At 46.6% G+C, this 64,410-nt stretch overlaps 1 protein-coding gene across 1 annotated transcript; it reads left to right on the forward strand.

Moving 5' to 3' along the window:
* The first annotated feature begins 23,762 nt into the window (after nt 1-23,762).
* Nucleotides 23,763-59,044, forward strand: LOC144149091 (carboxypeptidase Q-like). Its single transcript, XM_077680625.1, has 5 exons — nt 23,763-24,323; nt 30,279-30,370; nt 48,174-48,331; nt 52,995-53,095; nt 58,472-59,044. The coding sequence occupies exons 1-5, from the start codon at nt 23,853-23,855 to the stop codon at nt 59,042-59,044; spliced, it is 1,395 nt and encodes a 464-aa protein (XP_077536751.1). The 5' UTR covers nt 23,763-23,852.
* Nucleotides 59,045-64,410: the final 5,366 nt, after the last annotated feature.

A 64,410-nucleotide genomic window follows, 5' to 3' on the forward strand; every position in this document is an offset into this window, starting at 1 on the left:
GATCCTTCTATAGCCACCCTCAAACGGTACATGAACCAGTGCTGGAAACGAGGGCAAATCCCGCCCTCCTGGAAAACAGCTAAGATCTCCATGATACCGCAACGGGGCAAGGAACCCAAGTTGGAGAACGGCCTATTTCTCTTACGTCTTGTCTGGGCAAGTTTCTGGAGCACGTGGTGCTAAATAGGTTGTACAAACACATGAAGACAAACCACGTTCCTCACACGATGGTGGGTTTCAGGCCCAAGCTGTCCACGCAAGATGTTATGATGCAACTAAAACACCTGATTTTGGATGTTGTTGCACTTGTGGCAACTGCTGACGAGAGAGCGCTCGTCAGCAGTAATTTGAATGAGTCAACGATATAAGGCGCGTTAGTAGCGTCCTATTCTGTGTCGGCTTTGTGGCGCAGTGGCTAGAGCACCATGTACATTGCGTTCCGCCCGCAGGGTCGAGGGATCGAAACCTGGCGCCGTATAGTTTTTTTTTTATATATAGTAGGGAGGGGTGCTGTGCGGACTACGGACGCCAACGCGGGTGACATCGTGAGTTACTGAAATGCTCTGCATTTAAAGGAAGGCTGGGGCCAGGGGCGCTATTCCAGAAGGCCCGAGTTTCGCCTACTCCCGAGTTTTTAGCTGCTTGGGTTATGAAAGTAGAGATACTGGAGCATTCGACGCACCTCGAGCGAAACCACCGGGATCGTGCGCAGCACGCCTGGCAAATTCAGCGCGCTGCGTTGGGGCCGCTTACGTTGATAACGTACGGCGGTTGCTATCTTCCGCATGCAGCACCCTCTGAAATCGCTCTGCAATGCTCATTCCCGAGCATAAACTAGATAACCCCACTGCTACTTTGAAATCCCCAGCGTGGCTGTTGGCCACGCCCTGTAAGGAGCGGTCCGTTTTTCTCAGTGTTCTGTTCTTCCACTGAATTATGGTTGCAACGTGGCCTGAGGGCAGTCCCAGTGCAGCTCTGCGCAAGCGCAAACCGAGTAGTCAAGCGGGTCCACAGTAGCGAATGGAACGCGCCCTGTCCCCGGTCATCAAATATGGCTTTTGTGTACGGCTTGCTTCAGTGTGCACGGCGGCCGCTTATCAGAAAGCGTCCCGGTCATTTGAAGAGAGTGTTGGAGAATTGGCGAGTGCGTTCAGGGCGTTGAAGTTGTGTCATTAGTCATCGACTATGTTTTCACGGTGTATGAAGAAGGCTCCCATGGGAAAATCGTGTCGTTTTTGCCTCTCCTGTCGGCTTGTACAATAGTGAACCCCAGTTCGGACCGAACACCCTCGCGACTGTGACACCGCTAGCTGACGGTGGCCTTTGGACTTCATTTTTGTTTCGTGCTAAGTTCTTGTCGCTGCTAGGGGGCATCAAGTGATGACTTAGTGGCTACAACGCTACGCCCCCACAAAGAGGACGCCAGGGGTGGGTGTGGCTTCGGTTGTTACGCCGCGCCCCCGAAGGGGCTGGATGTGTTTCACTGACATTAGAACTCGGAGGAACCTCGGGTATGGTTTTGCACGGCCGAGTTATACTCGGGACGCCCGTGGTGGCCGCTGCTGCGGCGTGGTTTATATTTATGGTCTCCGTAGCACGCATATTTATGCCCCGGTAGGTCTTTTAAGCGAAATAGGAATTTCGAGCCTGTTTCTTTCTCTCGAAAAGTTATTTGCATTGGCTGTGCAGTCGTTTGGCGACAGAACCCCGTTTGCTATGACTTGGAGGCGGATTTAGCTCCATGACCGTCGAGGAGCAAGTGTAGTGTACGCAGCGGTTTTACGCGGCGGGCAGCTTTTAGAGAAGCCTTGGCGGCGACCGCGCATTCTACCGTCACCAGTCGGCTGTCAGCGTGTGTGTGCGCAATATAATCCTTGGAGACGTGTTTTGCAGACCTCGCCTTTCTTTTAGATGGTTTGGCGGACATGGCTTCCGCAGGTTCCTACCGCACGACTATCCGTCTGCAGCCGGAGCATGCATGCGCTCAGGTATCGCCTGCTCGCAAAGCAGTTTCGAACGAAGCCTTGCATGACCGTGTGTTTTCTTTATCATCAGCGCGGCGGGCAGTCTCCTTCGAGGGGTTGCGTAAGCGGGATTTACACGACGAAGGAGGAGGGGCGCGGAGGCGGACGGATATGTGACGTCAACAGCACGTGACCGGATTGTCCGGCTTGGCGGCGCATCCACAGGTGCGGAGCTACGCAGAGTGACTAGCAGATGACAGCGCGGAGGAAGCCAGGGGATTCTCGGCGAGGCACCGTGCGCGACCGTTTTTGCTTTTGACTTGCTTTCGTTCACCCATAGCGCACCAAGCGTCAAGGCGCTCTTCTCCGTGTTGTCCCTACAACAGCACCTGCAGTAATAGCGATTATTCCAAGCGGTGCCCGCACCTGTCACTTCACCACGTGTCGACCACACCACGTCGAAAAAGCCGCCCTTCCACCCGCTTCGACATAAAACCAGGTGACCGCAATGACCACGCGCTGCCAGAGTCAGTGCTGGCATATGTGCGAAAAACAGGTTCCATTCCCTGCAACAGGTTCTGTTCCCTGCCCCGCCGCCAAGCGAAAACATGCGGAGGCATTTTCTTTCCCGGAGCATCTTTCCCGGACCGAGGGGCGGAACCAAAAACAGGTCACGTGAACGGGCCCCGCGGGCCAGAAAGAAAGGGTTTCTCCATCGTGTGAATCCCTCTGTAGCGCGCATTTCTTGTCATTATCCTCTCTACAATACAATGAACGGCACGTGCCTATTGTGAGAGGCGATCTTAACACCTTTCAACGGTTTATGTTTAGCGTCACCGTCGTGTGGTAGGAAGCAGAGCACGGAAAGCGAGTGAAGTGGAGAGCTAAGAAATAAAGCAAGCGCATGACGACAGTGGGAGGGTAAGTGGAAGTGGGAAGTGCGCGAAGGAAGAGAGGGTTGTGAGGGGATTGAACTCTACGAAAAAAAAAAACGACTGTAGAGAGCTTCTTTGAACAAGAGCGGTGAAGAGCAAAATGAAATAAAGCAAACAAACATGAAAAGTCATTTTCCTTATTGCTATTCCTTCCTTCGTAACACATGGCCACTTGGGGGATGGGCCCGCAATTTGGACCTTTGAGGAAGTAACGTGCCCGGTTCGCAAAATTCGTAACACTGTGGATTCGAACAGTAACAGTTGTAGGATAGTACGTGCAGCATGAACCCTGAACGTGATGTCACGGGAGTGGGACAGGTGCACACCACCCTCGCAGAACCCCGATTCTAGGGAGGCTGTGGCGTGGTCCAGTCTGCTTGCACACTAAGACGAACAAATGAAACAGAAGAAACTGACGCAAACACGCAACAACTGAAAAAAAAGCCGTTTAAAGTAATCCATGCCAAAAAAAAGAAACGAAAGCGATGAAAAAGGCGCAAGTACAATAAATCAAAAATGAAGTTGCTAATACGTCTCACCAGGGTTTCGCCTCTGAAGCACGTAAGCAGACTGGACCGCGCCGAGCAAATATTGTCGAAAATCGGAGGGTTTCAATAACGTAATAAGACCAGAAACTGGTTTGAATGTGGCGCGCTTTCATCACTCGCTTTCTTTTTTTGCCAGTCGGCCATAGTCACGTGATTGCACTGTGTGCCACCAACGGCAGAAACTACTTCTTAGGGCAAGAAATTCCAAACAAAAAGCTCATATGAAGGCATGAAATAAAAGTAAAGTGGACCTTGCAATGAAATACAGATGAATAAAGTAAACGTACAATAAAATTACTCCCACCTCCCCTCGCGGGAACCCCTGTGTAGATGCGACGCATAGGGGGTGCTGTTGTTGTTTCCGTTGGGTTGATTCTCCCATCGCGTGAAACGTGCCATGAACCCCCTGCCGCGGCTATGACGCAACGTGGCGCGGCTATGACGCAACACAATCCAACACAACCCACTTTAATCCAATGCAATCCAAATCAAGCCGAGCCAATCCAATCGAATCCAATCCAATGCCCCTCGTGAGATTGTGTTCACTGTCGGAGAGGAGAGTGGGTGAGCGGCGGAGAGCGCAGCTCGCGCGGCCAGGAGAATGGGGGAGGGGTGTGGACGGACAGCAACGCCGTATGGAGGGACAAGGCGTGTGAATGAGATGCAGTCGCATCTAAAATGAAGTAATTGGATTTGCGTGTCCCCGGTAGCCGCGAGTGTAGCAGAGGAGCGATAGAAAACACTGAAAGATGCGCCACGCCCTTGTCGCGCATTCTTGGTGCGCGCTGCCCTGTGCCGATTACGTTACCTCAATAATCAGCAAATAGCATGAATCGCATTTTTATTGCATTTTAACCCTGCCCCGAAATATTACCATGAGCTTATTATTATCACCACAGCTCCGCCTTGCCGGAGTTTAGCTTAAACTCGAGCCTTCTGGAATAGCACCCCAGGCCAGAGTTTTTAAAGGAATAGCTGGGTTATCTACTTTCCGCAACGGAAGGAATATTGCAACTCGATTCTAGATGGTTCTGCGCGCGGATGTTCGCACAAGCCGTGCTTTTTCAGCGTGAGCGGCCTCAACTGGGCGCGCTGATAATGCCAAGCGTGCTCGGCGCGATTGCGCCGGCGTTGCCTGAGGTTTATCGGATGCTGTACTATCACTACTTTGTTAACTCGAGCAGCTGGAAAGTCGGGAGTGAGCTATGTCGGGCCTTTTGGAATAGCACCCCAGTTCTATTTTACTATTCTTCTAAATATACACTTTGCTGTGGCTTGTCACATTCAGCGGCAACTGACATTGCACTTAGTTCCAAAATAAAATTGATGTATTCGCGCTTCATCATCGTAGAAGTAGTATAACCAAGCTACAGTATTTTAAGCAGCCCATCAAATGCGGTTGTGCATAAAGGATATTTTGGAAGGAATTTCGAACTCTATGTGAGCCCCAAATGCTGCACAACGTTCACATCGAAGCAACGTATGCAGAACACAAAAGAGAAGCGCACCAAGCACTTTCCAAATATTTTTACCTATATTAAAATATTTCCGTTTTAACGGTGCTGTAGCTATACTGTTTTTTTGCCTTTTTCCCAGGTGATCTGTGTACACTGGCTACTGCGTTGACCTGGATTAAATAAAGGCAATTTATAAAAAATTTGTCCTTACCTTGGCACTGCTTTGTCTGCCTGGAAGGCTCATTCCCAGCAAACAATACTCTTTGTTAGAAAACTAGCGATGATTTTGACAACAAGCCACCTGCGGTCCCCGTTTCCATTCGAAAACGAATTTATTAAATGCATAGCATTTTAGTAACTCACAATGTCACGCGGCGTTGGCGTGCCTTGTCGTAGTCCGCATGCGCGTCTTGTCGTAGTCCGCATGCGCGCCTTGTCGTAGTCCGCAGCCAGGAAGAAATAAAATTACAGCTTCTGGCGCTCGGTTTCGAACCCATGACGCCGCGGGCGGAACGCAAGGTGCCCGGCGCCCTACCGACCGAGCCACGAAACCGACACACATTTCGACGCACCGAACGCGCCTTATATCCTTCACTCATTTCTCGTTTGTTTCGAAAGCGCCACAAGTTGTCCCGCGCCTCCAAAAGATGGCGACACGGGTCCCGCAATCAAGAGATACGACTTGCCGGCGCACCCCCTCGGAAATGCTGTGCATTTGATCGTGCCCCTCGCGAGGGGGATGTCTTTTCTTTTTGTGGTCTCGCTCTGGATTTCGCTTTTTTTCCTATCTTTTATGTTGTGCAGTAAAACGCAACAAGAGTTTCTTGCAACGTATTCCACACGTGTTTCAAATTTTCACTTGTTTCAATAATATTCCACACGTGTTTCAGTAGCACCGCACGTTTTCAGTTGGGAATTTTCTTGTGTCAGAACAGAGAACCGCAAATATTTATAACTAAAAATACTTCGAGGTTATGGGCTGGGCTAACATTTAGTATCGTAGTTGGCCTAACTAGCGACTCCAAGCTGCTGGTGCTGAAGACTATTAAACAAAACCCACCTGTAATGAAATTTTCTTAAGGACGTTTCTTTAAGCTTTGGTGAACATGTGACGTATTACCCATATAAAAAAGGTGCCAGATGCGCGTATTGTAGGGCTGAGATAGACGTTTACCGAAATTCTGCAGACACGTTCCTCCTCATCTTGCACCCTCCTTCATCTTGCTTTTGCTTCTGAGTACTCAATCACCTTTTTAAATAATGCATTTTTACGTGGTTGCATGTTAAAATCTGAGCTTGTCGTTTGGTGTATTATATTTAATCCACGATTTATACAGGTAATTTCTAACGAGGTTTAAAAAATTCTTTATAAAGCCTTTTATTTAGTTAGTACAAAATTTATTTCTATTCGTTTGTGAAAATGAAATTGCACTTGTGAGGGAGCAGCGTCTAAATGGGTACAGCAAAACAGAACTCTAAAAATATAAAATCATGCTTCGAACTTCACGGCGACAAAACAGCAGACAGGTGACACAGCCCCGGACAAATGGATACGACTACTAAAGATTGCATCACTACTGCCTGCGCCCATCTGACGCTTATTACGATAGTTTCGTACAAATTTAACGCGTTTAAAGGCGTTAGGTTTTTTCCTTATTGCTTGTACCAACTGCAAAGCCAATTACCGCCAATGGTAGACTAAAAATGGGCGGCTATCATTCAGTTCGTTCAAGGATCTGAAATAAAAGCCAACAATGCATAAATCGTCCGTATTGGTAACCATTCACGTTAAAGGCCGTGGGTTGCGGCGATGTCGTGCACCAAAGTCATGGGGTGGGCGAAATACCTGCTCACGGTTTGTTGGTGTGCATTAGCATGGCACCCAGCCATGCGTGACCTCGAAATCGAATGCAATGCCACCACTTTTATAAGGTCATACGGCATTCAATCGCAACACTTACCAGGAAGGTATCGTACCCCCTGCAGTGTTACAGGCAATTCATTCATGAGGGTTCTTTGCAAGACATCCCAAAATAACATGGCATTGCAGAACTCTGTCAAACCGTGCTCCATAGTACCGGGCGTATTGAAAAAAAGGGCGTACTGGATTCTGCCCCACAGAAACCATTTTACCTGCATCCAGGTTTTCACTGTGAGTGCGTTCGTATGCAGCTTAAAGGAAAAGGGTTTTCACGGATGCTGAGAGAAACAGCTTCTTCAACGAGACAGAAACGTCAGGCAAGGTCGTTTGCAGTACCCTTACCTGAAAGGGAGACTGAAAACAGAACACTCTTAAAATATTTTTGAGGCTTCTCGTTTACTTCAGCGACAGATCTTCAAAACGGCATACATCCAGAAACCAAAAAAACATCAACAAGTTCTTTAAAAACCCTTTACATCATAAAGGTCCTCGTTTGCTAGAGGACACAACAAAGCCGAGCAGTACACTGCGCAGAATTACCTAGATAAATGTGCACAGAAATCTATCTCGCTTATCACTTGATATCAAAAAGCGGTTCACAATTTGTCGAAACAAGACATGACACAAACCAAGGCCTCCCGTCTTCCCACTTCGAAAACGTGTACTTCTACTCTTACTCCCCCAAACTCCCCCACCAAAAAAACAGCAAGCACCCGAATTATCTTCTGGACATGTGCACTTGAACAATCTAATATCTCCATAACATACCACAGTTATGGAAAAGGAAATGTTTGCAAACGGTACAACGTTCACAAACCGATAATGCGCGGTCTGCCCACGTGAGGCCCTTTTCTTGCACACATGTCACTTTCTCACTCTACCACTACACATTATGCCGATGGAATTCTAAAGGCGCTCCCAGATAATCTGGCGGCGTTGTCGACCAAATTACATTTAGAAACATTTAATTAGTGGCTGTCTATTCTCCGTTCCAGTAACCAAAACACTTTTTGCCATTTACGGAACATCAGATTACATTACAACACTCTTTGTGCCTACAATACCATTCGCTATACTTTGTTCATCCTTACAATTTAAAGCATTCCCAATTGTTCAACATGCTCTTTATTCGCCTTGGCTTCAGATTTGTTCGTTTATATTTCTTTTTAAACAATTTTCAATCTTCTCAAAAACAAGATTCTGATTCGATCGTATATTGCGGCACGTGCTTCAAGAGAAAATAAACAAAAAAAATTGCTAAAATTTATATTTTCAGTTACATTTCAGCAGCTCATTCCAAAAAATAAGTTCTAATAATTTTTATTATATAAAATGTTAACATATTTTATACTCATCCATTTGCATGGAGAGTAGAAAGTTGTTCTATTAGATGCGAAGCATCTCTTGCTGGGGGGGATGTCCCGCGTTCGTGCCCCGTCCGCAGCGCCTCTGATGATGATTCTCGCAGGATGCCCTAGGGATTGGCCAACCCAAGAATCCATCACGACATAGCTTCGCGTTCAACCACCGTCGTCATCTTCCCGTAGGGGAACCGCTGAAGAAGAAGTAGAAGAAGACAAAGCTGCGAAGAGGAGGGCGTGTACGTTCCTCTCGCCCCGTCCGCAGCTTACTCTGATAATGATTGTGCAGGATGCCCCTATGGATTGGCCAACCAAAGAATCCATCACGAGATAACTTCGCGTTCAACCACCGTCGCCATCTTCCCGTAGGGGAACCGCAGAAGAAGAATTTATTTATCCAAACGCACCTAGAATTGTGTGCTACAAAGGCATCGCCATTTTTCAAAAAAAAGAACAATCGCATTCCTTGAGATCTATACAATACACAAGACCGCAAGCCGGTAGAAGCAGCTGCTACAAAGAACATCTGGACCGAGCTCTGCTCTTTAATACGAGTATCACGGCCAGAGAACGAGAGCAATAGGCAAAATTCGGCCGCACGCAGCAAACAAAAAATTATCGCTTAATAGTACGAACCTAGACCTGCTGCCACACCTCACGAAGAGGTATATAAAAAACGGCAGATTTGCAAAGAAAATGCAGTGAATAGAGGTCATCGTGTAGTACTTGAAGAAAAATCTATTATATCAAATGAAGTCCCCTACTGATCACTGACTCGCGGACTGACAGCTTGAAACTTCATCAGTATATTTGTCATGGCTTAAAGTCTAACTAAAGCGGGATTTCAAATAATATGCCCCTAACAGAGCAAAAAAAAAAGAAATTACGAAGTTGTGGTTTCCAGAATTCGTGATTGTCTTGCTCACCCGATCGATGTTCAAGTGGTATTTGCTGATGTATATGTAGCCCTGAAGATTCTCTAAAAAGTTGTTTTACGGCTTTACGCTCAGCAACACAATGGCGCGAATTTATTACGGAGCCAACTGGGAGCTTTCGAAAATCCCGCAAGATAGGTTTCACTTCCTGACACATTGAAGTGGGTTTTTTCTGATAAATGTCACTTCTTCAAATGAATATAACAAATTCTAAAGATTTCGCAATGTGATATTGCTAGAAGGTTGAGAATTCTTTCGAAATCACACCCACGACGAGCTGGAGAGGGCTATCATTATATGTGAACACGAAATCGTGCTGCTGGTTGTAGAAGAGTGAAATTTGAGGGGCACATTTTCAATATAGTATAGGAGCTCAATAATGCTGAATCCTGAAACAATTACACCCCTGAAAGGGTTGAGAAGCGCTGACAAATTGTTCCACGATTTTTTTATAACACGCCCGTGGAGATATAGAATAGGTATTGTTGTAAAATACAAATGGGTTAAGAACTCTTTTTTCAAATTTTCCCGGAAAACTCATGAATAGAAAGAAGCAGGATTTTTTGCAAATACCTGTTTTTACGGATTTCTCAATACCAATTGCGCGCGTTGATAAATACACTTTCTTTTATTTATTTATATATTTATTTATTTATTTATTTATTTATTTATTTATTTATTTATTTATTTATTTATTTATTTATTTACTTATTTATTTATTTATTTATTTATTTATTTATTTATTTATTTATTTATACTGTCACCCCTCGCTTGAGGTACATAACAGAGTGAGTACAAACAGAAAACAGAAAAACAACAAAGGGCAATCACAAAGCTATGCTCAAATGAAAACAGAATTGACAGTAATTCAACCATGGCTAAAATAAGCCTACATTTCGCTTTCACGAGTGTGCACATCGGTACTATTAACAACATGGTGCGGTAAACGTTTCCATTGTTCTGTAGCATCGGGGAAAATTCACCACCGAAAAATGTCAGTGCCAGCCTTGAAAGGTTTATAAGAGCGTCATGATTCAATCTCGCGCTACGTTTTCAGGGAAGGCGTATGTACTCGTCTTTAGGTATTTTAATAGCCCTTGGATTATAGGAAATATAATTTTATGATGTTGTTTCCGTCCTTAAATTGCCAATTATTCTAAATTGCACAAACAGTAACTGAATCCAGCCTTCTATATCTGGAGGACACAAACTGCGCAGCAAGCCTATGAATTTGCTCTTAGTGGCCAAGTGTTTCTGCTGAAGGCTGCTAGCCACGGAGGCATGCCCCACTCCAGGTGAAATATATGTCTCGCATGCAAGCAGTTCAATGTATTTTGCTGTCCTAGGAAATCTCGCTCGTAGAGAACAAAGTTTGTTAACTGATTCAGAACAAACCAAGTAAATATGACTATGCCAGGTTGTTCGTATTTGTCACCCCTCAGTATTTAAAATATGAAGTTTTGCAGAGACTGTTGCTCCCGATGTTGTGCTGAAAATTGAGAACATTTTTTTGTTAGTGATAGGTACATATGTTGTTTTTCGAAGTTAATTTGCATATCCCATTCGCAACACCCCAATTCCAAATATTGAAGGCACTTTTTCAACTCGAGTTGGTTGTCAGTACAGTTTACAAGCATATAAATCAAACAATCATCAGCATGAAGTTTCATTTTAACAGGTGGCTTAGAATACTACTTACATCTTTTATATACAAAAAATAACAGTGGGCCAAGCTAGGACCCTTCAGGCACAACTGAAAACATATCTGATGTAGCTGACAAACAACCATCAATCCTCACACCTTCCTTGAGGTTATTCACATCGGCGCCAACCCAATTTAAAATTTCATCACTGAATCCCATTTTTTGCAGTTTACAAAGGACTTTAGTGTGGTTGACAACATCAATTGCTTTAGCAAATGAATACAAATCACATCAACCTGTCGGCGGTCATCTATAGCCGAACTGAAATCATGAATTGTTTGAATTATTTGCGTCATTGTGGACTTGCCACTTCTAACTCTATGCTAGCAGTCATTAAGTACTTGATTGGCCTTCAAGTGAACAATGATATTCTTTCCTATAATGTGCTCTATAACTTTGAAGCAAACACAGGTCAGTGACGCAGGACGATAGTTTCTGATAACCATTCCGTTACCGCTTTAAACAAAGGTATTAATATTGCGCAGAACCCGTCCTGTGGGATAGAGTGAGTTTCTAAAATTTTCCAAACCTAATGGCAAGAAAGAACAATGCCTATTCTTCGTATCTTTTCAGAAATACAGTTGGTACTTTGTCCCGGCCGCTTGCCTCCTTTCTATCCAGATATAGCAAACGAGAAAAAACACTTCCTTGATCACATAAGAGGGGTTCCATAGGATACGCGCATGAATATTGCAAGTTGCTATCAGCGCAAACATCTGAAGGCATTGTGAAACAACCACATGAAAAAGCTGCAAAACTCGTCTGCTATTTCAATCTTTTGCGTCACTGTTCCTGAACCGACAATGACCTGTTCAATTTTTCTTCGGCCGCTCATATAAAGCCAGACGTTTTGAGGCGCATTCTAAGAAATACCGCGAGTTTATGTTAGAAAAATTTATTTTTGGATTCGGACAAGGCGTATTTTAGGGTTTTATAGGCTTGAGATAACTCGGTAGTGTTCCGGCGTTTTTTCCTTAGTATTTTACTTCTTATTCTCATTGGAATCACGTTCCTGTTTATTCACGGGCGGCGTTGTTTTACCTTTTTAAGACGAAACGGGAGGAATTTATGTCCACAGGTGCCCACAATTGCTATACATCGATTCCAAAATGTCTCAACGGACTTGCACTCTGTGAAGGTCTGAAATTCGTTCAATTTGACTTCTAAGAAATCTAGAATTAAAGTGTCATCCGATTCCGGAAAATTTTTTAACTTTTACCCGGGATACAGACTTCGGACAACAACAACCACAAGCTGATGATTTCGTATACCCTCATCCCCTTATACCATGTAGCCATCCAACTGGCATGATAACAACACAACGTGAATCATTAACTGGGTTTCAGTAGATATTCCAGTGCCTTCCTTCGCGATGTGCCTAAGATTGCGAGAAAACGATATCTTTAATAATTTATCTCCTCTTAAAATTTCGATATTACCAGGGGACCAGGTTTCGCAGTTAATATGCGGAAGGTTAAAATCACCAGCCATTAGCAACCGTCTGCTGTCGCTACATTGTTGCAAAGGAATGTATTCAGTTCATCTAAAAATTCAAACGATAGAGCGGGATGTATATAAACAGCTCCAAATAGGTATACCAGGTCTTAAAAAGTGGTCTTACACCACACAAATTTCTGTAACGTGCAATCAATTAGTTGTGGCGAATCAGATTTCACGACAATCGCTAGCTCACCCCCTCGGTAATCTCGATTTCACCTGAACATGTGTAGGGCACCAGAGCAATGCAGTCGCCTCATACAGCGCTGCTGAGCCATGTTTATTTTATGATAACCGCATGAGAAGCCCAAGATAATATCAGACGCTCTAGATCAGTTACTTTGTTTGCAATGCTACAAGCATTTAACGTATGACGGTTAGCTATGCTGATGATGGCGTTGTACCAGGAGGACTGTGGGAGGCGTTAGGTTCTTTCAATGCCTGTAGTACGTTATCTCGATCGCCCTTGTTCCGCTTGTTCTGCAAAGAGAAACGATTTTTCAATTTATGATCCCAGCCATAAGGCCTGCTATGTTCTTATCGTGAACCAGTGTGGTTTTCTTCCCCTTAGCCCTGTCTGCTGCTACACTTTACCATAGTTTCTTCCCTACTTGTACGGTTTCTGGGGAATAATCACTGCTCACACTAATCAAACTGCCTTTCAGTTTGCCACAGTTTTTCATTACGCATTGCTTCTCTTTCTAATCATGAGATTCCATCACGAACGGCCGAATATTTCCCGATTGCTCTCTGCCAGTACGATCAATTCTCTCTATCGTTGCGGCCTGGACGCCGAATATTCTGTGAAACACATTTTCTACAACAGACACCGTTATGACCACCTCAGTTTCCGATTTCTGCTCAGGGTTGCCGAAAACTAGCGAGCTATTTGTTCAACTTTGGCTTTTGTATTAAACGAGTTGTTCTGCACGCCGCTGCACGATAGACTCAAGGTAGTCAATCAGAACGTTCATTTCTTGAATTAGCGCCATAGATTCTGTAAGTTTGTAAGTCTTAGTGTTTAGAGCTGCTATATGTGCCCCTAATTGTTGTAGCCATGTGGCTGGCTCCCTCTTGTTTTTTTAGGATTTGCGGCAGCATCTCATTAATATCTTGCCCCTGGTTTTCCTCTACGTCACCCGAAACCAACAGGCACAAATTCACAGACCAACAATCAACGTCAATAGCACAGCACGTTCGAGGGCAAGGCAGAACCAACAAAAATCGGTTATCACTACCGTACGTAGCACTGCCATACCGGGAACTAACCTGCAGAACAAGCAGCAGTGGTTTCAGCATAGTGTTGCCAGCAGAGTTGTCGTGCCCTCTGAAGAAGTTCATGTCAGTCCGCGTCTTAAGTACCTTTTCTATCGATGATGTCACCCCTGTCGGTAGCCGGCCAGCGAACGGTGGTTCGACCTGCCCGCATCGATGTACTAACAAGTACGCTATCTCTTCATTTGTGGTGCTCGTAGCTGAAGTTGTAGGCGTAACCCACGGCAATGCCTGCAAAACAAGCAGCATCGGTTTCAGCATGATGTTGCGGGCCGACTTGCCGTGCCTTTAGAGAAGTTCAAGTCAGTCCGCGTCTTAAGTGGCTTCTCTCTCGATGACGTCACCCCTATAGGTAGCCGGCCAGTGAACGGCGGCTCGACGATCTTGTATTGATGAACGAACAGGAACGCTATCTCTTCTTCTGTGAAGCTCGTCGCTGAAGATGTAGGCGTAACCCATGGCAATGCCTGCAAAACAACAGCATGGGTTTCAGGATGCTGTTTCCGGCAGAGTTGCCGTACTCTCTGCCCATAAATTATCGAAGAAAAAATTCAGGATATTGTTAAAAGAAGCCTATAAAGAGGCATGCGGGATTTTTTTAAAATAAGAGCTTTCTCGGTGGAAATTAGTTCCATTTTATTGCGTAGCACGGCGTTCGCCATCTCTGGGAATTTCCGCGATGTGGAAGCCCACGTGAACTATTCTAAAACGAATACTGGTAATTATCCGTCTCACCTACCAGATATTACTACCCATGAGTAAGTAGTCCTTCAAGCACATCCTGGTGCAGTTTGTTTCGGGATACTTCGAATAAACGACGAGTGGCAGGCGTTTCCCATAAACACACGCATCCCGAAGGTGCCCGTGTATTGACTTCAAACAGGAATCGTTCCCAAATGGTTGCTACCCAATGGTGAACTACGTAATTATGACAAGGCACAACTCAATAAATGCTAATGCTTAGCATTCTAGCGCCAGGTACTCCCATAGCCGGGACCGTGTAACGATCTGCATTTAGACACAAATTCAGATTTTCCGGAAGTTCTGCCTTTAGTCTATATAACAATGTCTTTGAAGATAATTGGCCTGACAGAAGCTTGACAAACAAAAAAAAATATCAATATAGAAAAATAAAATCCTAACAAGACTCATCGCACAAAATAAAAAATATAGACCTCATACATCTTCCGAAAAAACAGAAGAAAAACACTGTGGTCGATTCCTCTGTCATAGGAATCGGCAAAGCACGAAAATGAAATGTGCAGCGAAATCGCAGCGAAGGAGCATGTTTGCGGGATGGGGCTGTCTTCTCGGTGTGCTTGGCGAGCGACGTCATCCTAGCGGGTCTCTTCAGGAAAGGTGCGACCAATTTGGTCCTGCTCCGTGGCGTATACGGCAGGCGGTTGTGTTGCGAGGAGCTCAGCTTGTGAAACGTGAGGGTAGAATTTGTAGCTTGAACCGTCCACACGCGAATGCGTTCCGCTACCCGCTGGCGTTTCTCTTCGCATCAAACCAGCCGGCCTTCGCGCCATTCGCCCGTCGGCGTCGCTAAGACGCAGCTTATGCCAACTGTCGGCCCTAGTTAGAGTAATGACGCACTACTTCGCTTCACCTGTTTTAAACGGCAGCAGCATCCGCGTCAATGAACCTTTTCTGACGTTTCTTCAGTGTTCGTAGTGCTGGCGTCATTTCCGTGACGGACATGACATCATCGAAATCTTTGTGTATGCAGTAATACAACACTTTCGCGTTAAAAGACCGCAAAAAAAAACGCTCAGAATATCTAACAAAAATTGCTAGAATGACCAAGCGGTATACATCCTGGCTTTTCACGAAAATTAATTTGCCGAAAGTTTCCGATTCATTCATTGTAATAGCTTAAATGGATGTAATTGTTAGGACAGCATTTCGAGAAACAAAAAATAATAAAATGTCAACAAAAAAGGTCTTACATAATACAAAATATCCACTTTATACGTCTTCCTAAAAACGAAGAATAATTTTAAAAATGTCTGCAAAAGAATATTTAAAATATGAAATGAAAATTTCCGAAGCAGGCGAAAAACCCTGTAATGCCCAGTATTTCCACACAAATACATATTTGGCACAACTTAACTTTTAATGGTTTATAGTAGCGTAAATTGTGATATCTGGTCCGACAGAATGTTGAGAAACCAAAAAAATTAAAAATAGGAAAACATTTTGACAGAAATGACCTCACAATATCCAAAATATGCATCTGATACACCTTCCCCTAAAATCAAACAGCAAACAAAAAAGTCCGCGAATAAAAAGTTGCAAATGTGGATAAAAGATAACGTAAACGGGCCAACTCTGGTGTGCTCCTTGCATTATTTGAAAAAAAAAATGCATAATTTGCAATGTAAAGGCACTTCATGGCTATAGTGGTAGAACTTTGCATGATTTGCGAACAGAAAAAAAAATTAACAAGATTAAAATAATAAAAAGTCTTTCGCTTTTTATAGCCTTATTTGGCTGCAAAAAACTCGCACTATAGACAAGCGGCATAAGAATGCTGCGCATTAGTTGAGAATTCTGTGAATGTCTGCAGTTATTTATATAACCGTTCAAACAATTAGTGTGCCTTCCCACTCTGGCATCGCCCCATACTGCCGATATTGTAAATACATAATAAAAACATAAAATAACGTGCTATAAAATTATCAAGTCGGACCAGTATATAAAATTTCACAGTTGATTGCAAACCACCGAATGAAGTCACTTTGTAAACCACAATACCGACTTAATGCACCACATACTTCGCCATAGAAACAAAACGAAGAGATATCATAACCGTTGTTAGGAAGATCAGCCTACTAGGAGGGAAATATATGGAACATAAAGAAGTTAAGAAAAATTACGTGCCAATTTTCGTTCACCTCAAATATTCCTTTAGGCGCCACCGTTATCCCAAGCCGTTCGGGTCCTGATTTCTAAATGAAGTTTCAGGGGTTCAAACGAGAAAAAGCACGGTGTAAAGCAGGTCTCACAATAGTCGTATTTGCTTAAACGTGTAAGCACTACTTTGAAATAAACGAAGCTAACATTTCTCGAATAGTTCGGTAAAGCATAGGCTGAAGAAAGCAACTGCGGAATCGATAAGCGGATCGGTCTTTATACAGGACTTTTAAACTCATAGTTCATTTTTATAAAAACCCTTTGCAGTCGAAATAGGCCTTCAGTACAAGAAAATGATAGCGCTAGTACAGTGCAGCCATCCACAGATATTGTCCCGAAACGTACTCAACCAGATACAATACAATACGCAAAATTTATAGCTGTAATTTTCTTACGCATTAAAGCATTGGTACCTCAAAAAAGTATTACTCGCAGTTACTCGCAATATTTCTTGGCGAGTTTTTCTGAATCCTGCTCAAGACTGTCACCTACAATAATTAGAAACAAAAATATACTCGAAGTAAATGTTGAAAATCTAATCCACAAATTCGTTTTGCAACATTGACGGCAAATGTGTGAAACACTTGTTCTATTTGGCTCCTGAAGAAAAACAACACAAGTAGTTGATTTCGCAATTCTTAGAGAAAGAATTTTGGGGGCGCATTGTATGCAGCTGCTGAAACCGTCGCTACTGGTGGCAATGCAGAACAGAAGAAGTTCAAGTTGTTATAACAAAAAGACACAAGCTCCGGTATTGTACACGAACTGGTCCCTTTATGTCTTAGATAACGGCGAAAGCGTGGCATGTTTTGAGAGCAAACTTTACAGGATACATTTTCGCCTTTTCTCGTCCGTGCTTGCATATAAGGTAAGTTCATTATTATGGTAGAAAAGGCAGCCTAGTACTGCCAGTGTTGTAATTATAATAATATACAAAATTTGTGCTTTCTGAGGAATGATGTATTGATCAATGTATGTATTCTCCTCCTGCCACAAACTCGTCAAAGGGTTTTTGCCGCTGCCTAAAGTGAGAATTTATGACCCATGCCTGCTATTTTAGTTGTTTGGAATGGTCTCCCCCATATGCGTGGTGGTTTCTTTGTGATAATAGAAACATTGCAGTATAACACAATTTTTGTGGCCGGGCCGTGAAACATGAATTCTATAATTAAACCGTATTGCTAGCGGTCCTGAGAACAATGCAGTAAATCTGTGGATGTGTGCAGGCCTTAGATCGACTGCACGTACAAGCGCTTATTACTGGCTGCGGTGGGAGCTCAAGTTTGGCATGCAATATAATACCTTTGAATTCGCGAATTCTGTGGGACAGATAGAGTTGTAATTTGGATACATGAATTGCCTTGAAACAGAGCATTATTTTCTCAGATTTAAGCATTCTTACGAAGCTTGTATTCATTCCCTAATTTAAAACCAAGCGAAGCGATGAATCGCCAGATTGGGTTATTTTCGTTGTTTTTGGTTGCGTTAGTAATATTGGGCTGCATTGGGTGACTGGGCATTCCGTTTGGGTATATAATGGTGTTTAGTTTTGTTTTTTCAATGTTTTCTAACAGTACGAACGAATAATTGTGTTAACTCTTGGGATTCTTCCCGTAAATGCAACGCATTATACGTGTGGCGCTTTGGGGGTATTCGCCAAATGGTGCTTACTCAATAAAGTAAGCGCGGGTAAAAAGACTCAAAGCAAGAACATTGAACCCGTACCAGTTTGCGCCGCTGCAAATCTTTCGTTTTGTCTCTCCCCCTCGACCTCTCAGGCTCTTACCCTCCTCCTTCTCTCTTTGCGTCCTTAATATCCCATGGAGATTTTGTCACTTTGAAAAGCATGGTACTCGCGTTTCTTTCTTTTAGCCGTGTTTTTTTGGTTTTGCTTCCGCAAGACCAATCTAACCCGCATGCTTAATAAACAAATGTTGCTCTTCTATTTTGTCTAGTTTCATTTTGCCGCGAACAAGCCTGAAATTTTATTACCTCAAACTGTATGACCCGTGCCCATGGTTGCAGTACTTTAAAAAGGCCTCGGGTTTTTCTGCATTATGTTGACCACTCTGAACATTTTGGCAGCAGGTTTGCACAGTGCGACTGGCAGACAGCCATAGGGACAGGACAGAGAAAGAGACATAGAGTGAAAGAAAAAGAGATAGAGAGAGAGAGAGAGAGAGAGAGAGAGAGAGAGAGAGAGAGAAAGCAAGGCACATAAAAAGATAAAGACAAATAGACACGGACAGACGGGCCAAGATTTTCACGTGTTGACACAACTATATATTGTCATCTTCTAAGCAAAGAACGTTACTGCCGCTGGTCTCGCTGAGCTGTAGATATCGCAAAGGGGAAGGCGCCGCGTGCCCATGTTGGAGCCTTCCCAATTTGCGGTGAGTCCGCGTCCTCTAAAGCAATTGAGAGCGCATGAGGAGCGCGGGCGTGTTGGTAGAATTAAAGGGAAGCACGTGTCGCGCGTACACAATACGCACTGATTCTTAGGGCGCCAGCATTTACTGTCGCATTGCAAGGTAACCTCGAGGGATCTTTGCGTCGACTAGAGCAGTAAAAAATCGAGCACAAGAAATATCGCGTGACTGAACCATGGTCAGGAGCAAATAAAGCAGGCCAGCCGTGTATAATCAATCAATAGTGAATAACACGGGAAATAATAGTTCTTACGCAGAATGGAGAGTTGTGCTAGTTCAATCTGGTTCATATTTAAAGCGCAAACAAACGATACACAAGAAGATGACAAAACGAGTGCTTTTTATCAACTGTTCATTCAATGAAAACAATCACAGCCATTTATACTGGATTGTTCCATTATAACACAAGCGGAAACAACCTGAAGATGGCTTCTGTTTTTTTTTTGCGTTACCATCCCGCGTGACCCTCCATTGTTGCACCCAAAATTTTAACTTCATTTGCCTGTAGTGTTATCGATGTCTGCGGGACGCACCTGTCTCCTGATTTCCTCATCTTGAAGGCTGCCACGAAGAGTCGGGACATCTCATTTTTGCGCGCATAATCTGGTACCGCATTCTCATTCTCATGCTCGCGCAGTCTCACATTTATGCAGCGACCGGTATGACCGATATTGCTTCCCGCCGTCCAACAGAATGTTGTGCATGAAACCTTTTTTGCACTGTACATACCGGGCCCAGATGCTTCCCGATGCATTCGTCAGAATTTCTGCACTCACCACCAGTTGTCCTGGCACCGCTTGCGCAGATTTTTCCAAGCTTGTTCTCAGCCGTGAACACAACGTTGAAGCCATATCCCGCATCGACCTTATTTTTCTTGAGCTCTTGTCATTCTATTTGAATTCTGCGGCGGTCTTGGGACGGGTGCACTTGTAAGTAAAAATCGGGCATATGCATTGCTTCAAAAGTGGCTCCGATACTTAGCGACATATTTCTAGCCCGGAGTTGATTCGAGCGTGCACGAGGAGATGAACCGTACCGTGGACAAGGCCTTCGGTTTTGTCGAGGACTATCTGGTGATGGCGGATTCAAGGAAGGAACTGTGCACCAACATGTTCGGGACTTACATAAAAGGATTGGTAAGACATGGAACTTCACAATGCAAACACCAAATGGAGGAGCAATTCAGTTTCTAGACCTAAGGCTCAAGTTTGAGCAAGACCACGTTTAGTGGTCGTATGCGCCGAGATCTGAAAAGCCGTTGCTGAGCTTCGCTTCCAACCATTCAAAGTTAATGAAACAAGGCTTAGCCGTGTCGTGCCTGAAGGCCGGAATGAGCAAGTCGCGTTTGCAGAGGATGCACGAAAGTTTCGAAGCACAAGTCCGGAGGCTGACAAAAGCGGGTTTTCAATATGAGAACGTCTGTTGGGGCAATTGAAGCGATCGAGTAAGGGGCCGCCCTGCAGGGAGGATCAGGAGGGTATAAGGAAGATGGCGGTGCTGCCTTATATACACAAAGTTGCGCATCGCCTCAAAAAAGTCGCTGCGGGCTGTGGCGTCGACGTTGCGTTTACCGCTCGGAACAAGCGTGGAAGGATGTGCGCAAGGGTTGCTAGGAGAACAGGTGGCGAGGGCAGAAATTCTGACGAATGCTTCGTCAAGCACCGGGACTCGTATGTAGAATGTAAAAATGTGTTGTGTACAGCATTGCTTTGGGCTGCAGGAAGCACTATATCGGTCACACCGGTAGCTGTTTAAATCTGAGACTGCGCGACCATTAGAATGACAATGATAACTCGAATCCCGAACTTCATTCTAAAGCATGCAAACGGTGCCAACCGGTTTGTGGGAATGGGACAGCAGAATATGCTAACAAAGATGAGATGCCCCGACTCACCTTGGCAGCCTACAAAATGAGAAAATCAGGAGACACGTGCGTCGCCCAGTGTCGATAACACTACAGGCGAATGAAGTTAAATTTTTGAATGCAACAGTTGAGGGTCACGCGGGATGGTAACGCAAAAAACAAAACAAAAGCTATCTTCACGTTCCTTGCGCTTGTGTTGTGATGGAACGAACGAGTATAAATATTTGTGTGTTTTCATTCAATAAGCAGCTGATAAAAAGCGCTGTGGTTGTCCTCTCCTTGCGTTTAGTCTGTGTGCGATCTAAATCAGTGGTGCGGAGTTACCACTACGGAATTGGAATCACTCCGGATTCATTCAACCTTTTCGAGGTGTCGGAATGAAATGAGAATGGAATTAAGTGTCTTTTGGATAATGGGAATGGAATTGGAGAAATGGAGAATGAGAATGGAATTAAGTATCTTTTTTCCCGGAATGGAATGTGAATAGAATGGATTTTTAGACGAAGGCGGCACGATCGCTGGCGCCTTCCAGCTACTTAATTAGTCTGTGGCGACGACTGCCTTTGCCAACCTGTCGGCCCCCGTCCGTCTGTTGCAGCGGGGCCCCAGGGCTCCGGCAAATCAAAACCAATGCAGCGAAAAGAAAATTGTGGGTGAGGGCCCTGTGTGCCCGGAACCCGCCATAGGCGTAAGAAGCGACCTTCGGATGTGTTACTGAGCTTTCCACCTCCACGCTCTGCTACAGTAGTGGGTAGTTTTGATATACCATTACATTAGATATTCAATATGGCAAACCAGAAGACACAGCTGCCAGAGGGATTTCGTTTCTAACAGTTCCGGCTCCACTAGCGCCCTTGTTTGGAAATGTTTTGACAGCTCTCAGCAGTGCGACACCGTGCTCTGCTTAGACACGAAAGTGCGGAACCCTCCTCCAATTGTTCCAAACTGGTACGTGGTTTGGTTGCTGTGTTTCTGTACACGTGGCATCTGCGGCTGGGTACCAACTCGTCTTATTACTGAAGCCTTAATCCTCGGTTTGAAAGTTGGAGCATCGCCACTATTCAGGTAGGAAGGCCTCGTTTCAAAATTCTCATCAGGTCCTCGTGCATATTGGTTGCGCGTTCATGGAAACAAACTGTGCGACCACACTTCCTTATTTTGACAGGCCCCCGTCACGATATGTTTCTGTCACTTTAAATGAGGGGGTCATAAATAATGTCCTGTATTGAACGTATTCGGCTAAGGTAGTGGCAGGGCAATAAACAAGCGAAATGGAAGTCAACGTGGAAGCAGTGGCGACTTTCCTACTGTGAATGCAAAACTGTTAACGGTGTTCTGTGACGCTACCCTCCCATCTCTCGCGTTGGTATAGTATCATAAGTGGTACGTGTTGTAACTTCCCTTTTAATTATTCAAGTAAGCATTTAGAATGCGCGTACATGTGAGAAACCTCCGCGTAACATGCCTGTGAGTTAATCACAGCATCCTAATTACGCTGGTATGACGGTACGCAAAGCAGATAGCAAGAAAGAACACGCGACAGACTGTGGCACGAAACGGGAAACAGCAGAAATCAACGTAATAGCTGCTACATTTTGCGTCGCGCAAGAACAAACCGTTAAAGCATGCTAACATGCAAATATCATAATAAGTAGCGGGATCCCGCTACCTAATTAATATGCAAAGAGGGGCAATGTGACACTGCCCCTTTTTAAAGCGAAAGCTTTCTTGGTGGGACCGATGGCATTCTGTCCAAAAATTATTACATTTCCCCATAGACCGGCTGGTGGACCGAAAAGCTATGATAACATATCTGGACACACGGCGCCTACGCGAAACCGGGGACCGCAAATATTCGGTCTCTCTATCTGAAACCGCCCTTCCCTTGTGTCAAAACGGTTACTTGGAAATCACGAAAAAACAACGGTTATAAATGAGACAAGAAACGCGTCGATCATGAAGACGGGGTACAGTAGTAAATCTTTATCTCATAAACCACGTAACCGTGTACTTTTACACCTTCGTAGATGGGTTTACTTAGTGCGTAAAAAATCGTCGCATGGGTTCGTTCTTCTCTTGCGATTTTGGTGTTTGAAGGGTTGACGATCGATTGGACGTGCTTTAAGAGAATGTTTTGACGCACTTTTAGCTTTCGCACTTCTCTCTACTTTAGTTAGAAAGGGATGGTAAACGTTTTCATTAGAAGAGTAGTGGTTCTGCACGAGATATGTAACCAACTTGCTACCACCTCCCAAATCGATGACAAGCGACACATTTTGCATAGTTTTGCAGTTTTCAAAGCGTATGATAACATTAGATTCATGTTGCGTTCCCCGATAACGCGATAAAGCACCTGAGGCAGTTTTTTATGTTGAGGAATTAAAGGAATGGAATTAGACGGCCCGTCCATTCCAGGAGTGTGAATGGGCTAAATTTTGTCATTCCGAGGAATTGAAAAAAATAGAATCACGAAAAGCTTTAATTCCTCGGAATGGAATTGGAATGGAATGGGGATGCCCATTCCGCAACACTGGTCTAAATACGAATATTTCCTAATATTTTTCGTAAAGGTGTTTTAAGATACAGTCATGTGGAATAACATAAAGATGTACTGATCATTGCTGAGTTATTGATATAAACTAGTAAGTAGAGTTATGGTGAATTATTTGAATTATGATAGTTGAAGGGGATTACTATGTATAAAGAAGAACCGAGATGAATTGGGATTAAGCGTCGATTATAGCACCCAGGTCGGGAAATAGAGTTGCATATCGACGGGTGGATGTGTATATAAAGGTAGCTGCCACAGTAAAACATTCCTAACCTCCTTTTTGATGGTGTACTTATCTAAGTAACACAACGATTTCGCAGTCAAAGCACGAGTGTAGAGTTAAGGGGCGTCTGCGAAGCCCTCATGGCAGCAGCACCAACACGCGTTTTTTTTTTTCAGGCAGCTCTTGCACGGCCATTCCAGCGGGCGCCACGCCCGTCCTTGGCTCTCTCCGTGACCTGGCCTCAGCGTTTCCAGGATTTAAACATCCACGATGTTGCAGTTTCTTTACTCGGCGATGCTCTTGGAGCATGCTCGCGGTCTTCCCAATGGCTATTGCCACCTCCCGGCATCGCTAACGCAGGAGATAGAAAGCTACAGGCCCCTGGTCCGGCGCATCGTGTCGCTCTTCAACAATGGTCCACTGTCCGGCAGCACGTACTCGGCCCTGGCCGATTTTGCGGACCGGTATGGGCACCGAATTGTTGGATCGAAGAGCTTGGAGGCCGCTATTGATCACCTGGTAGCGTCACTGAAGGCCGCCGGCGTAGACCGAGTGTGGACCGAGCGAGTCGAGACGCCAGTTTGGATACGAGGGAAGGAAGAGGGCACTCTGGTCGCGCCTCGCCGAGTAAAGATGGATATACTGGGCCTCGGAGGCTCGGTGGCTACGCCACCGGGAGGCATAACCGCCCGTGTGATGGTGGTACGCTCGTTCCAAGAGCTCGACTGGCGTCGAAAAGAGGTAAGGTCCCCTATCTGCAAGACCATGCGCAAAACGATCGAGGAGTTTACCACTACTTTATCGTTAAGACGGAACCATACTCCCACAGGTCAGTTGCGTCAAAGAAAAACAGTGACAGAAAAACCAGGGTTTAATGTACAGGCGAACTTGCTGATGAAGTTAAAAATATCTTAGAATCTGCATTTTTCTAACAAGAAAACATCTCGAAACAAGATAAGCAAGAGTACACGGACAATTTCAAAGACTATGTTTTCTTGTCCAGTTTCTCTCATTCCCTCCATGTTCTTAAACTGTAGTTTTGCTATCGTAATCCACCCTTTTCTACCCCTTGGACGCTAATGGCTCGAACTAGAAACCCCGTGGTAAGGAGTCATAAGAAACGCTTTCAAATACAGTACACTGTCGATAAACACAACTTCAAGGGAGCGAAAAAATTAGTTCCGTTTATCAGGAGTTCCGCTTACTGAGACAGATGTGTGAAAGTGCAAATTTATGTGCGTATACACTCTTAATACCATTTCGTGGAACTCTGAGTACTAGAAGTTGAGTGCACCCGATAGGTTTTTAGAAAGAAAGAAAACTGCAAGAGGTGCAGGCACAGCATTCGCAAAGTTGATTTGGCAACAATGTGTCGCCGTGCACTACAAATTGTATCAAATATTTCTGTTTTAGTCCTTGTAACTCCATCTTCACGGAGGCTAGGCGCCTCAACTTCGCGAGTGCTTACGAGCCACCGAGATTAGAAGACGGAAACGGGTTAATGAAGCATGAACAGCACCCCGATTGCACGAATGAGGCTGCGGAGCTGAGCCGTGTAACCTCGGCGTCCTGAATAGAGACCGAACGACTCGAACAAGTACTGCGATGTTGCATTCGTTGCTGTAACACGGCTGAACAGTAATGAGAAGAGGCTTACGATGTCAGCGAGGCTACAAAAACATGGAGGAAGAAACAAAAACGATACACCCTAAACCGTAAAGAGCTGATTATCGTGCCAATGGGTTTCACAAGATGTTTCATTTCTGGTTCCGTTTACACCGTGACGCAGAAAGTTTAGTTCCGATTACCGAGAGTTTTTTTACATTATCTGTATATAAAACCATCCAACTTACAGGCTGCTGTTCCGTTTAAGCGATTTCTGTTTATCGAAATGCTACTGTATCACTGTAAAGCCTTTTGGCAAACGACCCCGGTCGGCCGCGGTCAGCCACTTTCAGCCCGCAGTAGTTCCTCTCTTATGAACTATGAGTCAGCTGTCAAATTATACACACCAACATACACGTATATATAAAATCAAATTATTAGAGTTCATTCATGCCCAAAGGAATGGCTCGCATTTGCTTTTTTGCTTACTAATCAATTTAACGTGTTTTGCATGTATGAAATGAGTGGGGCAGAAAAGGTATTCTCCATGGTGAGCGGGGGAACTAAAAGTGGGTTTGCCATTTACTTGGGATGGATGCAGAAAACGAGATATAATTGAACCACCAAAAAGTGTTTTGGCGTAGTTTTCAAGGCCGCTGCCGCACGCGTTTCTTGCACCCAGGGTATATACTTCCAGCTCAGTGTGTCGTCAGTTCAGTTCTCATTTAATTCAGCTTATTTCAGCTGTATCTTTTGGTTGGGTTGCTGACCTAAAGGCGGCAGTAGAAGATTGACGAGGCCTACTAAACCATTACAGGGCAGGCACGTCACCGACAACATCAACGCAACAAGCTGTCCCTCAACGTAACAGAATAGGAAAATATACACATAACATACAGCAAACCTGGAAACAACAAAACAGCAATCTGACAAACCCGTGCTCCAATATAGTGGCAACATATATTTTGTAGAAACAATTGGTGTCGCGGTTAAATTTTGCGAAAATTAATAAGTAACTTCAAAATAATAAATACTAGCAGTAGTGCCCGGCAGTGCCCGGTTGGGCCAATATATTAATGACAATAATGGGTGTAACACGTGTTAATTTATTTGTTTGTTGTCATATTTGTCTAGTTGATCGTGAAGTGGTGCACACTCAGGAGCTCCTGCCTGCTGCCAATACAGGAGCTCCAACCGCACGCGCGTCGTGGTAATGTGAAACCACTGGCACTCGGGTTTTACTGCAACTCTCGCTAAACAAATTGCACCAAGATGCTGCTCTCGACTGAGTGAGTGAGTGAGTGAGTGAAAACCATTTTATTGAGCCGGTGAAGTAGGAGTGGTTCCCAATTTCAGAAAGCCATGTGATAAGCGGGAACTCTTCGCTCTTGCAGGAAGAATTGTCTGGACATCCAGATCGCTGTTAGTCACCAGGTTCTGCCACAGCTGGGAAGAATGGATTGAAGAAGGGGGAGGTTGTTTTGCTTGCACTATTAATATGACATGAGGAAGAGTGCCAGGTTGTAAACACAACATGAATTTTGCAGGGCAGGAGATGGCGCTGGGAACACACGATGGAGGCCTACTGCGTAAGGGGTGTTCTTCCTCATGGGAAGTGCTACCTCAGCAGAAATGAACGATGATCATCGGTACAGTTTTATCATAAGTAACATTAGCTCCCGTGTAGTGGCGGGGTTGCAGGAAGTCCCAACAGATGACGAGCGCTAACCTTTGGGCTTTTTACCTGTCCGTATTCTCTTTTAGATTTATGATAAATGAGAGAGCTCCTGCGGAAGGCACGTGGTTGCAGAAACTGCCAACAGATGGCGAGAGCTATGCGAACGCGGGAAAATTCATCTGAACTCCACGTCCAGAGGGGTGTATATTAGAAAACCTCGCTTGCCTTTTTATCCTCATGTTAGGAGAAAATCCTGAAATTGCTTTTTGGGCAATAGAATGGGCTGCATTTGAAACCAAAAATGAATAGGATATGTAGGCGGCCGATGAGGCGGTGCGGCAGAGCCCACGCTTATTCAGGTTGCGCTGGCCATACCATGGTCGGAACGAGGTGCGTAAAACAGGGGCGCCACTCCAGACCTGGTGCCGAATGCTGAGTCTTCCGTGCCAGCTGGCCATACTGCTGATGATGAAGGTGGCGCTGAAGAAGATGATGACGGTGGCGCTGCAGGGCTTCCCCCTAGTGTGAAGCGCGGTAAAGTGACAAACGTAAATAACAAGGCAAGAAAATACACTATGCACTATGTACAGGTATGTACAATTTTTCCGTAGTTAGGAAGAGTCCGTGGGCAGTCAGTGGTCAAGTGGCAGGGCTTGACTAACGGCACGGTCCTGGTCGTCGGCGAGGTAGCGTCCGGGATGTGGGGAATCCTCTGGTGGACGAGACTGGGAGTGCAGGATGGGACGAGTTGGCGTAGGGTGTAGCAGCCCAGAAGAAAAACTGACGCCAGCCGCGGCAACGGCATAGACGACGAGGCGATGCTTGCAGAATGGGCGCTCGTTGAACAGCCAGCCTCTAGGCAGGTGCACCGACGTTCGGCTGCATGCGCGAAAGGCTGGCATTTCCGACGATGAAGTGCCGAGCACGGGTTCAGGTGCAGCCCCACGGCGCCGGTTCGACGTGATGCCGTGGCAAGACGCCTGCACGGACCTCGGCCACAGCGAGACATCCAAGTCCGAGAACGCCTATGAGCAGCTGCACGAATCCTGAGTCGCCGCCCACAGCGTGCGTGCGAGAGACGCTGGGCAAGACGACGTTGATTACTCGCGGGAGCACGCCGGAGGAGTGTCAGCAACGAAACTCCCTTTTTTGGCGGGTGCTTCCGCCGTTGATGGAGAGTGAGTGAGTGAGAAACATTTTATTGAGCCCGTGAAGTGGTGTCGGCGTCGAGGTGCAGCATCGCGCTTGTTTGGCGGCGACATCAGCGACTGATGACGTTGGTAGCTCTCCTCGGGTGCGCCGCGCGGCGCTTGGTCATTCCGGAGGCCACGCGCACCGGAACGCTCTCGTGGCGCCCGAGGCAGCGCACCAGTCGCGGATGCGTTGCCAAAGCGCTCGTCAGGGTACACCTGGGCGTGTTGCTCTGAGAGTTGCGAGGCCGGGGTGCAAACGCCATGGTTAGCATCCTGACTCCCTCCAGACTCCGGTCCAGGCGTTGACGGCACCACAATATGAGACGTGAGCACATCGGGGTCGACATAGAGAGCTACGACATGCGTCTCGTGCGAGTTATGCTGCGAATGCACGTAGCCCGGGCATGGGGTGGTAGTAGGGGAGGAGGAGCGCTCCGGCCGGTTGACGTCCCTGACGACGTCGGCTGTGAGTTCCGTCGGTGTAGGTGTGGCTGGGAGCTCGAGATACGCGCCCATGATCGCAGACCCGTCACCTAGTGAGGGTTCGGGTACATGGGCCCAGGGCGGTGTCGGAGGAAGACTGATGGTGGTAACGGCTGCAGGTTCTCTGTTGGGATTGTCGTCTGCCTGGTTTTCATGCCGTATTGGTTGAGGAAAGTGTCTTTTAAGTCATCATACGCACTGGGGCCTGGGGTCGGCAGCTGGATCTCCTCAATGAGGTCAGCAGGTAGCCTCTGTAATGTCACGAGGTGCGTGATTTCCGGGGACCAGGTGTCATTTACATAAAAATGGCTCTCCAGGATGACGAACCATGCAGCGTGGTTTGTGATGCGGTCAAACGGAATCAGCAAGAGAAGGTCTGGGAGGGCGGGGAACGTTCCTCGCGTGCCGTCGTCCGCGTTGTGGCTAGGGAAGCAGCGTTGCGAAGCCATGGCGAAGCCGCTTGTCCGGGTCACCAAATTGTAGGCGGCTGATGAGGCGGGGCGGCTGTTGAGGCGGGGCGGCCGATCCCATGCCATGGTCGGAACGAGGTGAGTAGAACAGGGGCGCCGCTCCACACCGGGTTCCGAGTGCTGAGTCTCCCGTGCCAGCTTGCCAATCTGCTGATGATGATGGTAGCGCTTAACAAGATGATGATGGTGGCGGTACAGATATACCAATTGGCTGTGTGGTTATTGACGAATGTGTAAAAATCCAGTGTTTTCCCGAAATTATGCTTGCCTTTAATGGGTGGGTGTCATAAAAATATGTTGTGGAACAGTGTTTAGATACCGGAGTAAGTTACCTAACTCAACAAAAACCAGTTCAATATCTCAAATGGCGTGCGATAAAAAAATTAAGATCTGAAAAATAAGTTTACCGCTTGTCACCCTCCCCATGGTGGTATTTTTAAAATTTTCAACAATATTTACCTACAGGCCAGGCGTGGACATCACCTGCTAGGCCTTTTGGCTTGTCAGCCATGTCATTTGTAAAAGAACAATTTGCCCCCTTAGTGGCATCGCAGGGTGAAGTCCTTTAAAATGGTTCTCTGCATTCGTATGAGTGACATATGCTAGCAAAAATCAATTGGATAAATCAATCAGTGAAAGGCCTATTTGAGAATTTTTAGTAACATTATTTTTTTTCGGAATGCAGAATCACCTCGATAGTGTTGGTTAAGGCAAACCAAAAAACTACTTTTTAGATATTCTTAAGGGCTACATGTATGAGCAAAAAGCTCGTGAAAATGTCAACGGGTGACGGAGGTAATCACGAATTTAGGAAAACACAATTTCCCCTTTCCCTTGGTTAGGAGTGCAATTTCCAAAAGTCTCCCCTTAGTGACCCTCTACGCAATGTCGCAAATGTACTACCGAAGTTGCACGTTTCTAGAGGCAGCAGTTTTCGCTGGGCGGTGATAAGCCAGTCAGTCAGTCAGTCAGTCGGCAACTTCACATTATAGGTATAGATAACGATTAACAACCGGACTGTACAAGCATCTGCAACTCGACCAGAAACTACGTGCATAGCTTTGGAGATAATTAATTATTAATTCATCTACCGGGTCACAGAATATTCTAGCAGTTCTCTTGAAGCTGCAATGGTCGCATTTGCCGTCTTCAGAAACCATGCTTGCCATACCGTAGGCTGCGAGCGTTGTGATTTCTGTGCCGCGTAAAAGAAAAGTTTTGCTTGGTTCGGAAAACCATATGCTCAATTCCCGTTCGCCGACCGCAGGTGAACGGCGCTATCGTACTGTTCAATCCCCCATGGATTAACTACCGGAATTACCGTCTGTACCGACACACTGGAGCTTCCCGAGCTGCAAGGTATGTACACATAGACAATACTGGAGGTCACTTTCAAGGTCAACTAAATGGGGTACCATGAAATTTCGCAAGAGTTCATTTGCTGCTAAACGAATCTGTCAGCAGTACTTCATTACAACATTGATTGCTGTTTAAATGCATTTGCCCAAGAGACAGGCAGGTCAACAAAGGGGTTTCAAGGGAAAGTGAGAAGCCGTCCCGCCTTCATTTATTGAGGAGGGCCAAGCGGTTAGCAGAAGGCAAACTGCAAGCGGTGACGGGCGACCCATGGCGCCGGTGATGGTCCTGCCTGGCGGAGTGCGAGCGTGGTTCTCTCGGTTCGGTGTCTGGATTTGAACTGCCAGCCGGGTGACTGGTGCCTCTTATCTCGGCTGCCGTGGCTGAGCTGCTACATCTAGTCCCCCTCCAGTTGGCTCGTAATGTTGAGACAAAAGAGAATGAACGAAAAACATTCAAAACAAAAAAAATTCACTATGTGCACTTCCCACTATAAACAAGTTCGTTACAGTCACAGTCCCAGAGGGAGGGGAACGGCATGCGGTAGACTATTTACAAGTTGTGTCCAGTCCTGGTCAGGCCGTTGAAGCTGTCCGGTGGTTTGCGTTTAGTTCGCGTGGCCCTCCCTGGGTGCTAAGCGGTGGATAAATCACCGGGCGCAAGATGTGGGGAGGAGGTACCGGGACCAGGGTCTTCCGGTACGTTGTGGTGTTGCACGGAGCACTTGAGAGCAACATATTGACGGAACTTTGCTGTTTAGGGGACGAGCGATTGCTGCACCAGTGGTAGGAGGCTCCTGATCTGGGAACACGCCGTGGTGTACATCGGCCCGCCTTCGTGCGAGCTCTCAGAACATGACATTCGAGGTGAAGGGGCTTTCTTTGGCCGCTGAGTCGTACGTAATGCCTCTAGGTCGTGCGTTGTGGCTGAACATGGTGATGGAAGCTTTCTACCTGTGGTCGTTTGCAGCGGTGACAGATTACCTGCTGGTGCGCTGTTTTGGCCATCGTTCTTGCAGACACGTTAGTCGAGGCGAAAGGCTTGCGTGGTTTAAGTGTGTTGAATTACAGGTGGGAAATCTGCTCCACCATTGAAGTTCTCTGTCCTTGAGATGATGGAGTTTCATTTGTGTGCGTAGGGCTTGCCCTCAGGAATGTCTGCCCCACCAGCTACTCTGACTCCTGAGGTGGAACTGGCGACGTGCTGCTTGCTCGTTGAGGTGATTGGTGAGCTCTCAGATTCAAGATGGCAGAACCAAAAAGGCCTCTCTCGTGGGTGGAGGACACCCCGCTCTCTCGTGGATGAGAGGAGATACAGTGGTCAGCGCTCTGGGCGTAGGTTCCAGTGGGTGCTGTGATGATGGAATTAGCAGGCGATGCGGAGCACACAACTGACGGCGATGTCTCCGAAATCGGCGATGGCGCACTGTCACAAGAAGGGGGCGCATTGGGCATGTTGTCAGGCCCCAGTTGTGTGACGGGTACTGAGCCTGGCTCTGGGTCAACCTGAGATGTGGGTTCAGATGGCATAAACTCGCTCGTGCTTCAAGTTGAAGATGGGGCAAGGACACACTTAGGCATGCATGCCTGACTCACTCGAATGACAAGGTCGTGACATGATGCAGAACCCGCAGGTACGTCTTTACGGGTAGTCAGGGCTGCTTGTGCGCTAGGCGAGGCTGAGGTCGCCGAACCACGTGGTTAGATATGTTGCTGGATGCGGGAGGCGAAAAATTGCTTGCTTCAGGAGGATGTACAGGACCGACAGAGCAGCGAGGAGCTGTTCGCGAATGGTGGACAGGCGGTCGGTTGGGAGAGCTCGAACCACCAGTTTGCACTTAAGAACATCACTGTCACCGCCGTTGGCGGAGAAAAACGCTTCAGCCTGAGCCAGCCACACCTCCACATCTTTAGCATAAAATGGCTGTAGTTGAAGGAAGCGTTTTGGCCTGAAAACTTGTCTCTCATCATTTATGGCACAAAAAAGCTCAGCGAAACTGCTAAGCTTCATGGTGCGTTCGAGGGTTCTGCGGACGTAGATGGCAGTACGTGCGTATCTTCGTCAGGCGAGGCCACAAAATGTTCTTGTGACACCGAGAATGAAACTGAACTTGGCGTCTCAGCCATCTCAGCTGATGTTCCTGTGGTTGTTTTGCTGGCAATAAAAAGGGCTGGTCCAGTGAAATGAACAAGCACTGCCTTTTTGAAGTCGTCGTACACATTATGGCTCTGCAGCGGCAGCCGAAGTTGTGCCACGATTCGCTCTGGGACAGCCTTGGTGGCGATATTGTAGCGCTGCTCCTGGTTGTGAATGCCTCGAATGAAAAAATGGCTCTCAAGCAGTGAACCACACAGGAGCGCCTTTCCCGTAGAACTCCTGTAGGCCCTGAAACGTGAGGTTTGGCGGCTGGAAGGATGAGCTCCGGAATCCCGACCAGAATGGTAAAGCTATAGCTGACGTGTCCCAGAGTGCGATCGCAATGCTAACGTACCATTGGTGGTGCCACTGAGATTGTTGCCGTGAACGCCTTGAACTGAGGTTCGGGCCCGTTTTCCATGTCACCAATTATGAAGGGTACGTGAGAAGACGTCCCGCGGTTAGCCGAAGGCAAACTGCAGTGGAGACGGGCGAGCCATGGCGCCGGTGGTGATTTTGCGTTGCAGAATGCGAGCGCGGTTCTGCCGCGTCAGTGTCTGGATTTCAAATGCCGGCCGCGTGACTCGTGCCTCGTGGCTCGCGACTCGGTACAGGATCTGCAGTCGCACGGTGCACAGCTCCAGGAGCGCGAACTGCCTAGGCTGCCACGGCTGAGCTGCTACAGGTTTAATAACGAAGAGATACTGGAGGACTTCTTGCCTTGTGTGGTATGGAATACGCTGCGATAAATTTTCTTCTCAGAGGTACAAAATCTATCGAACCTGTACAGTATACGCCATGTAGATATAGAGCTTAACTTTTATAATTTACATGGTCAGGATTTGCTGTGTTTCCTTGGAAAAGCGAGTATATACCATCGTAAATACCGAAATGTCGTTACCTTCATTGCTGCTAAATTTGTAGACTTCCATAATAGCGATGTTCAGAAACTGTTACACTTATTACATGTCCTTCAAATTGTGCAATAAAGTTTATATAATCAGTTCAAACAATACCAGTGATCATTTAACTTCAGAGAGAGTCACAGATAGGATTGAAAGTGAACATTTCATTACAATGTTAAAAAATAACGACAGGGACTAATCCTCAACTAAGTTTATTATCAAAAAGCCATCAAACGGGATGGCAGTCGTATGGAAATAGGATAACTGCCTTAAGGTCAGGCAACGGGATGCAAAATAACCCTGAAACTATCGTGACAACTTGGCAGTAAGGCGACCAAGCGGCCGCCAGGAAAACTGTTTCCCTAAGCCGACCCGCTTAATTAAATTGTCTAATTTCAACCTACAACGCATACCTTTTATATTCGCCCTTCCAGAATAGACGACGGTACTGCCCAAAGGATCATGGCCGCGGAATGTTAGTAGACCACGTGATCCGTGTTCTTCACTCCATCGCTGTAGCGGGCACCTTCACAAGCATTCTTTCGGGTGTGAATGGGTAACCAGGGCGGCCGATTCTAAATCATCTGCCTATGCTGTCATTGTTGCGTATCGAGAAAGTTATCTTGGCCGCATGCCTGCCGTTCTCCAGTGAGCGAGTTCTCCGCGACTGAACCATATAATATCGGACCTGCACGGCCTTGAACATATCTAGGAAGCTGTAAGTTGAGACAAAATGGCCCGGCGATTAGGCAGAAAATTCCAAAAAGTGACTCGGTTTTGGGATACTTCAAAAAACGCATCACATACAGGTGCATTCAACGAATTGTAATTACCGGCGCGCCAAATGTCCTCGGGCCGAGTTCGATGATGCCATGGCAGGAGCTCCCAACGTGGTGCGAGCTCACGTGCACTCACGCTGGCTTGATAAATCAGTTCTAGCCTAAACACTGTCGTGTCAGGTTGTTTCTGCGCCGTTAGCGACATGATTTGGTGACGCGTACTGAACTTGCCCCTTCTTACCACGCCATGCCGAACCCTTCGGTGCCGCTGGAGTCTTCGGTCGATCTACAGCCCCGCGGTGACAACAAAGCAGATCCGTACACCTACGCTACCGCCGCGGTGGTGCACAGCCCTTTGCTTCCTCCGTTTGGGAACCGAAAGCTGCAACTTTGGTACACGCAAGTTAAGGGCGCGTTTTCGTCTCCACCGCCTCGCAAGACCGGTAGAGGAAATACACTGTAGGAAAGGGAACCGTGGACTCGGGGATGAAGTGGCTCTCCTACATTTATTGTTGGTGGGCAAGCCCCGGCCGGAACTGGGGAGCGGCGATGGCATACGACTGCCCCTGGAGCGCAAGTGTGTTGGAACTCGTGTGGCGTGTGGCACTGCTGACCTGGCCAGGCACCGATTGTGCCTGGCCAGGTCAGGCACAATTGATTGTGAAAGGATGCGGGTGATGATGATAGTAGCGCTAAATCCAGATGGTGTTGCCGCCACTACAACACCATTGTCTTAACCTCATTGCCAAGCAGCATCGAGAACAAGCTTGCCGACATTCCACGTACCCCGCACCCATTAGCACCGTAAAATAACCTCAATGACTCGACCATACAGTGGAAGTCCGGGTCGTAGCACAGCAGGCAACTGGGGGATGCTTTCACGAGATAAACAAGCGTGTCAGGTCAACACCTTTAATTTTGATGAAAATTTATGCCTCTTGTGCACATGGGAATACATATGCGAAATGATTTTCTGCAAATACATTTTCTCTTTCTCTAAAACATTACAAAAGTCGGCTCGGGTGACTGGCGCATTGAGCGGCTCACCGAAAATTGTGAACTACTCCCGCTGTAAAACAAAACTACTGCAGCTACCGCACTAGTTCCTTTTACGTAAGTGTTTTGCATACTGTGTTTTGCATATCACCTACATTTAAACTTTTTGCACTATTTGTGTTGTTTTGCAACTACGAAGCACCAAATATGCCTTTGCTATCAGTATTACGGCGACATACCCAATGTTTTGTAAGAAGCTTATAACCGCAATCGAGGACGACGAAATGGCCGTCACAAAGAAAAAATCATTACATAAACGTTGGGGCGACCATGCGTTGGTGAAATTGGACACGTAAAAGGTACACTTTACCTAAATCTCATGTTGAATCTCCAGCTTACGAGCCCATGTTTGGTCGTGTGTATAGTTATCGACAGGAGCGGTCTCAGCCGGGCAACTCGGGACCTGGCCTCTGTGGTTTCTGGGCTTCAAATGATTGGCGCGATAGTTCAGATGAAAAACAGCGGAGTCATGGCGTGATACAAAAATGTCTATAATGAACAATGACTGCAAATTGTTCTTATGTTAGAACTATATGCATTTCTGTTCTGGGATCTGGTACTGGCGCTGTCTTCAAACTCCAGGAGTAGCAACTCTGTGCAACAGTCTTCACTGAAAATGCAAGTACACATGAGCTGGTTCCCGAGGATCTTTGTGCCACTATATGCTGCAGAGCACTGAGCAGCAACGACGCAGTACATCTTTATTGCCGTTCACTTGAGCATGAAGCAGGGGGCAGTGAGGCCGATACAAAAAGCTAGTCGCAGGTTAGCGGCAACCAAAGAGTTTTAGATGCTAACAGTACCAGGGCGGCAGCCGCCTAGCCAGCTTCAATACAGGCCAGGATGTACATGCTGGTTAGTCGGCTGAACGGAATCTGTTGTTCAAGTGCCTATACCTTTCACGCTAAGGAAGGTCCTACTTGACACAATTTTTTTCTCATGCCCTCTTACAAATCAGCACAAAGCATGTGCTCCTGACTACTCTTGGGCTATTTATTATGGCTCCTCGATGTGCCTGAATCGCAGATGGCATTGATCAGGAAGACGCTTGCTAGCTAGGGCGGTTTTTTCAAGCCGCCTGATCATGTCCTCGCTAACGGCGGCTAAGGTAATGGTTATATGTTTTGTTTGATACGGTTAGTTCTGCTGAGAAGCATCAGATGATATCTTTCTGAAACGAAGCAGGAAGTTTAGCCGCCATTCTTCAGTACTTATTTCCGCGGGAACGCTTACCCCGACACTGCAAGTTAGACTAAGCACGAGCATAGCATGTGCTCTGCAGTCGCTCCAGAAAGGTCCGGATCTCGCCTTACCAACTCTGTATACGCGAGTGGGCCTACACAGCGCCCACAACACATTGAGCACCGCATGACCAGATGCTTCCAGAAGAGTGAGCGCGCTATCTTTACCTTGGCTCTAATTTGAAAAAGTTCGAAAAAAATCGACAATGGCCTTTTTTGTTAATTGGCTTTCAAAATACACCAAGATGCTTTACTTGTGACACTACCAGGCTTTTTTATATTGAAGCGTCTTGACCACATAAGTTACAATTGGCATAAAAAGTACGCACAGATAGAAGCCTAACACTAGAAAATTTCAATTACCTAGCATGTTTATATTCCCAGAAAAAAAGACCAACATTAGAAAAATTTTCATAATTATTGTCAGTTTGGGTATTTTTATAAAAGGAATTCAGTCTGCAAGCCAAACACTGATATGTAACATCATCTGGGAGTATGCAAATCTTCACATAAGAAGAAGCAAATCGATAGCTTCAGTAGTTCTTGTTTTACAGCGGTGAAAGTTTACAATTTTGCGTCAGCCACTAAACGCGCTAGTGACTCGAGCCAGCTTTGGGAATTGTTTTGAGAAAGGCAATTTTTTTTACGAAATACCTTCACATGCATTTTCTCCTGTGTACAAAATAACTTCACATATATTTTCTCCTGTGCACAAAGAGCAATATAAAACTTTTTGTCGAAATTAGAGATGTCGACCGGATACGCCTGTCCGATCTCTGCTGAAAGCACGCGGGAGTTATCGAACACCGAGAAGTTCGGCTGCAGGAGAACCTCCCAGCTTCTCCATTGAATGCGGCAGCTATTGGGCGATCAAAATCACGACCTCAACAGTCCACTGCTTCGGCAACTCTTGCTTCAATGCACCCCCCCCCCCCCCCCTACTTCCCCTTCCGCAGAACATGGTCTTGGGGCCGGTAACTGTTGGCGACATGCGCAACTGATTTACCGTGTTGTGGACTATGCCCGCTCCCGCAGCATTGCCACTTTTCCTAGCACACCCTCCACCTCGCGTAAGGACTCCAGATTTGTTTGACTTGAGTACCGAATCGATGAGCTGAGCCAGCAGCTGGCATTCATCGCATTCCTATCGCACCAACGCTACGTGCATCCCGCGGCCGCAGGTACATCAGATGAGCGTCCCATTCTTAAGGACGCTCTGCCACCCCGCTCGGTGATACTGGACCTGTGGGCGTCTGGTCGCATCATCGCTTCGGCTGTACAGCCCCCAAGTGCAGCCAGTTTTATTCGTGGACAAAAAACAAAGAGACTTGACAATGGCGCTTGCTCGCTCGCAAGTTAACCCGGTCAAGCAGTCTTCCTCCTTGTCTACGTCACCGACAGTGTCTCGGCCCACCGCTTCTTAGAAGAAACGGGAGCCGAGGTCACCGACCTACCACACTCTTTGATGGGCCAATGACGCCAGGACATGGTCTGCCTTTTACTCGCCCTCAACAAATTGCCGATCAATACCTACTGCGAGCGGTCGCTCACACTAAATTTTGGCAGACGGTTCGTTTTGCGCTGGCTTTTCACCATCGCTGACAGCGGCCGAGAAGCAGCCCTTTCTCGGTGCTGAGTTTTTTCTGTTTTTTCAAACTGGCACCGGACATGCACTCTAGATGGCTCGTTGGCATGACGAGGAGCCCCTTATTGCATGACGTTCCCTCCCCGGTCATGGGACCAAACGTCGAGCTTTCATGCCATCTTCGGCTTACGAGAAGATTTTTTTTTTAATTTTCACGCAATCACACTGGCCTAACGCGATAAGGTAACTTGACGCCCACCATCACCCACCACACAGTCACGAAGGAACCCCATTCTTCGCTCGACCGCGTAGTACAGTCAAAACTCGATCTAACGAGATCCGTTCTTACATATATCCCGACGTAACGAACCAATTCGAATTTCCCCTGTAAGCTCCTCTGGGAATCGATGCTTTTATAAACTCGAACTAACGAAATGAATTCAGCGCCATTCCAACTTTAACGAAGTATTGCAAGCAACAGAGACATTTAACAGGACAAATTTACAATTCGTTCCCTCGGAACGCAACGAACATCATTGCACCACGTCATAAAAAAAACGAGGCATCTAGTTTCCTTTTTGCGGAGCTTTGTGAGATACTCAGCTCGGCCGTAGCGGTTTTCAATCGGCTATACTAGGTGGCTCTAGACCAGGTGATGGAGTCTAATCACTTGTTGAGGAGCTTCGGTGGGGCTCCTAATGATGGAACCGAGGACACGTTGAACGCGCTTCCGGGCTATGGAAAGTCAGTCCGCCAATCCTAACGAAGCGAAAGCAGGTAAAATCAAGGCCTTTTTTGCCAGAAAATACCTTCGTTTCCAACAGAGCCCTTAGTACTTTATTCTTATTATTTTTACAGCAGACTTTATGCGCACTGCTAAATTATAGGAAGCGACTGCCACAGTTACTATGTCGTGGTAGATGCTGAGAGGCGCCTCCCTTTACACATTCAATTTACGAACTCAGTTGCTTGTAAAGTGACAGTGCCGATTTTACGAAGTTTTTGATTTAAGGAAAATATTCTCGGTTCCGTGTTAGTTCGCTAGATCACGTTTTAACTGTACGTGCTAGAACACTGGGAATCATCCATTCCTACTCTAGCAACTGTGCGTGAGCACTTTATATGGTACCCAAGAAATTCCCCAATGATGGGAGGTAATGCTGTGACTACCGTGCTCTTAAAACAATCACCGTTCCAGACCGGTATTCACTACTACACATGCAGGGCTTTACCACTAATCTAAGAGGCTTGAAGGTATTCAGCAATGTGAACTTGGTCACAGTCTACAATCAAATATATGAACTGCAGCAGGATGGAAAGTTGGGCGAGTTGGTGTTGCGACATGGTGACTAAACAGCGCAGAAGACGAAACACAGAGAAGAGCAAAAACAGGACGAGCGCTGACTATCAACTGGGGTTTATTGGAAAAGAAACATATTTATATACAAGGTCACAAGTAAAAAGCGCGTGCACTCCGTTGGTATCACCTCAGACAATCAGAAAAAGAGTGAACAAGCAGAATCAAAACCTTTATCGGCAATCAAGAAAAGCTACTTCTTTCTCTTGCAAACATACTGAGTCACGACTAATGCAAGCGTCACCGAGCTTTGTTATGTGTGAAGCCTCTATTATTTCACGTTTACGCTGATTAGAATGATTAAAAAGAATGACAGTTTTATCAAGTATGGGCTCGCATGAAGGCGTGGAGCATGACCGACAGTGTTCTGACAAGTGGGACGTCGGCGTTCCCTTCAACGCATTGAAGTGTTCTCTTAAACGTACATTAATACAACGGCCCGTCTGGCCGACGTATACCCGTCCACATGATAACGGTATTTGGTAAACAACACAAACACAACAAGTGACATACTTATTATTGTGTTTAACCGAGCAATCTTTGTAGTTATTGGCGCCGGAACCTTGCTTCTTTCGGTTAACTAAAGCACACACTCTACCGAGTTTATTTGGGGCAGATATGGCAACCTGCACCCCATATCTAGACGCTATCTTCTTCAACCTATGGGTGGTCCGGTGAATATACGGAACAACGGCATACTTTTTTCGTTGATCTGGTTCCCTCTGAGTGGCGGGCTTTTCACACCCTTTTACTACTTTGACCAGTTTATTACACGCTGAGGCCAAGGCACAGTTTGGAAAACCCGCCTCCGTAAGTTTTTTTACCTGTTCCTTAAAACTGGCGCCCATTGAGTGCACACATGATTTAAACAGGGCAGAACGTAGGCTAGAGAACGCTATAGAGTTTTTCACAAGTTTACTATGACCTGACTTATAGTTTAACAAGGGCTTAACTGATCTGGGGGCGAATTTCCAGCAAACATGTTCTTCGCCGAATTTTAGGGAGAGGTCAAGAAATTGTATGCAATTTTCTTTCATTACTTCAAATGTGTACTTACGTCCCATACCATTTTCTTTAAATACCTTCAGTATATCCGCAATACTGCGGAGAATGGAACACTTATCAACAAACACAATATAATCGTCGACATACCTGTACACTTTTTTAACCATGCCCGACAATTCTCTCTCTAAGGCACGATCAACCTTACACAGAAAAATGTCACTTAATAATGGAGCCACCTTCGAGCCAATGCACACACCCGACTTCTGTAGAAAACTACCATCATTGAAACCAACAAACGTTGAATTCAAATAAAAAGAGAGCAGTTCTAGAAAGGATTCCACACTTATTCCACTACAGTTTCTGAAGGCCAATTCGTCATTATCGACCTTAATACATTCTTCCACTGCAACCAAAAGGGGGTTCTGAGGCAACGAGTAGTACATGTCTTCAACGTCGATGCTAAAGGCTCCGATATTTGAAGTAATGAAAGTAATTTGAAGTAATGAAAGAAAATTGCATACAATTTCTTGACCTCTCCCTAAAATTCGGCGAAGAACATGTTTGCTGGAAATTCGCCCCCAGATCAGTTAAGCCCTTGTTAAACTATAAGTCAGGTCATAGTAAACTTGTGAAAAACTCTATAGCGTTCTCTAGCCTACGTTCTGCCCTGTTTAAATCATGTGTGCACTCAATGGGCGCCAGTTTTAAGGAACAGGTAAAAAAACTTACGGAGGCGGGTTTTCCAAACTGTGCCTTGGCCTCAGCGTGTAATAAACTGGTCAAAGTAGTAAAAGGGTGTGAAAAGCCCGCCACTCAGAGGGAACCAGATCAACGAAAAAAGTATGCCGTTGTTCCGTATATTCACCGGACCACCCATAGGTTGAAGAAGATAGCGTCTAGATATGGGGTGCAGGTTGCCATATCTGCCCCAAATAAACTCGGTAGAGTGTGTGCTTTAGTTAACCGAAAGAAGCAAGGTTCCGGCGCCAATAACTACAAAGATTGCTCGGTTAAACACAATAATAAGTATGTCACTTGTTGTGTTTGTGTTGTTTACCAAATACCGTTATCATGTGGACGGGTATACGTCGGCCAGACGGGCCGTTGTATTAATGTACGTTTAAGAGAACACTTCAATGCGTTGAAGGGAACGCCGACGTCCCACTTGTCAGAACACTGTCGGTCATGCTCCACGCCTTCATGCGAGCCCATACTTGATAAAACTGTCATTCTTTTTAATCATTCTAATCAGCGTAAACGTGAAATAATAGAGGCTTCACACATAACAAAGCTCGGTGACGCTTGCATTAGTCGTGCCTCAGTATGTTTGCAAGAGAAAGAAGTAGCTTTTCTTGATTGCCGATAAAGGTTTTGATTCTGCTTGTTCACTCTTTTTCTGATTGTCTGAGGTGATACCAACGGAGTGCACGCGCTTTTTACTTGTGACCTTGTATATAAATATGTTTCTTTTCCAATAAACCCCAGTTGATAGTCAGCGCTCGTCCTGTTTTTGCTCTTCTCTGTGTTTCGTCTTCTGCGCTGTTTAGTCACCAAATCAAATATATGTGGAGCCCGCTGACATTTCATAGACCACCATCATCACCTCATTCGGTCTCTTCGAGTGTGTCCCCATGACCTGCAGATTGCGTAATAGCGCCCAGGCCTTTCAACGGGCCATCGACCAGGACACCCGTGGTTTAGACTTCGCATTTGCCTACCTAGACGACCTCTTCATCACAAGCTTATCACCATCGCAGCACGAAGCGCCCGTGTGAGCTCTTTTCACTCGATTCGAAGGATACGTGTTTATCGTAAACTGAATCGGGTCTTCGGCGTTCAGACCATCGAGGTCCCAGGCCACCTCGATGCTCGACAGAAAATTAGACCGTATTCATTTTCCGATAGACACAGATGCGAAGGTGGTTCGCGACTTTCTCCAACCAGCGGAATCAAGGAGCTGCGAGTATTCTTGGGCCTGCTGAGCTTCTACACATGATTAATTCCCAAGTGTACCGAACTGCTCCAACCTCTCACTGATCTTATGGCCATCTAGAAAAGACCTGCAAAGCACTCCGACTGCGGCGAACTAACAGATTCCGCATTTTCTGCTGCAAAAAGGCGCTCTCGGACGCTGCCATGGCTTTACAATTCGTTGCAGAGGCTCGTCTTCCTCTCATCACCGATGCCTTAAGCGTGGCGGTGGTGCTGTTATTGAGCAGTTTTTTCGCTTTGCCACCTCTAGTTTTCTACTCTGTGAAGCTGAAACCAACTAAAACGAGCTACAGCCCATTCACGCGCGAGCTACTCGCCATCTGCCTTGCCATCATACATTTCAGGCATTTTTTGGAAGGCAGGAACGTCTATATCCTTAGATACCACAAACCCTATACGTTCGCTTCCCGCGCAACCACAGCCTTTTCTTGATTTCCCCAATCGCTTTCCAAGGAAGAGTTGCTCCCGCAGAGAAAAGCGACACTGAGCTGCAGCAAAGCTCTGCCGCCCCATGCCATGCACAATCGCTGACGTGGATGTTGCATTGTCATGCACCGAAGGCACTGTCACCTGCGAGACGTTAAGTAGCATCTCCTGACACCCCGTTCCACCGATGTTTCGTCGCGCCGTTTTCGACACCCTGCATGAAAAGAGTCATCCTGGCATCCGAGCAACTCACCAGTTTTTAACAGGCCGATGGTTTAGCTCTCTGAATGCCCATGCCCGGCGGTCGGCGCCCTCGTGCCTGCTCTGCGACGTCATTTATGAGTGCACACGCTTACGTACACACGTGTAGGTGTGCACGTTTGTGTCATTTTTGTACACACGTGGTATGTCTTTACACATACCGCGGGCAATGGATGTCAAGTAGCCCCATGAGGTGTGGGGAGCGTTGAAATCGCATGCGAGCAATATTCAGAGTCGGTATGATGTCGAGTTCGGTGGAAAAACCAGCCGAGGTGTAGTTTGCTTGAATGGCCACGGTAAGCCGATCACAGCATGAAGAAGTCCGTATGAAGGAGGCGAACGAGTACAGCGAAGAATTTCTTCCACAGAGGGTACCATCACGCAGGGTCTGTGCGGGCTTGAGCACAAATTGACCGTGCATATACGGCTACATGCCTGGATAACCATCAGGAGTAGTCGTTCGACAATCCAGAATAGACGGAGAATATTGAATCCGAAAACCACAAATGGAAAGTAGATCTTTTTTTCTTGAATAGTATTGCCCATACAGGTAGCTTTCTGCACCGAATGCGCTGTCGAATTTCTCCGACCTTGTCCGATATTGGCAGTGAGCGCGATCACGGGCGGCGCTGCGAAGGGCTCCTCCATAACGTCCGCTTAGAAATTCTCGCATTTGTCGTGAGCTTCACTCGAGCTTTCTCTCGCTCTGCTGCTTCTTTGCGCTCGGTTGGCTATTGATGCTTGATACGGCGTGTGCCTACTCATTTCATTTGAAGGATTCGTGGCCATCTGACCGGAGAATCTCTAGTTCTGGAGTTTTTTTGTATTGTTCTAGACAAAAATGAACATATGCCTGAAAAATGTTTTCACCTGACAATACAGAAAGCGCTCACGATCGACACCAACCCTCTTCACGGCATTTTATGTTACACAGTAACGAATGATTTCAGTAGATGGCACGCTATACAATAGACCACGAAAACATTTATTCGACTTCTCCAAACGTCCGCCCTGTTTATTGTAGGAGGAGAGAAACAATAGGGGAAGAGCGTGAGAGGTGAGCAGAAAAAAGAAAGGTGGTATTTACGTGGCAGGGGAGGTAGACAACTATCGTCTTTCTACGACATTTCCAGGGAAGAGAGTAGATACGCTGCCAAATTTATAGCAAAAACAAAAAGCTGATTCCAGAGGCAGGCATGTTCTCTGCATACGGAGGGCTCGGCCTACACCAGACTGACGTAGGACAAGTGACGCGCTCTGTAGGCGAAACCCGCTTTTGTAAATGTACCAGTGCTAAATGCAAAACGTAGCTAAACCACCAAACACAAAGGCTGATATGGCAATAAAGGTCCTCCCTTAGAACGGCAAGTTAGGATGCCTACTTATGTCATTGCTGGTCAGAAAGGAAAGCTGAAAATTGTGAATTCAGTAGGTTTGGCCATATCAGGAGAAAGGATTGTGACATTCTTGAAAGAGCGCTAACACGACGGAGGCAAGCGACAGGCGCTTTGTCCCCGTCGTGTACAAACAACCGTACAAACAAGCTAGTCTTACATTACTGTTTCACTGTTAGCACATTGTGAGGCAGAAAATAATTTGTAATTTATCAATACATAAACAAATGAAGACACCACAAACGGCTTATAAAATGGTGGATTTCAGAAGCAGAAAGATTTTTTGAGGACTATGTGACAGTACAGTCGAACCTCGTTATAATGAAATAGTATCTGGTCAGCAAATCAGTTCGTAATATCCGATATTCGTTATAACACTACAGCTAGAAATGGACTGCAAGAAATCCACAATCTGCCTCGAACAAAAACATTTGCTACAAAAATACATTTTTAAGCTTCTAACTCACAACAAACAAGGCACATTTACCTTTTTTCTTGTTGCATTTCAAGCTGAAAGATCCGGAACATGAGTGCGTGAAATTACAACAAAACAAGGTTTACTTGGCCAAACCGTCCTACATCTTTATTTACTTGATGAAGCATGTGATCTTCGTCTGGTGGCTACCCACTGCACTAAGCAGGTTGGAGTTTTCCAGTGTCCAGGAACAAAAGGACCTTTATACTAATGCAGTTTTGGATGCCGAAGGATTTTTCCAAGTAGCTTCTCAGCCTCCTGGTCAAATATTTGTTATATTCAATATGGCACTGCGCTCACGGTTTGTTTCAGCGCAAAGAATGAGTGCCATTGAAATTAAGCGTGACTAACCAAAGGTTGTATTTAGGTTGCCATAGCGGATAATTCGCTGTATCAGTGTTCGTTATAACGAGGCTTAAAGGGGTCCTGAAATGCCTTCCGCCGATGCATGGATGTACATGTAACCAAATAAAGCAATGTATTAGCAATCTCCTCCAGCAAGAATTTTGTTAAAGCGATGAGTATTAGCTGAGAAATCGTAAATCAAAAACCGCGAATTATCGTCGCGCCGTATTTCCTCCTCCTTTCAACTGTTTCTTCGCTGTTGGCCTCCCCTCCCATGATGCTCCGCTCCTCAGCGGTGACGTACTTCCGCTATTGCGCTCCCACAGACTGCCGTCTGCTACGGGCCAGCTCTTTCGGCTTTTTCATCTCTGTAGACACCATGGAGACAGGCTGGAAAAGCGAACGAATGACCTGGCCGCATGTGTGCGGCCTGGCCTTGCCCTTTCGCGGTGTACGTAGCTGCAGGGCTGCAGTTGGTATCGGCGGCGAACTCGCAGCCGCGTGGGGAGAATCGTGCGCTCGTTCCCTTTGGTGCACCGCGCACTGTTTATCCAAAAAGCGCGGTCTCAGATGTGGCCCCGCTGGTGCCGGGTGTTATTTTGCGGTGGTTGTAATTCCTACTACCGGCGGCATGTGAAAAAAGACATTTTCAACCGACACAGAACCCGTGCACAAAACGCACCGGATCGGATAGCTTTATCAGCGGCGATGAACTCGAAGGCGAAGAGCAAACCAACGCTGCACTCGATCAGCGAGAACCCGTGTTCTGACAAGCTGCACCCATGTGTTGCATTCAACACTGACGGGAAAGCGTTTGTTTGCACTTGTTTGGATAGTCGTAAAATGTCCAAACACTCCGGCACTCCGCTAGCAGATCAGCCGGCGAGACATTTCGGAAAACATTTGACAGATGGCGCCGTATGCATTAGTGTGTCGCTACGCAAAACTGATGGGACGCTCTACTAAAACTCCCATCGCGGTGTCACGTAGCGGGACGCAAAAATTTAGCGTTTAGCGTATGCAAAGGCCACAAACGCTGTACTAAAACTCTATTAGCAGCAAAATAGCGTGCGTATGTGAAACCGCTTGCGTTTGCAAAGCTGCACGCCGAGCGCGTACGTTTCAAACCTAGTGACATCGTTTAAATACACTGGCATGCACAGTGTAACGTAGTCAGATATCAACCGTATGCTCAGGCGAAAAGCAAGAGCTTGTTTTATGTGGGGCGGAGATTGCGCATAAAGGCCCGTTCGCACTTGCGACGAAAGCGAGTGAGAGCGGCAGGAATTCCGTCGCTTTGTCGCGCGACGATCGTTTTTGTCGAATGGTCGGGACAAATTTTGGTTGCGCGACAGAATTCCCGTCGCTTTCGCTCGCTTTCGTCGCAAGCGGGAATGGAAAGTTCTGCCGCTGCCGTCTGCTACGCAGCTCGGAGGTAACCGCGCGATCTGCTCGGGCCGGATGAACGCGCACACACCCGCACGGCAGCGCCCCAAGCGGCAGACGGCCGCGTACATCGCTCCCGGCGCCCACCTGGAGCCCGCCCTCGGCACACTAGCCACTATATTTCAGGCACTATAATGGAGGAAAGATTTTTTGCTTCCGATGAACCTAGTTCTTTGCCCGTGTGTTTTTAAATACGTGAAGTGGTTAGCACGTCCTCCTCACGCAGCTCTGTATCGTCGTAGCATCGCTGATTGTCCGAACGAAGCTTGCAGCTAAGCCAATGCAGCGACCGAAGCTGTGTGTGTGTGTGTGCATCGCCTCCTGTGTGTTGTGGACGCGTTCGTTTCGCGATGAAATGCGACATTGTACTTCTGCGGGTGGATAGTGCTTCCCATGGTCTGGATTATCTTTCTCGAACGACGTACCACTCAACCTCGCATGGGGTATGTGCAGTGTGCCTGGCTAAAAGCCTTCTCGCTTGCGCGCCAGAGTTGTGACTTGCTGCTCGTCCCCGCAAACCGGGTGTGAGGTGAGTGCCGAATTTACGACGGGCAGGAGGAGGCAACTCATCGTCTGTCAATCGCGGTTCAGACTTGCAACGCATGTTGTGACGTTGCGTTCGTACGAAACGCATCTCTGGATTGTTTTGAAGTTGAATAAAATGTACGCGTCAAACCCGGGCATTCGGCTCAGGGCGTTCTCTGCGATTGCACGAAAGAAGTGCCACGGGGCTTAGACGCTTTCTTTATGGTACGTACTCAGGTAAGAGAATATCCATGTCGTGTTATGGCCGTGTTGCATTCAATACAAACGGTTAAGCGTTTGTTTACACTTGTTTCGTTTGTCGTAAAATGTCAAAGCACTCCGGCACTCCGCTGGCAGATCAGCCGGCGAGCCGACGCTGAGCAGACGACTCATCTCTTTGCCGGAAGTGCGTGAAAAAGCCGCCCAATAGCAGGATGTCTAGCTCATGACGAACATCTGGGAATCGATGATGTAGACATGTGAAGATGGCGGCGTCCAAAAACACGAAGGAAAGGGTGAGAAAAAAGCGACAAACTTTGCAACAAAAGTGTGAGCTTTCCGCTGCGCGTAAAAGAGTAATACTTGGCACAGGTGACGTTGGCGACCCAATCTAGCGATTGCGCTAGTTCATTTAGTGTGCTCAAAATGCCTTTCAGGGCCCCTTTAACGGTATCTGCATCGTGCAGAGCAGGAAACCCGCAGTTTGCAGCCCGCGTCGGGTTCCTATGAAATAGTAAAACCCCTCTATAAATGTTGAACTCTCTTAACACACTGCGTCTTTCAACACACTGCCAGGTTACGGCCATCAGTACCTTGGTATCTCACTCTTCATTTTCCGTTTTCGGATATTAAAATTTATCTTCTGCCACAATGCACAGGTACGGAGCCGTAGCTGTACTGGTACGCTCTGGCACCGCCCGTTCACTGTATACGCCCCACACTGGCCGGCTCAACTATGAACCCACCGCACCAAGAATCCCCGCCGCCACGTTAACTGTCGAGGACGCCGACTTTCTCACGCGGCTGGCGCATCGAGGTGAGTGTCCAAAACGCGAGAGCTGCCAGGCTCATGTCCCTTGGGTGCACAAGTTTAAAACGGTGTTGTCACTTTGAAACCTTTTCCGTAGGAAGAGTAAATCCTCCACCGTCAACCCCTCACACATGTGGTTAGTACAAATTAGCTTTCACGTCACACTGTGCAGGTCTAGTACGTGCAACCTCACGGGAAAGAGATAGGGTAAACAACTACGCATGTCCAGTAGGGTGAACGTGGTGACTGCTATTGTACAGATTGCATTGGTCCGTACTTGTGTACAAGCTTCTCAGCTGCTTGCAGCACGAAAGGCGACATATACGTACTAACGACAGCCGCCTCTTTGGTGCGAAATACAAAATGGAGGTAGAAAATAACAAATATGCTGTTCGCTGACGTTCTTCGTGGCGCAGTTGTGTTCCAGCTTTGGTTGTTTCAGCGATCATTAAAGAAGCAAGAGGAATAGGTGAAAAACCAAGCCCCTCCCCATTCCCACACTTGGCTGAAAAAATGTGCCGTGCAGGACATAAGCACAAGGCAATAACTGCATTGGCATCCTTTGCCACGTACCTCACACGACCAGCCCACCGCCCCTCCGGTCCGGCTACCTTTGAGTAGGCTCGCACGTGGTCGTTCGCTTCGTGTCCGAAGCGGTGGAAGAGAGTACAGCGCGGCAACCTTTGAGTTGAGCCTGATGCGCACCGTGGCGCACCAGAGGACATACTGCGGGGACCTCTCAGGCGTGACCACGAGCGTGTGCTTGCCTTAACACGGAGCTGTTGTGAAAGATCGTCCTATCGCAGCCCCTTCTGGGCCCCAACCCATTATCCAGCCTATTTACCACCATTTTTATTGTTGCATTATTTGCTCCCTTTTTATTATTTGCTAGTGCTTACCGAGTACAGTCCAGCCCGTATTTAGCAGGCACCGGAATTGATTGGGATGAGCAGTCACAACCTGCCCGAGGTAGTTAAATTCTTCTACTTGATGTATCTTTTTGTGAACTACGCTTAAAAGGGAGTTTTCTGCATGTTTATAAATTGTTTTTTAGATTCATTCATTTTATTTTGAGCCCCACGGCCACTCTTTAGAATTGTTGTTCCTCAATCATTTTTCCAGGTGTTCTGCCAACGTAGTGAGCAAGCGCACGTCGTCTGTCCACCACAAATGGCTCAAATATTTACAGTTTATCCCCAATCCCACGTTTTCACAATCACGCGTCCCGAATACGCCTTTAGACAAGCTGTGAACAATTTTTGCGTGATGGTAATTCAGTGTCAACCGTCCTTTTGGATAGGGAACATTTTGCTTTACTTGTGAGCGATAAACCTGCCTTTAAAAGTCATATATATGTAGCCTGGGAGTATTGTGTAGGCCCCCTTTACTCCTTGCTCAATTATTGCTTGCAGAACTGCTGCGGTGCCTTCTGATTCAAACGCTTTTCAATGCGCGCTGGTTAAACTGTGATTTGTGAAACTGTAACCTTCATTTTTTCTTCTTTGGCAAGCAGATGTATACATTTGACTGTCTTTCTTCGCGACAATTCTTCTCACTGGATTGCCAGTATGAACAAATAAACAAATATATGAGTTTTCAAGTGAAGGGGTTTAGTATACTCTGCTGACGGTTGCATTGATTGATGGCATAGATGTGATTTATTGACGAATGTCGTTTCACAAACGCAGCCCGTTTTGGGTTGTTTAATTGTTGAGGCTGCCGTTCGTGCGGTTCTCTATTACCTTAGTAAACCGCTGGTATACAGGCAGCCGAGAGTACGCTGATGGTTCTTTGCTTCCTAGCGTCTTTGGTATTTCCCTTCTCCTTAATTATTAGTGTAGCAGAGTTTCTGAATGTCAGCATGAATATAAAGGCTGTTTGAAACACATTGCCTTCTTGGCAACGTAGGGCAAAGAACAGAGAAGTTCGGTCTCTACTGTAGAAAAATCAGCTACCCCACCGGCTAGATAAGAACGGTGAGGGAAGGGGAAGCTTTCCAAAATCAAGTCCAACACCAGGCGTACCAGGCCAGAAGCGAGCGGGTACACATTACACCACCTTGCCATACACATCGGGCATTTCTTACCGGGACGGTTTAGGGCGCTGTGATTGTTTTTTTTCTGGGGAGTCACTGATACAAGCATTCGATTTCCTCCCATAGCGTTCATCCACCGTCGTCGTTAGACCGAGGGGTTCATGTTATTCCTTATTTCGCACTTCGATGCACCCCTCTCGAAGTCCAATCTGCGTCGCCCGTGCTGGAATGACGTAATCAATAAAACCAGGAACGCGCATTAATTTTCCTTCACTTCACCTACGTCCATTATCATCACCATCATCAACGACAGCCTATTTTGGTCCACCGCGGCATGAATGCCTCCTGAATAGATCTCCACCCATTTCTCTCCTGTGCTGCCCGAGTTCATTCATTGCCTTCGAATATTTTTATTTCTTCTCTCTATCGAGTTAATATCCTTCCACTTCTAGCCCCGTCTCGTGGTGTCCATTCTGTTATCCTTGTGGTCCACCTGTTCTCCGTTCGTCGTACCACACGGCCAGCACAAGTCCATTTCCGTTTCTCATCCTCGACTATGATATCATCTATACGAGTTTGTTCACTAATCCAGGTAGCTCGTTTTCTCTCCCTAAGCGTTACGCCTTACGTTATTCGTTCCATGGCAGGTTGAGCAGACCTAAGCTTGCTTTCTAATTTTTTAGTAAGTCGCCAAGCTTCCGCTCCGTATGTCACCACCGGCAGGACGCATTGCTTGAATACCTTTCGTTTTAGGGAGAGAGGCATTTTAGTTTTGATAATTTGCGAAGGCTTGCCGAATGCACCCCATCCCAGTCCTATTCTGCGCCTGCTTTCTTTCTCGTGGTTTGGTTCTGCACTGACCATCTGGCAAAGGTCCATTATCAGCGGGAGAGAAAGGTGGCTTTCCGGCAGTGCGTTTTCGGCGAATACAGACGACATCACTGAGAGGCTGAACGCTTCGCTTTAAAACCCTGTTTCGCCAACTGGTCATGGCCGCATTACGAGCTCGTGCGGAAAGGAGCACTCTAAACGCAGCATTCAGCTCTGCTATCTTCACATGTTGTGAGCGGTAAAACAAAAGTTGTTGCTGTCGTTCCTTTCCTTAAGGCATGTACCCACTTGGGGGATTGTCCCTGACTCGGGAGCATTCAGCGGCTTATGAGCGCGCTTCACAAAATTCAGATAACTGAATACTGAAAATGTAAAAGTTGTAGAATACTGCATGCCGCGTCACCCCGGAACGTGACGGAACTTGAGTACAACAAGGGCAAACTAGCCGCGAAGAACCTTGATTGTAAGGAGGCTATGGCTTGTGCCCGTCTGCTTATTACGTACTTCATGCCGTAAGAGGTACAAACATTGATTGATTGATTATAGGGTTTAACGCGTCGACGCAACGCAGGCGATGAGGCGCGCCTTAGTGGAGGGCTCCGGATTAATTTTGACCACCTAGGTATCTTTTACGTGCGCCTAAATCTCGTACACACGGGCGTTTTCGCTTTTCGCCTCCATCAGAAAAGCAGCCGCCGCGGCCGGGAATCGAACCCGCGACCTCGTGCTCAGCAGCGCAACGCCTTAGGCACTGAGCCACCGCGACGGGTAAGAGAAAGAACAAAAGTGAAAGAAGAAATGAATGCACGACGTAGCTTTTAAGAAGTCATTAATTGGTATCGGAAGGTTATTGCCTTCTAAACACGTAAGGAAACTTATGTGCCCCGATGAATTCTTTGCATTCTGATATCATGAACGAGATGTATACTTGACCCAGTATAATTTATGCTTCAACCTCGATGCCTGGAACGGCCGCTATAAATAGTGCTGCATCAGCGATGTGCAATTCCTTCTACCGCGTTAACTCTATGCACGCATGTTTAGTCACTCAACACGGTAGCTTCAGGATTCTTTCTTCCCCGATAACGTTTTGGTCCATACTCATAAATTCCTGAGAATGTTAAACAAGCCAAAAGTAAGCTTTGATCACTTAGGCATAACAGCAAACTAATTTGCTCGATTCACGATAAGGTTTGCAGAAAAGTATTTTTGAATGGTGAAATTATTGGGTGGCAAAATCACAGTACTCTCGTCATCTCAGCACCCCGGTCGCATAAGCTCTTAATCTCAGCTTCTTATTTCATTGTCATTGAGAACAAGGAAAAACGCCGAACTGCTTATTGTCAACCCTACTAGGAGCGCCGGCGTTATCAGAATACCTTCTGATGAGTGCAAAAATAAAGATTGGAAGCCAGAATTACTGTCCACATTCTGAATAAGGCCGCTTGCGATTTGTTGGTCAAGGCGTGAAGGAGAATAACAAGATATGTGTTATCATTTGTATCAGTGCCTAAATTGCTGGTTCTTATTTGAAATTCTATTACGCTTTAAAGATTTTGTTTGCTATAAACAGTTTCTGGTGCGTCTCGTGCGTTGGTCATCGGTTAACTAAACCCAACCTAACTTATCGTACACACGTATTGCTGCAATTATGCATCAAACCTTCCCAGCGGTACATCACAAGAAATGGTGCACAATTGCCCCGTTTCTGTTGGATACACTTTATTAAGCCCTCGTTATTATTTTCTACAATCAATAATGCTTAAAATTTTCACTTTGGACCCATTCTCACTCGAATAACAGGCTCCCGTTTGGTGTTCCACCTTGAAATGAAGAACGAGCACAAGAAAGGCGTGTCCAGAAACATTGTTGCCGACATCGTTGGCTCTGTCTACCCTAACCAGGTAAGCGTTTTTCAACCACATCAACCCCACCTTTTCTCACTGTTCCTCAGCCCCGCTGTTCTATTCGTGCTTGCTCTTTTTTTCCGCGGCATTTGGGGATCAAAACCTGTAACAAACGTTCATGGAGACCCCAACGACAAGAAGGGTGGGGGTGCGAAAGGGGCACTTCTAGTGGGGCTCCTTCAGCGGGAACGCTAGTAGGCACCATAAAAGAACACATAATCCAGCCACCCCTGCACGCCCTTCCAGAAAAACTTCTGGCCGTGCCGTTTTTCGGCTTTTTCTTCGGGCTAATTTTAAGCCCACCGTGACCATCCCAGGATTTTCTATGCCTCGGTTATGCCTTAACGACGTCCTCTACTAACGACAGGTACTGAGCCCCTCAATGGCTATGTGAAACGTATTCAAAAGGCTGCGTGCGCTTGCGAAACATCCTGGGAGGAAACGGATGCCTGGATTCGGATTTTAGACTTACTTTTCCCCACAGCTTCGCTAAAGTTGCAAGGTTAAGAGTGCAAGGAACAAGGTTCCGGTGAATATGACGACACACACCGTGACTCCAGGGGTCCCTCCGTGTTCAACACGAAAGGCTAGAAGGACCTCTTAGCATAAACGGAATGCATGCATGCGATGTACGCTCTTCGTTTTGCAACTGCGGGCAACAGCCTTTGGTGTGTGCTCTTAAGTATATTGTCGCGTACAGCAAATGCGCGTTTGGGGGTGTGTGTGAGCTTTACTAGAAGAAGCTAGTAGAAGAAGCGGCGGAGAAGAACACTCTTGACCGAGAAGCACTCGTAGCACTCGTTCGTCGTCGTCGTCGCCTTGGCTGCGATGTCACCAATCAAAAGTTCGCTGACATGCTTCTGGATACGTGACAATATGCTGAACATCACAGTATCCACCTTCCACTACCATTTCTCCTCCGTAAGTGGACCTGAGAATTGCACGGAAAAGACAAGCCGCCCAAACACCCCAAAACAACAGAGGAACACGCGTAGCATATTCATCTCTTATTTTGACTCTCCGCTATTAGCACGAGACGAAAAGTTTAGAGACACCTCAGTATTTCTTATATTTCTATTGCACTACCAGGAGTCGGGGAAAACCTAAGATCTTTAAAACGAAGTGCTGAGGGTAAGTTAAGAATACTACCAACTCGACAACTTCGCCTGTTCAGCTAGACTTTGGCGTACATGAGGAGAGAACAGCGATTTCAACATGTACCCTGTGGATTTCCTGGAATTCACCTAGGAGATACATCCCAATATCAGCCCGCCCCGGTGGCTCTGTGGTTAAGGCGTTCTACTGCTCAGCCCATCACGCTGGTTCAATTTTGGCCGCAGTGGCTGCTTTAATGATGGATGCGGATTGCATAAGCGCCCATTTGTTGATATTCGCATGTACGTTAAACAGCCCTAGGTAGTCAAAATAATCCGGATACCTCCACTACAGCCCGCCTCATCGTCCATGCGTACCTTCAGCCCACAATCATGATCAGCGTGTCACCATGCGACGTAACTTAAATTTACTCACGTGGCACTACAAAGAGTGAAACAAGAGATTCTACCAGCCATTACCTGGGATTCGCAGGGGTGGCGTCCCAAACTCAGCAGCGTGGACCACGGCGGGGGGACTACAGCGGCAGATGTCGCCGCTGTTGCCCGACCGTACGTTGTCGGCAAAAAGAAAACGGAGAGGAGCGTCTTTAGAAGGGTGAAATAGCGGAACCCAGCCACCCTGATGTGCTATCTCGGGACTACATCACCACGCTAGACATGCGCCAACACCGAAAGAATTTGGTGTGTGAGCGTAGTGAATCTCATTTATGCCGATTTAAACTAGTTAGGTAAGTAAGTTTGAGAATTGCGAGAAAGCTGAGGGAAATTTTTTAATCGCTATTTGTCAAAATGAGTTGCGCCCTTCTTGTTTTGTAATGCCTGTTAAAACGCAACCGAATTGGCATTCACGAAAATAGAAAACGCGGTCCCATTTGTAGTAAGCAGTGCGCAAAAGTTAGCGTTTCACTGGCGGCCAGATGTGTGTATTTGGTTTCTACATTTTGGTTTCCTCCCTGCAAACCAAATCTTAACGTATCTTTGCCGTACAACCTCTTAATCCCGTCGGGTCCGGGTTACCCAGGAGGTGCTGTCAAACGAGTTGATCAAGTCTTGCGAAGGAAGCGCCAATGAATGCGAAGCTGCGCCAAAACATTTGCGCCAAAACAACAGCCGCTAAAGCAGACAAAGCCGAAGAAATGGGTCCGGCCATCGCGCCCGCTGGGGTCAGCAGGCTCCGGCGCGCGGGGAACGGTGGGTAATAGCTAACTCACCGTGCCACTTACACTGCGCCCGGTGAATGAGGGACATTAAGGGCCCGTCGGAAAAAGCGAAGTCGGTGCTCCGTTTAAGCTTAATCCGTTTTCGTATCCAAAACACGCCCTCGCCCTCTCCAGCCGCTGAATCAAAACCCGCGTCTGTCTTCCACGTCTCCGCGCGTGTTAGCGTATGGGGAGAGCACGCATGGCCTGGCATCATGTTGCTCTGTAGCGGGCAGACGAAACTGTAGTGGGCAGACAAAAGTGAGTACGGTGAGGAAAACGGTGCAGGGGTGGCGGGGAGCGCGGTTCAAGTTGGGGATAGTCAGGGCACGGGGAGGATAAAGAATACTAACTGGTGCGGTGTTACGACCATCATCATCGTAATAATCATCATCATCTTCTTCAGCCTGGCTGTGTCCACTGCAGGATGAATGGCTCTCCCAAGAATCTCCAGCCACGTGTATCGAGTTCTAGATGAGTCGACCCTTTCCCACCAAATTTTCGTAGCCGATCCCTCCATCTAGTCCTTGTATGACCGCTATTGCGTTTACGGTCTAGTGGCAGGTTAAATGGATGGTCCACCTGTACGGCCGTGATATAAGAGGAGGCAAGTAGTGTAGTGAAGAGGAGAGAACTAGAATAAAGAGTGAGAGAATGGAACGTCAGTCTGAGGGAGAAGAAAAGAGGAGAGGGAAAGGATGAACAAGAAAGTAACGGTTGAGTGGGGGGCCGGGGCAAAGTACGTAGGGAAGCTTGAGGTGGTGGTGGGAAAGGGGTGGTTGTGGTAAGTAAAAATTAAGGCACTAAGGTGGAGAGGAGTAGAAAGAAAATTTAAGGAGAAAGGAGAGGTGGAGGAAAAACTGTAGAAGCAGAGATATGGAAAGGGAGGTTTGGGGTGAGGAAGCGGGAATGATAACAAAAGGCGCGAAGGGGACAGAAGAAATAAAAAGGTGAATAGTAGAGCGGCATGAGAGAGGAACATAAAAGGAGTGAAAAACGATAGAGGAAAACGGTGCAGGATACCAATCTTGGATCAGATGAGAGGGGAAGAACTGAACGAGGGTTGGGGAAAGGGCTGACGCCGGAGGGGAGTCAAGCCTCTGCGTGAGGGAAGGCTTGAGAAATGTGGAAGAGAAAAGGGTACCGGTGCGTAGGAAGGAGAGTAATTGGATGTGCAAACTATAATGGAGTGAGTGGAAATATACGCAACAAGATAGAGGGATGGGGGAGCAGATTTGTAGGGGAAATGATAGAAGAATAGCAGGAGGGTGGGAGGGGAAATAGGAGCTTTAAGTGGGCACTGGTTCGTGGTTGTGCTTCCCTGCCGCTGAGTCAAGTAAAATTCCACTCCAAATACACCCAGTGCTCAATGCGTGAGCTACATCACGTTATCTATGCAAAGACACGACGGACAATTTGCGACGTTTCTCGTTGATAGGCGCTCAGAGCGAGTTATTATTTACCAAAAGCACCTTGCATTGTACTTCTCAGCATTGCCATGAATCGATTCCTCTGCACATGTCTTATTCGGCTGCGTTCATAATACGTAACAGTTTCGCTTGAAGCCCGCAAGCCTTCTATCATGCGATGAATGCCCTATCTTTGTGCGTCCCCCACCTCACCCGAATTTGCAATAAGCCTTCACCAGTAATAACCCCAGCGACAAAATACATTACCTGTATTAAGAACCAGAAGAAGGAAAGTCCTGGTACATGGAAGCTCTCGTGAAGAGCTGAGACATGCACTCCACCATGTCTGTGGAGTCACTGTCTACTGTTAAAGGGAACCTTAATAAGGCTAGTAGCACTGTTGTGCAAGGGCAGCTTTGGGGCCAGTGAAGCAGGCGAAAATGTCGAAGCTAACAGGAATGTGGAAAGGTAGGGCAGCACTAGAGCCACGGAACACTCTGAAAAGGCTAGGGAGAGGATGAAATGTTACAGTAGAGGAGGTTTGAAAGTGTTGAGGAGGTTAAAGATCCTTCTTCGATGTAAAATCGAAGGTCTACTGCGTCAGTCATGTCACAGGGGTCAATTACGTAATAGGCTTAATTGTCTGCAGTGGAAATGTGCGAGTGCGCAACGAAGCATGCCACCCAGCACAAGCATTACAATGCTAGGAAAAGATCATACTCGGTGCGCACAACGACAGGGGTAATATTGAAGCCGGTGACTGTTGTTCTATTCAGTCCAAACATTAATTATTCAAGTTCGAAACAAATTGGCAGTAACACGCGAATGTTCAGCACCACTTTACTGCACAACAAGCAATGCAAAGCCATACATTCTCAGACATAATTTAAGAAGACAGAAACTTCGTTTCCGTTTCCTCTGCGCGCTTACTAACCATGCATTGGCTATCGATCCCTCACTGTACATAACCGCCCTCGCTACAAGACGCACGCAGCAACACCACCCAAGGTGGCTAACACTGTACGATGCAAAGACGGATGCCCTCAAGGTTTCCTTGTTTGATCGTACCTTGACTGACTGGAACACCCTTACAGAGCGTATACATAGGGGAAGCATTCTGAGAACCTGCTCCACTCCATTGCTCCCTCCACTCCGCAGAGGGGAGGATTCCGCAGTGCTTATGCGCGTGGATGCCCATTTCAAAGATCTCCTGTACTGGAGGCTCATGAGAGGAAGGATTACGAGTACCAGGGTAGATTCTGTATAACGATGAGTGTTCTTTTTTTATGTCGTGGTATCAGCTATTTAGATGCAATGTTCGCTGTTCACTTTTGCCGCTCTTGCTGTATTCTGGTTTGTGTGTCTTAAAATGCGCGTTTGCCGTGACTACAACTGTAAATTGCAGAAATAAATAAATAAATAAATAAATAAATAAATAAATAAATAAATAAATAAATAAATAAATAAATAAAATTGCTCTAGATTTCACGCAGCCAACCCAGCAACGCAAAGACAGATGCCGTTTCATTCCGAGTAACAATTGCGAACCAAATTGCGCGAACAATTTTTCATGTCGCAGTGAAGCGCGTAAATTTGGAACATAATTCAGCAATTGCTTAGGGTAATCGAAAACCCTCCCGTCTGTTTCAGTTCGTGATCCTGGGAGCTCACACAGACACTTGGGACGTTGGCCAGGGCGTGGTTGACGACGGGGGCGGCGTCTATATTGGCCTAGCGGCGATGGCCCTTGCGCGCCAACTCCCGCGGAGGCCACGACGCACACTGCGGCTGGTGCTTTTCACTTCCGAAGAGAATGGCCTGATCGGTTCAGCCGAGTTCGCGCGCAAGCACCGGAAAGAGATGGGCAACGTCTCGCTGGCGCTCGAGTCCGACTCGGGCACTTTCGCGCCGCTCGGCCTCACCACGAAAAGCAAGAACAAGGTTACGCGCTGCATTCTCCAGCGCGTGCTGTCGCTACTAGCTCCCATTGGCGCCACACGGCTAGAGGACGCGGGACAGCGGGGCTCTGACGTTCTGAACTTGGCGAAGCTCGGCGTTCCGGCGTCTACACTCCTAAACCGCAACGAGCGTTACTTCGACTACCACCACTCCCGCGCGGACACCGTTACCGCAGAGAACAGCCGAGATCTGGATCTGTGTGCCGCGTTTTGGGCTGCTGTGGGATACGTTTTCGCCGATTTGCGGGAGATGCTTCCTCGGTAATGAACCCATCTGTATGTGTGCCTATTTTCAAACTGCTGCTAGGCCAGGAGCAGGAATAAATGTTTATTTCACAGGCGCTGGTGCTGCTGGATGGACACCCGCTCGTTGGGGGTCATCCATAGTTCGGTATGCCCTGGCCCGTGGCTGGCAGTCCAGGCCCTCTTCACAAGTATGCGTTGGGTCGCAGGGTGTGAAATTTTAAGGCATGCCACGCACTGCTCGTAAGAGGGGGAAGAGTTGGGGGTAGGCCTGGGGTGTGTCCGCATTCCCATACTTGGTATTTAGGTTGCCAGAAAAGGCACAGAAATTACAGGTCGTCGGGTATAGGGGGGGTAGATGGCGTGAAGAAGGGTGCAATGAGGATAAGTGTTTATATTATTCTCAGGCTGGTGGCTTCTTCTCTGGATAACTGGGGATGTGGAGCCGGGAATATCCTTCTGCTTTGGCGATAGTGGGCAAGAATGTCTCCATATTTCACGAAAGTTTCTGTTTTGGGAGCAGCACGTGATGTATGTCCTTCGTGGATAATGGCCCGGTGTACGTGGGCGCGGGCAGCAGCATGGGCAGTCTCATTAACAGTGAGGAATGTGTGTCCCTGCACCCAGACGATATCTATTTCGGTTAGCTGACCCTTGGTTTCGAGGATGCGGAGCGCTGTCTGGAGATCCCCGTATTTAACTGCGGCACTCTGCTTGCGAATTCGTAAGCCATGTGATTGCGTCCTCACTAGTCGTTGCGGCTAGGGTAATAGCCACTTCTTCTGCGGTTTCCATCTGTGTTGTACGGACAGCGAGGCAGGTCATTTCTCGCCCTGTTGAATTGGTGGCGCATACCGCGTGGGCTGGCCGCTGAAAATAAGGAGACGCGTCAGTGTACCTTGTAGTCGGGTTTTGGCCATAAAGCAAGGAAACACTACTTGAATTTTTTCTCTAAACAAGCGTTCCATGAGCGTGCTTCTCATGAACAGTTGTTCTTTGAGATGTGAGGCGGCGTATCTGAAAATCAAAAAGAATGACGTTGGAGTCATTGGCCTTGTATTTCCCCCATTCAAAGCTTCGCTGCCAGCCGGAATGCAATTTGCGTTACGCGGTTTTCCGGGCAAGTATAATAGAAGTAATGCGTTATATTGAGGAGGTTGAGCACAACCTATTCTACTCCTTGTAGTGCCTGGTGCGAGCGTGATGCGATGAAGAAAGATCACTAACACGGGTATTAAATCGTTTATTGCGTTTAGAAGCGGGCCTTGGGCCGTTCTGACACAAACTAGCATCAAGTAAACCTCCCATTTGTGGCCATTCACGCGGAATGTCTCATTTCCACCCAAGTTCTTTTTCGATGTCGACCCACCAATTCTACAAAATGTGAGATCAGACGTAACTGTTGGATATTCATATCCTTTGCGCTGTGCAAAGTTTTTTCCGAACCAAATACGGTTTTTCTTGTGCTAAGTGATGAAGTAGTTTTCACAAGACAGCGTATATCCGATATACGACAAACAGTTCTTTATTTAGGTTTCGTCTTCCGCCTTAGCATTTGTGGATGTTCACGTTTGCTAAACTTCCGACTGCTGTTGGCTCCGCAGAATCTAATTTCTGCAATCACTGACGGCGCCACCAAAAAAGCATAGCACCATTCTTTAAGCCGGAGGGCTCGTGTTGAATCGTGCGACTGCGAGTCCACACCTTACACGTGATGCAGTTTGGCGCAGCGGTGCTTACACAAAAAACTTATACGCTGTCGTACACTCAAATATACATTTACCTACACACAAACACACACATACACACACAAACACAAATACAGCACCTTGAAGTAAGACATGAGACAGAGGCATACATATAATACTACGAAAATACCCATAAATGATGCGAATGTAAAGTTGTGCGAGAACCGAGTTACTCAAGATAGCTCATATGTCATAAGCAGAACATGTAACGAATATAAATGCGAAAAATACAGACACCGAAGAAGTTGAATTGAAAGGTAGAAAAGGTTGCATTGTTAGAACTTCGTTCTGAAGTGACAGCGCATGAAGAAATGATATAATGAGATCACTTACATTGCGAGCTACGTGTTTGGTCAAAAGAGATAGCGGGTGGCGGGTTCAATTCCCGGCCTTGGCGGCTGCTTTTTTGATAGAGGCGAAACGCAAAAACGGTCGTGCGTGCACGATTTTGGCGCGCGTAAAAGATAGCCAGGTAGTCAAAATTAATCCGGAGCCCTCCACTACGGCGCGCCTTATCGCCTGCGTTGCGTCAGCGCGTAAACCCTACAATCAAAACAAAATCAACGAACAGAGCTGGCGAATCATTAAATGTATCTGAATATTCAGAGTACTGATTGTATGTACACTGAAATCCAAACTTGGGGCACAAGCCACGCAGACGTTTGGAAATAAAGGATATATCGTGTCTTCTGGGTGAGTTTTGCGGCACATCGAGTGGAACATGTTGCAGTACCTCACCACAAGACACTCTGCCGTGAGGGACTTTGAATAGCGAAAGTATATCCGCCTTGGTACACTGCAAGTTAAGCATGGTAGCACAGGCAGCTGAGAAGATCCAGAATTATAATTGCGGTGAGTGCCAAAGCGATGGTTAAAGATAGATATAAACCTTTAGTGGACGCTGTCAAAATTTGTACAGTTTGTTGTGCATGTACATTTTCACAACCCAGAGGGGTACTCCAGCTGCGGACGACAAATAGTTTTGTACAGCCTGAGAAAATAACCTGGCTGCTTGATTTCCTCGATGGGCCATATACAACGCCAATGGATCGAAGTGGCCACCGAGTGATCCCCCTGATGTGCGCGGTAAGGGTCAACTTACTGTCGAAATAAATTCCAAGATCCCTAACTTCGATCGCACGTGGTACTGCTTTACCATGCGGTTATAAGAGAACAATATGCTCTCAGTTTTTTGTGTATGTCAATACATTAGTTTTAGAAGTATTTAGGAGAAGTTTGCTCCGCTAGCACCAATACGAATAGGACGCCATCGCTCGCTGAAGAGCGGAACGGATGGCACTGTTCGAAACAGCCCTAAGTATTTTCACATCAACAGCATATAAAAGAAAATGATAACCATGAAATACTGAAGAGACGTCTATTATAAAGAGGAAAAAAAGAAGTGGCCGTACTACACAGCCTCCAAGGACACCACTTGTAGCCGGGTGTAGGAACAAATGTCCCCGAAACTTAAGGTCCCGGTGCAAATGGTCCCAATTCCAAAGTAGGAGCAAATGGTCCTGGAACGCATCATACCGGAACTTATGGCCCCGGAGCGTATGGTCCCGAGCTGCTCTTTGGGAAAATTATTGCATAAAGCTCCACGTGTGCTCTTTGTTCGCATTTGCTACAGCTTGCTGCAGTGAGGTATTTCCTGCTCTCACAAACAGTTCAATAAACGATGTGTTAATTCTGGTCATCTTATTACACATATTTATAAAGGGTAAAATTATTGGTTTAATAAATCAAAGTTCAAGAATGCCTGTTTCCGCCGATGTCCCGGTTTTCCTACCCCTCCTCCCGGCGTTAGCATGGGACAGAAATGTACACGGTCCGCCCATTACGCGACAGCGGTGTTTCTTCATGTTCATTAGGAAAGGCAGAAGGAGTCACATCATGAAACCACTGCTGAGAAATTCAGTTTTGTCTTATTCGTTCATAACGGTTAAAAGAGAAGGATGTTTCTCTTCACGCGTTTTAAGATGGAGACGCCGACGCAGGCGCGGGACACGAGTCAAGAGTAGTTCACGTTGTAATGCTTCGAGCATTTAAATATATTTTTGATTCCATTTATTTAAAGAAGCTGGTCTTTCATTGGCTACTTAAACACGAACATTTTGGTCGGTGTCTGTATTTGTATTTCTGCATGCTTCTCTATTCAGCCGCCTTCCCAAAACTTGCAATAAGTTTTGCGTGAGACGTTTATATGGGCAAAACATGTCCAGGTTACATATTCTAATAGCATAAATCATACTCGTCAACACTTTTTCAGCAAAACGAAAACATTAGGCACACTTCAAGCGAAACATAATTACATAGGCTATCCGAGCACTGTTCGTATCAATAAAAATAGAAGTTGCCGTATTTTTTTAAAGCAAACGCATGAAATTGGTTTAAAACAATACTTGAACAACAAAATGAAGAGGGACTCGTTTTCAGGGCTGCAGGCCAAGTCAAACAGCAATAAAAGGTCCCAGCTGAAAGCGTGTCAACAGTGCGAACGCGGAAATTTTGAATTGAATTCAGAAATCCCCTATTGCGTTTATTTTGGGAGGTCCGAGACTGTAGGGTAATGGAGTCAAGAGGTGGGTGAAGAAAAATGAAAAAAAAGCAAATATGCGTTTCGATTCGAGTATCTTTCGACGACATTTGCAGGAAAGTTTGCCCATGCATTGCCACTTTCTGTCCAAGGTGCGACATTTTATTGCCCAGCTTGGCGACCAGCTACGTTGCATCGGAGTATTATGATCTATTAAAGTAACACTCACTTTTATCAACAACAGATTCAATGATTTCAACTCCCCGCATAACTATGTTCACCTATACCTACAGTAATCTTCTAGTGGCTTACACTCCAATCACAAAACTTTTGTGGTCCCGTCATCGCACTGAGACTGCTAAAGTAGCTAAGTATACTCCTTTTTGTGTGCACAACGAAAAGTAGGACACAATGTTTTTACTTCACTCAGAAATGGGTTCACTGTCATTAACATTTCAGGACCATATATATAACACATATCCCCAAGTCAGAGCCTACAAACACACCTATTATTTCATTTAGGCAGTCCCTATCGACAGGCCTATCGACAGGTGACGATGAAATATGTGACAGGAAATTATTCAATGTCACATATTTTATTTACAATGTAACAATGTTACCACTGTTGACAATGTTGAAATATTTCATATTTTTGCAATTTTACAAGTTTATTTACACACCTTATAAGCGCCACGAAGTTGCTGGGGTTCAAAGCCGAATGGTGTGCGCCACCTCTCTGAGGAACTGTTCCATGGTTTTTGTGCTTTGGGTGTATTGCGTGCAGAAAGGCTCAAGACGATGCTGCATTTGGACCGTTGACGACTTCGTTCTTTTTCAAGGGGAGACTCCGACCTATTCTTGAGCATTCTTTGCGGATACCGATGATGCTTCTAAGCGAAGTGCATCAATTGCTTTAAACACAGTCGGGTTGCTATGCACAACCAGGCTTCCAAATTATCTGTTCCACCCTACGCAATTGTTGGTGCGCTGGCTACCTTCCACCGTGGCTTGTTGTCCGTTGCACTCTTGAGGTGGGAATCTAGGAGGCAGGCGGTGACAATGAATGGTACCGTGGACCCTGGCTAACGGGCGGTACGAGCC

This window comes from Haemaphysalis longicornis, unplaced genomic scaffold, assembly GCF_048455015.1.
Source record: "Haemaphysalis longicornis isolate Haplotype H1 unplaced genomic scaffold, Haemaphysalis longicornis Haplotype H1 scaffold_8, whole genome shotgun sequence".
NCBI classification, from domain to species: Eukaryota; Metazoa; Arthropoda; class Arachnida; order Ixodida; family Ixodidae; genus Haemaphysalis; species Haemaphysalis longicornis.

Excerpts from the sequence above, each read along its gene's own strand:
- LOC144149091 (XM_077680625.1), top strand. The coding sequence starts at position 23,853 with ATGTTGCAGTTTCTTTACTCGGCGATGCTCTTGGAGCATGCTCGCGGT. Across the intron at positions 24,324-30,278 it reads TCGACTGGCGTCGAAAAGAG|GTGAACGGCGCTATCGTACT; the intron begins GTAAGGTCCCCT and ends CGCCGACCGCAG. Across the intron at positions 48,332-52,994 it reads CACGCGGCTGGCGCATCGAG|GCTCCCGTTTGGTGTTCCAC; the intron begins GTGAGTGTCCAA and ends CTCGAATAACAG.